The sequence below is a fragment of the Rhinatrema bivittatum genome, chromosome 6 (genome assembly GCF_901001135.1).
Source record: "Rhinatrema bivittatum chromosome 6, aRhiBiv1.1, whole genome shotgun sequence".
Taxonomy (NCBI): Eukaryota; Metazoa; Chordata; class Amphibia; order Gymnophiona; family Rhinatrematidae; genus Rhinatrema; species Rhinatrema bivittatum.
Window position 1 is genome coordinate 263,340,917 of NC_042620.1, and position 61,815 is coordinate 263,402,731.

At 44.9% G+C, this 61,815-nt stretch overlaps 1 protein-coding gene across 1 annotated transcript; it reads right to left on the reverse strand.

Annotated features, from left to right (window-relative positions):
* Positions 1 to 4,565: 4,565 nt before the first annotated feature.
* On the reverse strand, positions 4,566 to 44,809 carry LOC115094232 (trichohyalin-like). Its single transcript, XM_029607065.1, has 7 exons — positions 44,682 to 44,809; positions 29,674 to 29,909; positions 28,608 to 28,686; positions 28,228 to 28,408; positions 21,016 to 27,965; positions 20,089 to 20,447; positions 4,566 to 6,556 (listed from the first exon to the last, which is right to left on the reverse strand). The coding sequence occupies exons 1-7, from the start codon at positions 44,736 to 44,738 to the stop codon at positions 6,487 to 6,489; spliced, it is 7,932 nt and encodes a 2,643-aa protein (XP_029462925.1). The 5' UTR covers positions 44,739 to 44,809; the 3' UTR covers positions 4,566 to 6,486.
* Positions 44,810 to 61,815: the final 17,006 nt, after the last annotated feature.

Genomic DNA, 61,815 nt, shown 5'->3' on the forward strand with positions numbered 1-61,815 from the left:
GTTCTAGGGCCTGGTATAGTATTTGCATTTCTGCTTTTTCATATGGTTACTGTTATTTGAGTCCTGAGAGTGTTGGATTCATGGACCCTTGGGCCAGCTAGTGGCTCACCAGTGGGTGTTGAAGCCAGGAGGCAGCACAGACAGGAGACCCAAGGTCCCTCCAGGAGGTGCTCATGAGGACCTGAGCTGCTTGGGGAAGGGAGTCAGAAGCCAGGACGGGAGTCAGAAGCCAGGAATTAGCAACTCTTACCAGAGTGAACCTCAGAACATGGAACATTAGGAAACCACAAAGACTCAGGAAGCAAGACATGGCACTCCAACAAAGGCCCTAACAGCATGCTAGAAGAAGAGACTTCCAGGAGCAAGTAACTCCAAAGCAAGGCAGAAGTGTTGGAGAAGCCCTTTTATAGGGCTGAGACAGGAAACAGTCATCAGGTGGGGCCCAGGGCATATCCGGCGGTGGGCCCTTTAAATCTTGTGAAGAGACGCAGCCCGTGCGTTAGGAACAGGAAGTTGTGCAGGACCATGGCCAGTGGCCATGCTGCTGCTAACCCCCAAGGGCAGGGCGGGGCCAGGAACAGGCCCAGGAACAGGCCCAGCATTGTTGGCAGCTCTCAAGCCGCAGAGGGAAGACTGAGGAGCGGCTCCAGCCACAAGAAAGACCGGGGACTGCGGCCTCCAGGCCATGGGGCAGGCAGAGAGAAGGTAAGAGTCTCTGCCCAGAGGGCAGAATCACAACAGAGAGTTAGTGCTGTGAGTGTATGGTATGGGAAGGTTCTAGATGTCTCTTTTTTTTTTTTTGCAGGAGTTTGTGTTACTTCACAAAATGTTTAGCAATGGAGGGATATGTTTTGTTGAGGTGACACCAGAATTTGAATATTTTTTTTAATGTTGGTTATAATGTGAATTGTCCTAGCTCTGCTCTGCACCTGTTCTGATGATTAATGATATTTTATTGTAGTTTTATGATGATTTCTGGCTTTCTGCAAAGAGAATTCATGAAAGAATACATTGATTTTTGTTTTATTACATGATTGTTTGGATCTGTTTGTTTGTTTTCTTTGCTTTTTACATGATATACTTGTGCATTTATAAACTACAATAAGTATAAAATAAATTAATACAGATTAATAAGGAATTTTTAATGCTGGTAAGTGCTTGAAACAATTGAGGTAAAATGTTTTAAAGTTTCACACATGATGCATAATGGCTGTTGCAAACTACTTAGAAAGCCATTGCAGGCTGCAGTATATGGCATTATTTATCAATAAGAATACAACTAGTAGGTCTCAGACCTGCATGCCTACAGCCCAGCCATGTTAAACTTGTGCCCATCCAACAAAGTCAGTTCTGTCTACGACCCTTGCCTTGCTGGTTCTTGCCCGTGCCTTGCCTGTCGCCAGTTCCAGCCTTGTCTTGTTCCTGCTGTGCCTTTTTTCCCCAGGCTGGTTTTAAGGTTTAGTTTATTTATTCGGCACATGGTGTGATAAAGTCATAGACATTCCGAGGAGAGCGATTCTTTAAGGAACAATACAAGCGAATCTAATAAGGGGCAGTGGCTTTTTCTCTTCCTTCTCTGCTGCCCTGGCTAGGGCCGAGGCATTAAACTTTTAAGCTGCTGCTGTTCCCGCTGTCTTACACCCTCGGCTTTTTGCCTTAGGCACAGAGTCGGGGACTCCTTCCTTTCTCGTAAGAGCAGGCGTAGGTTTACTCAATCTGGGGAAACTTCTGTAAAGATGCAGGCAGGGGGTTTCAGGGGAGTCCCTGTAACGGGCGCATGAGTTCAACCCATGCTTTTGGAGATTAAAATCCCTCGCCCCCCAAGTGTCTTTATTTTTATGTTGGGTTTGCAACAAAAGAGCTTTGAGATGAGACAGGAGGACCTAAATATGTAAACCCTGGGTGAGAGAGGAGAGGAATCAAACCTTTTTTTTGATGGAAAGAAAGCTGCAGAGGGGGTTGAGTAAGGAGTAAAGTTAGGAGAGCGGTGGATCACGGCAGTGAGGACAAAGACGGTAAAGAAATTCAAAAGGGCACGGGAGATAAACACAGAGGATCCCAGTGGCTGAAGGATGAAGAGGAAGAACAAGGGGTATCCCACGATGAATGGGGAAACCCGTGCGGAGCAGCAGCTATCCTAGGAATTAAATCATTTGAAAAAGGCCTGCTGAGCAGACGGACCACTCGGGTCTTTTTCCACTGCCATCTGCCCTGTTACTGTATCTCCCTTCTCATCAGGTCTGCCCCCTTCCCTTCTAGTCTTCTTCCCTCACTCCGTACCCTTTCTATTTCTTCCGTCTCCTAGGTCTGTCTCTTTTTTTCCCCCCATCAACTCCCTCCCCTTTTTCTTTCTTCTCTGTCTCTCCCCCCCCCCCCCCCCTCCTTCTCCTTCCTCTTTATCCCAGAGCTAATTTTATGGCTCCCATAGGCAGAAGACTGGGGAGGGGGTGGGGGTTGATTTTCCCGCGGAAATCACAGAGCAACAGGGAGAGTCCCAGTGTTTGGGCTCCTTCCGAATTTGGGGTGCTAGGTATGCACCTGTGTTGCTTATACCTAACTCCAGCCCTGCCCTATCTCAGCAAAGCTCCTCTCTCTCTCTATCCCTCCGCTTTCTGTCTTTCCTCTTTTCTCCCCTTCCCTCTTTCTCTGTCTTTATCTTTCTATCCCTTTTTCATTGTCTTTCCTTCTCTCCCCCTCTTTTATTCTCCCATGTGTTCTGGGTTCTGGCCGCACACACACACACACACAGAATATACCGAGGGGCTTGCCTGTCCTCCCACAGGTCTTCCGAGGGACTGATTCTCAGGAAAGAGGGAGAGATACCTTGGGGCTTCTCGGCTACACCAACAAACATGCACACATAGACTGAGTCAGTGCACCAGGATCCAGGGATTAGATGGAAAGTTTGTTTCAGCACTTACTAAGCAAAGGGATAATAACACAAAAATCGCAAACAGCAAGAATAATAATGATTAGAAAGGTATTGAAAGATATATTTAAAGAGAGCAAATCTTACGTTCCTAATGACAGATGAAATTGTGCAGCTCCTGAAGTCTGAAATAAGTGACAGGCGACGCGAGCCATTCTCACATCCCAGCTTACTTTATCCTAACTTGCAAAAAGCAGGAACGGAGTCCCCCTCCCTCCCTCCCTCCTGTTTTTATCACCCTTCAGTACATCTGCTTGGTACTGTCTGGTGTTTACTGCCGTCGTCCCCCTGTTACTCCCAGGTTCCTGGTCTGACCTTGGCCTAACAGTTCTCATGGTTTCAGCACATAAGCATTTTTAGTGTCTGCACAGCCTTTGGGAAAAATAATAACTTTTAATTCCCTGAGACATCAGGAAATGACTCTCTAAAAATAACAGCATTTCTAGCAGGTGTCATAGTCATCTGCCTTCTCTGCGGCCTCTCTTTCACTTGAGTTCTTTCGCTAACTGAGGTTGGCTAATTGTGGCCAGCAGTTAGACAAACCCCCAACACTATGTCTCACTGATCTCTCTCTCTATATCTGTTTCTCCCTCTGTTTCTGTCTGTTCCTCTTTTTGCCTGTCTCTTCTCTATCTCTCTATGCTTTTTCTCTGTCTGCATCTTCCACTCCTCACTCCTCTCTGTCACTTTGTCTTTTAAAAAATTAACTTATGTTTTATATATATATATATATATATATATATATATATATATATATATATATATATGTATCTGGAAATATGTAACCCCCAGGTTGGTAGTCCCAGATCTAAGGTCCCAGCCAAAAGTGGCCCTGACATGGTTCTTACTTGCTGTTCTGTTGTGCTGCAGTGGTGAAGATGGTGATAAAACCTTTGCGATGCGACACCTGATGGTGCCTCTCATCCCAGATCAGTTTTTCTGGGCGTCGAAACGCACTTGCTTCTTCAGCGGTCCCGCAACAGGGATTGCAAAAAAAGTCTTAATCACTTCAGTGAGCCTGTAATAGGAATCGTGGTTGAATGGTCATGGTCCAGTTTTAAATCTAAAGTCATTTTCTCACTTGAACCACTCTCAATGCAGTTAAAGGCACTCAAATCTTCCTCCACTCTGACTACCCCTTTATCTTGGTGCTTTTCACACATTTAGCCAGTGACGTCATCAGCATGGCAAATGCAATGATGCTGCATTCCACGTTGTAGCTCGGGATTAGTCAATTATTGCAAACATGCTCTACAAATGTTAACACATTTGCAGTTCAATGGTTCTTTGCATGCTTTTGATAGCATCATGGCCCTATAGTGAGAATGGCAGCCATCTTGAATTAATATGGCAGTTCACTAAAACACAGTGGTTTTGACTCAAAGCACCGCAAAACAGTTCAGAAACAGTAAAAAATGAAATTTCTTCCCAAAAGTCACCTGGGTCAATGCACAACAGGGTCCTTAGTCGGGTGCCGGAAAATATTTAATCCCTAGGCTGGTGGTCCCAGATAGAAGGTCCCAGAGACCATATCTCACACACGGGTTTTACTCTACAGTCTCCCATAATGTTGTAAGATCTGAGTGGTCAGGATTCTCTGAGCAGGGCGGAAAAAAAGTATTCTAGGCCCTGCGCGTTGATTGCATGTATTTATTTCCCAGAATAAAATTCTTTATACAGCAGTGATAAACACTATTGTCACTGTACAACAAAAACACACCGGAAACTGAACTGGTGTCTAACAATACTTTTACTGAACTGATGTGCAATGATGAAATGATCTTTACAACTCTATCTTAAGATATAGATGTTACAGTCAGGTTTCTTAATAAATTTGTGACTTCAATAGATATTTCATTTATTAATAGTCATAAAAGCCAATTATCCAAATTCTTGAAATGTATCTTTTCTCTCCTTTCCCATGGTAAGGGGCAGTTGTAAGCTTCTCTCCCATGAAGTGGATAATTTAAGTGTGCAGTCAGCCCATAGGTATCTATCTCCTACCTCTCCGGTAGTTTTCTTTCACCTCTCTCTTTTATCTCATCATATCAAAATGATACTGGTTGTACGCCTCTTCTCCCAAGATCTTCAGCAGATGTAAGTGAGCCCTTTTAGGAGTTCACTCAACTCCTTTCTCCGCTGTCTCCTCTCCTGTGGATGGCTGTAAATCATCATCCCTCCTCTGGATCCAGACGATCCCAGGTTCCTTCTCAGCGAAGAGATCTCTCCCTTTTGTATGTAAAAACAAAAGGCTGAACCCCTAGTTCAAGGGAATCCAGAAAAAAACAACATAGAAGTTCTTTTACAGAAAAGAGGGGAAAAAATACACGAGTCCAGGAGGGTGGAAAAAAACTCCCAGCTTAGGGGAAAAAAAGCGTTATTAAAAATGGTTCTTCAAAATAAAGGATGGCTCTCTGACTCCAAGTCCATCCCAGGCTTCACTTTTGAAAACCCCAGAGGCCTTTCCCCTCAGCATAACCAAAACAAGGGACAGCTGGCAGTATGCTGCCCCTACTAGGGGAACTAAAACCTTCCAGGCAGTAAAATGGTGATCAGAGGGTTACATATCAGAGGAAGCCATCAATTGCTTTCTCCCACATGGGGGAGCTACCCCCACTATCACTATGCTTCCTCCTCAAACAAGATTGGTTTAATCCTAAACTGGGAGAAATGAAAGGGCTCTCTCTTTCTCTTTGTATATGTTATGTTTATATGCATATGTACATTTGCCTGCGTTTTGATGAAGATTTTCTCTTTAGTTGTCTGTGCTGTATTCCAGCTTGCCTGCATGGAATTCTGATGATTATCAGCACTGCAGCACCCCCCATTTTACTTACATCTGTAACCATGGAAGCAGCTAAGCAAGAAGAATTTTCAAAATACTTCACACACCCATATCTCCTCATGAATAACATACAATCTACAATAACTAAATTAAACCAGAATGAAATACAGATTAGACTGGCCCCTGAATGTTTCAGAGAGAAAATATTGCTAAATGTTTCTGCTTTCATTAAACATACCTAGTGCCGAACAGAATTGTATTTGATTTACTGTACATTACAAATCCATAAAAGCAATGACCCAATGGAAGGACTATAATAGAGATTTACTCCAGTCTCCATTTATTTAATTCTTTTCTATACCGGTATTAGTGGTTGCATCATACCGGTTTACATCCAAACTGAAGGTAGAAAGTACATCAAACAGGGAAAGGGGATGGGACTGAAGTCTCCATGTGTTGCTACATGATCAGCTAAGAGCATGCTAGTGCTGGGTCTCGCTTGTGTGTTTGCAAGCTAGAAAATCAGTGAGGCGTACTCTTCTGATTGGTTGCTGACTCGATCATTGCCTAGTAGAATTGTGAGCTTCTCATTGGTTAATGATTCATTATCCAGAGGCATCCTAGGCCTTTCCTCCATGGTTACTGGCTGGATTATAGTCATTCAGGAGTCTGACGTTTTAGTGGGCTGGCATCTTGCATGCTCTCCAGAACCCAGTCCTCACTGGAGAGCTTCCAGTAGTTTTTCAGGATCAGCCCAAGGAAAAAGGTGACGTCACTTAGGTTTCGGCCTATGCAGACGGGACTGAAGTTCCTGCATCATCTTAGGGTGAGCCATCCCAAACCTGAAAGATAGCAGTAAAATAATAGTGTTAAGGGATTTTCTGTCATCAGGGATATGAGGTAGTTCCTCCTGCTAAATGATCCCCATATCATGGTATCTGCTACCAGATAATATCGAGTCACTGATAAAATTCCAGGACTGACGCACTGGTTCAGGATGTAGCATTGTGTGCAGCAGTGCAAGGGACCTGGGTTCAGATTGCAACCCCTTACAGCCAGTTGGATCTTGGTTGCACTGTAGAAGTTGCGCTCACAAGTCTAAGCAGGGAGGGTAGAGGTTGCAGCTGCCAATGTCTAGCACTGAAGGTACAGCTTGGAGGAGGAACCCCTCCAATTCTTAGGCCAGCGAGGGTCTTGAACAGCAATCCCAGCTGATCCTTGGTCTTCTCTTTCCTCAAAGTCCAACACCCCCCCCCCCCAAACACACACACACACCACCACCATCCATAGCTTCCATACATGCCCACAAACACAGAGCCTCCTTCTCACACCACAGACAAACAACCCCATCTCCTGCTCACACACATATACATGCAGCCAGTTTCTCTCTTTCAGTCAGACCATCTCTTCTTTGTCTTCCCTGTCTTCTTTCTCCATCTCCCCTCCTCACATCATGACAGCCAGGGTCACATCAAGAGTGCACATTCTCACAGAGTCCCCTCTGCCTTGTGTGCGCCCTCTCTAAATAGGAATAATTGCTGATGAGAGGATGAGCACCCGCTGCTGCCTTTAATATGGATCAGCCCACTACTGCTGTCTCCTGGCTCTGACTGGCAGGGTCACAGACAGAAATTGTGGGGGTCCAGTAAATGTCAGTTTTCTGATTCCCATTCAATCCTGGGTCCTCCCCAGTCATCCTGTTCCCAACCCAAATCCCCTCTGCCCCCACCACCCCACACCATTCTGGATCCTCTCCCTCTTCCTACCTACACAACTCTCCCCTGATCTATTCCTGAGCCCCTGTCATCCACCCCCCACTCAGTTCCCTGACCAGTGCCCCCCCTACCAATCCTCCGTCCATCTTCCAGCCCCTTCCCTGATTGGCTCACCAGATAGCTGTACAGTGCTTCCTCTTCATGCTCTTTGCTCCCCAAACATTGACTTCCTTCAAGCTCCCACCTGCTTATTATCTGGCGTAAGTGATGTTAAACATGTTTATTTATTGTGTACTATCTTCTGGGTTGGAAGTCTTGGTGAACAGGGAAGCATTCAAGCTGAAGAACCAGGAGGATTTCGATGACCCAGAGAAGGACTGGGCAAACTAGTGGACTAATTGCTAAACTGGTTAATTTAATTTACGCACGCATGTTTTAAAGTTGGCCAACTTACTAACATGAGCCCCGATTTTTGCGTGTAAATCCCACTTTACTTTCAGGCATAAAATATACACCCGTATATTTTTAAAATAGGTGGGGAAAAGTACACAATGCATTGATATACATGGTTTTAATGCATTGCATGCATTTGCGCATAAACCTACATGCTCGTATATGTTGCGGGGTAGAGATACACGTTTTTAATAAAATGCATATATATCTTATGTGCAGGTTATAAAATACTTGAACATATTTGCTCGCAGCCATATACTTACGTATATGCCGCCGCACACATTTGTTTGAAAGTTATCCTCCCTGGTTCTAAGTCTTGCAGGGCAGAAAATATCTATTCAACCTGACTTGAGCGTGGGCTTGGCAAGGCAAGTAATCAGATCTAAAATCCAAAAGCAAGCCACAGGAGCCAATCGCAGATCTGGTGGTAGCAATAGTATGTTTCAAGTAAGCCCAGGGTTTAAGCCGGCACATGCTCACGGACCCTACTATGGCCCCATCTAAAGGGCAGTGGAATGGCTTGTTGATTTGGAGGGAACCAAGCCAACCAAGCTCTGCCGCCTCCCCACTCCCTCCCTTCTGTTCCCCGTCCCCCATCAGTCTCTCTCTTTTTCTTTCCCCCCACCCCCTTATTCTTCTCCTGTCCTCACTGTCTCTCCCCCTCCCCTCTCTCTTTCTTCCCCTGCTCCACTCCCCTTTTTCTCTCTTTCTTTCTCCCCCCTCCACTCACTCTTCCCCTCCCATGCTGATCAGTGGCGGGAGGAGGAAAGCACTGGTGCCTCAGGCCTCAGTTTTCTTCTCCTCTGCCGTCCAGCCTGACTGCTGCTTTGAACCACGCAGCTATACAGAGTCCCCTGCGGTTTAAAACAGCCATTGGGCCCACATCTGCAGAGGTTGAGAACATAGCCCAATGCATCACTGCTCTTATCCTCCTGCCACCGAATGGCTGCTGCCTGCCCAACCTTGCCCTGGATCTCTCAGAGAGATCAAGGGTCTGGCACTTGATATTAATTTATTCACTCCTTCACCAGCTGCTGATAGGTTCTTTCACTTTCAGCAGTCAGTGAAAGGACAAATCCCCTTTCATAAGATTGGCCTTTAAGAATTCTGAAAGGGGATTGGTCCTTTCACTAACATGTCACAGTGAAGGGACCAATCACCTGCTAGAAAGCGAGAGAACAGGCCATCTGGAGGAGTCTTCTCCAGCCAGGGTTCCCAGTGAAGTGAGGGAGTCTTCAGAGTTAGTTTTATTAAAGGAGGGAGGACCCCTGATCCCAGATTCTGCATCGAGAGGGAGAGGAAACCTGCTGGCTCGGACATGCTACTGGATCAGATCCAGATCCAGACCTTCAAGGTGCCCAGTGGGGGAGGGTTTCTGCTTTGGGAGGGAGGGAGAGGAAGCTTTCTGGCTTGGCCATGGTACCTGGGAGGCCGGGAACGTGTTTTTTGGGGTAGGGTGTGTGCATGGATTGGCATGCAAATTGGCCAGGCTCAAATAAAGACTTTTCTTCCATTTTAGCATGCTTTTTTTGTGCTTGGTCTATTTGCATATCATTACCTTCCTGAATCCTGCGGAGACCCAAGTATTTGATGCACGCGGTAAATAAAACCTGTGCTAAAATCTATCTCCAATTTTAGCACAGGTTTTATTACATCGGCCCCAGAGAATGTAAGGTGTACCACCTCACCCCAGGTCAACCAAACAGGATGATCTAATCCTAGTTTTGTCCATTGCATACATGGATTTGTAGTGGTAATTTTGTTAGGGAAATCAATAGCACAATCAGAACTGCAAATCCATGCATGCAATGGGGCAAAATTAGACCTCAACTGGACTAATTGGTTAATCTGGGGTGAGATAGCAACCCTACTGATTGCAAGAAATGAACCAGCATGGATACTTCAGCATATGCTAGTTCAGGACCTTTGCTCTCACTGGTTGTTGCCATCAGCTCTGTCAGGCTCAGCAGCTTCACTTTGCTTCGGGATCCATGACATCCACATGTGTTAGAGAGCGTGGCAAGGGACTCCAGACATTCCAACACATTTCTTTTTGTTAAAAAGTGGGTAGGCATAGCCGTCCACTTTTAAAAGGAGAAGGGGAGACATGGTCCCCATCCCCATCCTAGTTCCTATGCGTCTGCCTTAGCTCTTCTGTTATGTGAGCAGTTGCGGGGAAGCGGGCTTTCTCTCTACTCCCTCCTCTCCTCTTCCCCCCCCCCCAAGTTGTTTCTTCCATAGCGTCACCACTTTCCGCTGCTGCAAGCCCACCCGCAGGCATAGGAGCCAGATCTGCCTGTGGGTGCAGTGGGTGCAGTGGGTGCTTTGTCATGCCCAGTACCAAGCAACCTCTTTCACTGTGAACAGGGAAGAGTAATCTGAGTTGAGTTTAGCAACACCAATCATTTTTAAATGTTGTCTTCTATCCCCACAGGGTTCCAAGTTCACGGTCTCTTCCTCATTCCCTTTTCAGCTTCCATCTCTTTTCCCTTCATTACCATCTTTATGACGTCTTTCAGCTCTAAGAACATAAGAACATGCCATACTGGGTCAGACCAAGGGTCCATCAAGCCCAGCATCCTGTTTCCAACAGTGGCCAATCCAGGCCATATTAACCTGGCAAGTACCCAAAAACTAAGTCAACTTAATTAATAGCAGGTAATGGACTTCTCTTCCAAGAACTTATCCAATCCTTTTTTAAACACAGCTATACTCTGCACTAACCACATCCTCTGGCAACAAATTCCAGAGTTTAATTATGCGTTGAGTGAAAAAGAACTTTCTCTGATTAGTTTTAAATGTGCCACATGCTAACTTCATGGAGTGCCCCCTAGCCTTTCTATTATCTGAAAGAGTAAAAAACCAATTCACATCTACCCGTTCTAGACCACTCATGATTTTAAACACCTCTATCATATCCCTCCTCAGCTGTCCCTTCTCCAAGCTGAAAAGTCCTAACCTCTTTAGTCTTTCCTCATAGGGGAGCTGTTCCATTCCCCTTATCATTTTGGTAGCCCTTCTCTGTACCTTCTCCATCGCAATTATATCTTTTTTGAGATGCGGCGACCAGAATTGTACACAGTATTCAAGGTGCGGTCTCACCATGGAGCGATACAGAGGCATTATGACATTTTCCGTTTTATTCACCATTCCCTTTCTAATAATTCCCAACATTCTGTTTGCTTTTTTGACTGCTGCAGCACACTGAACCGAAGATTTCGATGTGTTATCCAATATGACGCCTAGATCTCTTTCTTGGGTAGTAGCACCTAATATGGAACCTAACATTGTGTAACTATAGCATGGGTTATTTTTCCCTATATGCATTCACCTTGCACTTGTCCACATTAAATTTCACCTGCCATTTTGATGCCCAATTTTCCAGCCTCACAAGGTCTTCCTGCAATTTATCACAATCTGCTTGTGATTTAACTACTCTGAACAATTTTGTATCATCTGCAAATTTGATTACCTCACTTGTTGTATTTCTTTCCAGATCATTTATAAATATATTGAAATACACTACATCGTTTTGCCTTCTTTCCACCTTTCTTAATGTGTGGAATACATCTGGATTGTGCTTCTCACCTATTCTACCCCTGCAATCTATTTTCCCTTGCAAGAGGCGTGGTCATTGTTAAAAAATACCATCCTAGTAGCACAGTCCAAATGTATTCCACACATTAAGAAAGGTGGAAAGAAGGCAAAACGATTACCGGCATGGTTAAAAGGGGAGGTGAAAGAAGCTGTTTTAGCCAAAAGATCTTCATTCAAAAATTGGAAGAAGGATCCAACAGAAGAAAATAGGATAATGTATAAGTGTTGGAAAGTTAAATGTAAGACATTGATAAGACAGGCTAAGAGAGAATTTGAAAAGAAGTTGGCCGTAGAGGCAAAAACTCACAGTAAAAACTTTTTAAAATATATCCAAAGCAGAAAGCCTGTGAGGGAGTCAGTCGGACCGTTAGATGATCAAGGGGTTAAAGGAGCACTTAGAAAAGATAAGGCCATCGCGGAAAGATTAAGGGGCAGATTTTAAGAGCCCTGCTCGTGTAAATCCGCCTGGATTTACGCGAGCAGGGCCTTGCGTGCCGGTGCGCCTATGTTCCATAGGCCTACCGGCGCGTGCAAAGCCCAGGGACTCGCGTAAGTCCCGGGGTTTTTCGAGGGGGGCGTGTCGGGGGCGTGTCAGGGGCGGAGCCGATCGTCGCGGCGTTTTCGGGGCGGGACGCGGCGTTTCGGGGGCGGGCCTGGGGGCGTGGTTTCGGCCCGGGGCGGTCCGGGGGCATGGCTGCGCCCTCCGGAACCACCCCCAGGTTGCGTCTCGGCACGCTAGCGGCCCGCTGGCGCGCGGAGATTTACTTCTCCCTCCGGGAGGCGTAAATCCCCCGACAAAGGTAGGGGGGGTCTAGATAGGGCTGGGGGGGTGGGTTAGATAGAGGAAGGGAGGGGAAGGTGAGGGGAGGGCGAAAGCAAGTTCCATCCGAGGCAGGCTGCGCGGCTTGGCGTGCGCCGGCTACACGAAATCGGCAGCCTTGCGCGCGCCGATCCAGGATTTTAGCGGATACGCGCAGCTACAGGAACATCGGTATAGAAAAATAAAAAATAAATAAATAAATAAAAGACAGGAAACAGAGAGTAGGATTTTTTTTTTTAATTTTTTATTTATCAACTTTTAAACCAAATATACAAACATAATATTTGTATCGGAAATACAGAGACAATATAAACGAAATATTGGGCTATTTATTTTTTATTTATTTTATTTAAAACTTTTCTATACCGTCGTTTAGTAGAGCACCATCACAACGGTTTACAGTTAGGCACAAATATGTGGTTTCTCAATTATCATAGGGTGCCATTATTATATGGTTACATAGTTCAATAATATACTCTAAATGGGGAATGGGTGTGGTTACCATTTACGATTAACTATCTTTCTAATTTAATACTTAATTGTGAGAAAATAATAAAAAAATAAGCAATTCTGCTTTTTCTTGGTGACTTCCTCCTTTGTGTATGTGTTGTTATTCTGCTACCTCACTGTGAAATGCTTTTTTGAAGAGCCATGTTTTTAAGCCTTTTTTGAAGAGTTTTAAGAATTTTCGTCATTAATTAGCTTATGAACTGTGCATAGTGTTTTAAAATGAACTCTCTGTTCTATTGGGAGCCAGTGTAAATCTGCAAGCTATCCTGCCCTTATCAAAAGAACAAAATCCAAATAATTCCTATTACAAGTACAGTTCTCTTATTACATAGGAAACTTGGGGAGAAAAGAAACTATACGAGGAGTAAATAATGGAAACAATTACAAATTTTTCAGCCCTGTCACCACCAATTTTTCATATAGACCTCTTTATACCTCTTCGGGAGGTCTCCTGCCAGATAAGAAATCCTTCAGTTGATCTGGTAAAAAGAAGACATACGTATTTCTGGCCAGTTGTACTATGCATTTACAGGGGTAGCGTAATTTAAAACTACCCCCTGCTGCTATGGTCTCAGATCTCATAAGTAGAAATTCTTTTCTACGCTGCTGCGTAGACTTAGCTAGATCGGGGTATACCCGAACAAGCCCACCACAGAAAGGACATTCATATTTTTAAAATAATTCTTCATAATTAAATAGACAGCTATTTCATCAAAGAAAGACACAAAGAGCACAGCACGATCAATAATTTCAACATTAGAATTTTCTAAGTAATCAGTCAGATTATGAAAATCTGAGACTTGAGAGGAAAATGCAATCAGTGTGCTACTTTTTTTAGGCAGGAAAAAAAGTTTTTTAATAGCTGGTATCTCATTCCGAGGAATCTTTAAAACCTCCAATGCAAATTTTTTAAAGGATAACAAGGGTATTACCCCAGATATTATAGGAAAATTCAAAGTCTTAGATTTAAGTGTCTCATATGATTTTCGATCGATTCTAATCTTCTTAATGATGAAATTCTTTCTAAGACCATTGTGGCATTAGTGCTTTGAAGATTTTTTATATCATCGTTAATTTTCTTTATAGAATTATCTTGCTCCAAAAACTTTTGATTCGTGTCCTGTTCGAGCACCCCAACCTTAGCTGCTATCTCGTCCAACTTCAGGGTTTGATTATCTAGTTTGGAAGACATTCTCACCATGAGTTCCCAGATATTATCCAGGGTTATAACCGCCGGTTTGGTCAATTGCTGGGAGAGAGTTCTTACCCCGAGTTCGACGAGTCCACTCGTCTCTCCCGTTGTTCTGGGACCATCCGCTGCCGACTCCACTCCTCTCCTCGGCTCCTCAGACCCTCGGGGTTCCAGGACATATCCTGCCTCTCCGATCGGCGTCTGGGCCACCCAGCGAAGTATGCCCGATGTCATCAGTATGCGACTCAGCTCCTCGATCGACAGAAGGGAGCAAAGCTCTGACCGGCGTCCTGAGGTCAGGAGGGCTCAGAGAAAGTTCCCCAGGTGAGTAAGGCTCTCCTCTCGCCTGCTCTCCAACGGGGACTGCCGCCCTCAGTTGCGGTGGTTGGAGGGAGTATTCGGATATTAAACACTGACTGGCAGCAATGTCTGGGTCGGGTGGAAAGACCCGGACTTTGCCTTTCCTCTTATGAGGCATTATAGTACAAAAATAGCGCTGTTTAGCTTAAAGATGAAGCGTAGGGCTGGAGCGATATGAAGTTGCTCCCTCTCAGGGTGCCATCTTGTTTTCTCCCCCCCGAACGGGTTTTATAAGCCTCCCATGGACGTGTAGATGATGTATATTTGGATTTTCAGAAGGCGTTTGACAAAGTTCCTCATGAGAGGCTTCTAGGAAAAGTAAAAAGTCATGGGATAGGTGGCGATATCCTTTCGTGGATTACAAACTGGCTAAAAGACAGGAAACAGAGAGTAGGATTAAATGGACAATTTTCTCAGTGGAAGGGAGTGGACAGTGGAGTGCCTCAGGGATCTGTATTGGGACCCTTACTTTTCAATATATGTATAAATGATCTGGAAAGAAATATGATGAGTGAGGTAATCAAATTTGCAGATGATACAAAATTGTTCAGAGTAGTTAAATCACGTTATCGCTGGGGTTAGTGGACCCTTGGGCTGGCCGTGTGGATGAAGAGTAGATGAGAAGAGAACTCCACAGAGATGAGATGGCCGGGAGGCGGCACGGAGCCGGGAGAGCAGACAGGCGCTTCGCCACTGGAAGCCTGCGATCCCCCCGGGAGGAGCCCGTGAGGATCCGGGCCGCTGGGACTTAGGAGCGGTCTCCCGGAACAGAAGCCCAGCAGAGGGGAGAACCGTCCAAGGATCAGGGCTGGTGGCAGGCAAGGAAAACAACAGACGTACCAGAATCAAAAACCTGGAGGTCAGTCCAAAGGTCAAGGTAAAGTTGAGACAGAAGCGGAGGTTGGAACAGGCGAGGAAGCTGGAGCAGGAGCGGAAGCTCATGATAGACAGCTCAGGCCCTCGAGGAGCGAGTACCTGGATACTGGATAGGCAGCTGGAAAGAAGTATAGGGCCCCCGAGGAGCGGGTACCCAAGTTAGTAGAACCCCGGAGGGTGTAGAGAGCTTCCAGCAGCAGCAAGAAGCGGCAGAGCAGCTTAGACCGGACGAATCCAATCCTTGCCAACTCAAAGTCAGTCAGCAAATGGGCAGCCTAAATACCCAGATGTTGTGATGTCACTCGAGGGGGATGCACCCGTGGTTGGCGCCAACGTTGGAATATAGACGTGGGTAGCATGCGCGTGCGCACCCTAGAAGGCCCTCAGGTGAATCATGGCGGAATGCCTTGCCATAGCCGTTCCAGGGACGCCGGGAGTGCAGCAAGCAGACGCGGCGGTCACCATTTTCCCAAGGCTGGTGGAGAAAGCGAGAATTGAGGTGAGGCATGTGGGACGAAGCCTTCTGAGTCCAACGGACGCAACAGACACTCTGGTGTTATCTTCCGTTTTGGGTCAAGGATTTTTGTTAAGCAGAAGAACAGGGAGGAAGATTTTGCTGCCCATCTTCCTGGCCTACAATGGAACATCAAGAGCTGTATAATCAGGGATCACACAGAGTGAGAGATGGAAAAAGAGAACTGGAAACATTAACTAACTGTGAGTAGGAACTACCCGAGATCACTGAGGACACCCAACTGCAGTCTTCAGTCCCTGGGGAGAGAGGGAAATTTGGACTCTCTGTGCAGAGACTGTTACCTGTTTTTTGCCGGTTTTGGAAGTGTTTTTCCTGCCCACATAAAATGATACCCTGTCCACCTGGGAACCTCATTTTATTCAATCCCTGGAGGGTGAGTGCTTCCCTGGTACTGAAAGACCCATGCACAGTTAGAGGAGAGACTGTAACAGGGAAAGAGATCATCTGTGGTGCTGAGGACTGTGTTAGTCGTGCCATTTCTTAATCTGATTACCCATCAATAAAGTATTTATTTCTGGACACTAAACCAAAAGCCTCCAGTGTTGCTGTTGGCTCCACAGTTCACACAATGGAACAAAGAAGTGTACCTCTCCCAGGGAAGGAAATCTAAAGGTGCCCCGTCACTCCAGCCCCTGAAAGAGAAATCTTTCCCCCCAGCAGCAAAGGACTCAGGCCCTGGGAAAAGAGGAAGCCTGGGTGATCCAGCCCCGAAGGAGCAGAAATTCTTTTATGGCCCCCATCGGTGCATAGCCTTCACCCAGAGATGGGGATACATTGGAAATTTTGGTTTCAAAAGCACTCGCAAAATCATCAGCAGTTAATTTACATAAAGAAGGATTCAAAGTAGAATACAGGCCCGAGATGCAAGCACCAAGTCTATAAAGTTGTAAGGGCCTCTTTTCTGCTTTTCTTAAAATACTGGTATAATGTTCCTCCTTTGCTCATCTGACGGCTGATAAATCTTTATATTAGTTTTGAGCTTGAGTTCACCCTCAGGTAACCTATGCTTAAGCCACTTCCTTTCTGAGTGTCAAAGATTTTCAAGCCAGAATGATACCACGTAATGGAGGCACCGGGTCTACGTGTGCAAAATGACCTGGTGCAGCTGTATCCAGTGCATCCCTAAGCCTACTGTTCTTCTAAAGCAAGGGCGGAAAAATTGGTTGGGAAAATAATAGCCTGATCTGATCCATCAAGATCAAGATTTTTAGTCTGTCGAACTGGAAACTTCCTTCTTTTTCTGTCCCCTTCTTCTGCTCTATTCTTTTTTCTCCTTTTCCTTGTCTCTTCCTCCTTTTCTTCCTCCTCCTTTATCTCCTGCACGCTCTCCTCCATTCCTGATTCCCTTCCTCTTATCTTATCACCTCGGATTAGATCCTCCTCCTTCCCAATTCAGGATTCTCTCCATCTCCTGCCATCTCTGCCCCTTTCTCATCTTTCTCTCCCTGCTCCTTGCTCTCTTCTTTCCTTTATTCAACCTTCTGTTCCTTGCTATCCCATTCTCCCTCCCCCCCTCTTGCGCTCTCCTTTTGCTCCCTCCTCTCAATCTTCCTTTCCCCCTCCATACTCTTGTCCTTCCCTCTTACTCTTGATTACCCCTGTTCTCCCCCCCCCACACACTCTGCCTCCTCTTCTCCCCCCCCCCCCAACTCTCCCCTTACTGTCCCTCTCGCTTCCCATCTTTACTCTTCCCTCTGGCTCCCCCCACATTCTTACTCTCCCCTTCCCTCTCTCACACTCATAAACTCTAGCTCTTTCCATTCACTGCTCACACATCCCCTCTGCTGTCTCCTTTCCCTGATCCCCCCTGGCCACACACACGCACACATACACACTCTTGCTCTCTCCTTCACTGCCCCAACCCAAATCATTCACACTCTTGCTCTCTTGTCTCATCTCCTTCTTTTTTCCTTTTTCTTTATTCGCATGACAGTGACAGAAGCAAAACTTAAGCCATGAAAATAATAACTGCATAGGAGAACACACAGCAATCCGTCTCCAAATAGTGTACAACTCTCCAAGCACAAGGTTCTTTAAGCTTACATTATCCCTGGTAAAGAAACAGCAGCTGTCACGCTAGCACATTTTATTTAGAATAAAATTCCCCACCCTTCCATTCTCCCTCAAGTCCATCCCAGCCACGCATTCCAGGATCCCCCACACCCCAATCATCCCCCCTCCCCCAGGAACAGATGTACCGTTTACCAATCATCTGTCTGACCCAGACTGAGTAAGGATTGCTTTTAAGTTTCTGGTAGGTATGAGAAAAAAAAAAAAGACCCCCCCCCCCCAGCCCATCTTATAACCTACAGGTACCATTCAAGCCTTTCTAATTGCAACAAATTCATCACCTTATACAACCAGAAAGTGAGCGATGGTGGGGTTTCCGCAATCCACTTCTGAAGGATACATGGCAGCGCAAGCAGGAGCGCCAAAACAACTTAAAACCCCTTGAGAGTGGGCCAGAAGGCATAAACTCTCCAAACCGCAGAGCCTGCCCACAAAACGGTGTCTGTACCCCTGTAAACTCGCTCAAGCACAGTAAGAGCCCCTTTCCCGAAAAAGAACACCCCCCTGGCACAAAAAATGTAGTGTACCATCCACCCTGGCGCTATTTTGCATCTGCGGCACAATTTTGTGATCAGCTAAACCCATTTTATATCTTTTCACTGTATCTACGGTATGTAGCAACGATGGATTCATCTGAACGGCATCTCTTTCAGTCCAGCTTCTACTGGAATACGGTCACCTTCTTCAAATCATTTCTTCATTCAACTGGTATTAATTACTATTCCTAACTCTGCCTGCCAGTACTGTACTATATCAAACAGAACTTATACCACATTAATACTGAATGTTTACCTCCCCTCGCCAATTCCATTTCATTCTCAAACTGTCTTTTCCTGCTTTAATAGCCCAGGCTCAATAGCCTGGGCTATTAAATAACTGTATATTCTGTAAATAGCCATAAAAATGTTTCTGAGGAATATGATACCCTCCGCTGAAGCTGACCAGAGCTCCTCAGATAACCTTCCTCCAGATTAAAAAGCGCTACGAGATCCCGCAAGCCTTGAGTTGCCCACACACAAAAGATACCTCTGTCTAACCCAGAAAGAAACTCTAGATTGCCCAAAGTAACGATTTAGCAGGATCCAACCTTCACCACTTTTAACTGTATTTATTCATTTAGATTTTTATTTACAGGCCAACACGGTTACCCGAAGGAAACCATGGTAATGAAGAGGAATTTTCATGTCAACAAGATGTACTAATCCTACCGGTGTCTTTGGAGACTTCATATTAACTAACAAATTCAGGACATAATATTTATACTCATCCGCAAAGTATTCCCACAGAAACCACAGCCGACAAGCAACACTGTATAACTGTTAAGTCCGGTGTATCAAGGCCTCCCAAGCCCTTACTCCACAACAATTTAAGAAAACCCTAACCTAGACTGTTTTCCCCACAAGAGAAAGCTAAGTAGTAGGGATGTTAGAAAAAACAGATCCCTCTGACGTATCCAATAATGGTAACATCCTCACCTCCTTCTTTACGCTGGTCCATGCAGGAGTAAGAAAAAGTTACTTCCCCACCTCTCTCTGCTAATTTGCTTTGACCGTCACACTGAGCCAATCAGGGGAGGAGAATTAGCTGAAGCAGCAAGCGGAGAGCCTTCTTCTAGGCCTCTGCCTTGCCCTCTGACCTAGTGCCGGCCAGATACTCAGCATTTATAGGAGGAAAGAAAAAGCTTGTCTGGGAAGGACAGGTGATTTTTAGCACCTGGAGATCCTGGGCACTCTCCTGGAAACCTGAAGAGTTCCCAGGTATGAGAAGCCTCTTCCTTCCTCCCCAGCCTCTGCTCAGCAGTTGCCCATGCCGTTGCTATTGGGTGCTTCTCCCCAGCTGTACTGGCATCATCAGCATGCTCAGAACACTCCGGGTGGCACTTCCTGATGCTGATGTCATTCATCATGAGATCAGCATCAGGAAGTGGCAGCCGGTGAGTTCTGTGCACACTCCCGGGGCTGACAGAGCTGAGAAGAAGGACTTAGAGGCAGCAGCACAGGCTCCCATGGGTGGTATGTAGAGCCATATCAGGAATGATGCATGGCTTTGCATGTGCACATATTAGAAGGAACAGTGATTATCATACCTTCTGTTCCTCCTCACTCACTCTGGGTTGAAGACACTAACAAGAAAACTCTGTGCCAGCTAACACATCAGGTCTCTGATTTAAATCCCAATTCTAAAAGACCTCCAGATCAAGATATTCTTTTCTATACAGTCAGGTTAGCATATGTGGTGTTTCTTACCCAATGTGCCCTGGAAGCTTCTTCTTGGGTGGTACGTCACTGGTGGTCTTGGTGGCAGATGCCTCACTGACTGAAGGTTCTAGATCCAGCTGTCCATGAGCAGAAATGGTGGGGTGTGGTAACACCATTGGTAGGGATTCCAGCTGCCTTGCCATAACTGATGGCAGCTTGGGCTTTGGAAAAACTCTTGGCAGAGATGGCTGAGGCTCCTCTTGTGATTGTGCCTGTGATGTGACCACAGCAGTTTCTAGGGTGGGCTGGGGGCCTGGGGCAGGAACTTGCTTCCGCCGAACTGACACTTTTCTGCGTAGCAAAATTCGACTCTTCTGGGCTGTGACATCAAGGGTTTGTAGGGTGTCCTGCAGGGGCAAAAATTCATGAGAGTTGAAAGTGGATTATGGAAATGTAGAAGGGGAAAGGTAGGGATTTATTTATTTTATTTATTTATAATTTTTATATACCGACCTTCTTGCATAAAATGCAAATCAGGCCGGTTTACAGTGAAAGCTGAACAAGCAGGAAATAAATAAGCAGGGATGTATGGAAATAGAGGAATGTGGGATTCTGGTCCCAGTAAGAGGGTCAGTTGAATACATTTAGTAAAGAAATTTCCCTCTTGAGGACTGTATAGACATCAGGCGAAGTATTATGATGGAAATGAGTGACAAAGCTCAGCAAATAGGGGACTGTCTCTGAATTTGTGACTGAAGCTCTTGGTTTAAAGCCTAAGCTTCTCATATGCAACTCCCAGGATCTACAATTGGGAAATTAAGAATGTAGTACTTGGTTAGCTTTCACTTTGGGGACAATGAATGTTAAAACCTCATGTGTGTCAGTGAGGGGATCCTGAACCCAGCCCTGGAGAGAAAGTAAACTGAATACATTTAAGGAAGCTGCATTTGCTTGTGGAATCTCCAAAATACTGACCTGTTCTGGAAAGCCAAGTGTCTCATTTTTATTCCCTTCCTCTTCTTCTGGCGAATGGGCTGCCTCCCTCAGTGCTGTCTCTTCCATCATTGGTGAACAGACTGGTACTGTAAGCATTGGATCTTTCTCTGTCTCCCCTGATGAACTGGCTACCATTCCTGGTACTGTCTCTTCTGTGTCTTTGGATGGATAGTATGGCTCCGTCAAGGCAGTCTCTTTGTTCTCTTGAGGTTGGACACTTAGCAACTTCCAAAGTGTCTCATTCTCCTGTTGGTCAGGTCGATGGGATTTCTCTGTCAATGTTGTCTCTTTTTGAGATGAAGTTGACTCCTTCACTGGGGTCTCCTCCTCCTTCTCTTCATATACATGTAATGTCTTCCTAAGTAGTGTTTCTTCCGTTGTTTCTTGTAATAGAGAGATTGGCTCCCTCAATGATGTCTCTTTCTCCCTTTCTTTGTATGGATAGAATGGTTCCTTCAGTATTGTGTCTTGCTCTTTGTCTTCAGTTGAATGGTATGGCTCAATTGGTATCTCTTCCTTCTTCTTTTCAAATGGATGGTTTGGCTCTTTTAGTGATATTTCTTTCTCTGTCAATTTTGATGGAAGGATTGCCTCACTCAGTAGAATCTCTTCCTCTTCAAACAAATGGGATGGCTCTCTGAGTATTGTCTCTTTCTCTGTCTCCTGTAATGGAAAGATTGGCTCCTTCATTTGTGTCTCTTCCTCCTTCTCTTCAGATGCATAGGATGGTTTAAATAGTTGTGTATCTTCTTTTCCTTCAGACAGATAGGATGAATATTGTACTGGTATCCCCTCTTCCTCCACTTCAGATGTTTGGGATAACTCTCTCAGAGGGGTTTCCTCTTCCTCTTCTTCCTTAGATGGATCAGATGGCTCCCTCAGTTGCATAATTTCTTCTGTATCCTGTAATAGAGAGGATGGCTCTTTTAGTAATTTCTCTTCCTCTTTCTCTTCTGATGGATAGGAGGTATCTTTCAATGATGATTCTTCTTTCACCTCTTCATATATGTTACATGATTCATTTAATGATGCCTCTGCCTCCTTTTCTTCAAAATGATAGTATGACTTACACACTGGCATCTCTTTCTCTGTTTCTTGTGATGGAGGGGTTTCTTCACTCGTTGGTGTGTCTTCCTCATCTTCAGATGAATAGGTTGACTTTCTCAGTGAAATATTTTCCTCCAACTCTTCAGATGGTATCTCTTTCTGATTTTCTTCAGATGGATGTGATAGCTCCTCCAGTGCTGTTCCTTCCTCCTTTTCTTCAGGTGGATGAGATGGCTTCCTTAAAGGTGTCTCTTCCTCTGTTTCCTGAATTGTCTCTTTTCCCTTCTCTTCAGATGGATAGAATTGCTCTTGTAATGATGTATCTTCTTCTAACCTTTCATATGAATAGTATTTTTTCATCAGTGATGTATCTTCCTCCCTCTCTTTAAGTGAATGATTTATCTCTGTTGTTGTCTTTGCTTCCTCCTCTTCAGTTGAGTGAGATGGCTCCCTCATTAGAATCATTTTCTCTTTCTCTTTTGATGGAGATATTGCTTCCCTCAATACTGTGTCATCCTTTTCCTCTTCAGATAGTGAACTATTGTCTTTGTTTTCAGATAAATGGGATGACTCTTGCATTGGTATCTCCTCTTTTTCCTCTTCAGATAGAGAGGATAGCTCTTTTGGAGGGATTTTCTCCTCCTCGTCTTCTTTAGATTGATTAGATAGCTCCCTCAAGGGCATTTCTTCCTCTATGTCCTGTAATAGAGAGAGTGGTTCTTTCAGAAATTTCTCTTTCTCGTCCTCTTCTGATAGATGGAAAGGCTCTTTCAATGATGTTTCTTCCCCCACTTCTTCATGTATGTAATAGGACTCCTTTAGTGATGTTTCTGCCTCCTCCTCTTGAAATTGGCAGTATGACTTACTCATTGGTGCTTCCTTCTCTGTCTCCTGTGATGGAAGGATTGTTTCATCCAATGATGTCTCTTTCTCTTCATCTTCAGATGAGCGGATTGATTTTCTCAGTAAAGTATTTTCCTCCAACTCTTCAAATTGATAGTATGGCATCCTCAGGGGTATCCCTTTCTGATTTTCTTCAGATGGAGAAGATGACTTCTCCAATGATGACCCTTCCTCCTTTTCTTCAGATGGAGGGTGCGGCTTCCTCACTGGAATCTCTTCCTCAGATTCCTGTAACAAAATGAGTGAGTCCCTCAGAGTTGTCTCTTCTTCCTTCTCTTCAGATGGATAGAATTGCTCCCGTAGTAATATACCTTCTTCCAACTCTTCATATGAATAGTACTTTTTCCTCAATGAGATATCTTCTTTCTCTTTAATTAGATGGTTTTCTTCTGTTGATGTCTTTGCTTCCTCCTCTTCGGATGGATAGGATGGCTCCCTGAGTGGAATCTTTTTCTCTTTTTCCTTTGATGGAGTTATTGGTTCCATCAGTACTGTCTCGTCCTTCTTCTCTTCAGATGCATAGAATGACGTGCATAGTGGTGTATCTTCTTTCTTTTCAGATAGATGAGATGTCTTTTGCAATAGTATCTCCTCTTTCTCCTCTTCAGATGGATGGGATATCTCTCTCAGAGGGGTTTCCTCCTCCTCTTCTTCTTTAGATAGATCAGATGTCTCCCTCAGGTGCATTTCTTTCTCTATGTCCTGTAATAGAGAGAGTGATTCTTTCAGTAATTTATCTTTCTCTTCCTCTTCTGATGAATGGGAAGGCTCTTTCAACGATATTTCTTCCTTCACTTCTTCATATGTGTTGCATGGTTCATTTAGTGATGTCTCTGTCTCTTTCTCTTCAAACTGATAGTATGACTTACACATTGGCATCTCTTTCTCTGTCTCTTGTGCAGGAGGAATTTCTTCATTCAGTGGTATCACTTCCTTATCTTCAGATGAATATGTTGAATTTTTAAGTGACATGCCTTCTTCTAACTCTTCAGAGGGATAGTACAGCATTCTCAGTGGTATCCCTTTCTGATTTTCTTCAGAAGAAGGAGATGGCTCCTCCAGTGATGTTCTTTCCTCCTTTTCTTCAGATGGATGGGATGGCTTCCTCATTGGACTCCCTCCCTCTGTCTCCTGAAATAGGAATGATGTCCTCAGACTTATCTCTTCATCCTTCTCTACAGATAGACAGAATTGGTTCTGTGGTGTTGTTTCTTCTTTCAACTCTTCCCATGAATAGCATGTATTCCTCAGTGATGTTTCTTCCTCTGTCTTTTTAAATAGATGGTCTTCCTCTATTGATGTATTTTCCTCTTCTTCAGATGGGTGGAATAGTTCCCTAAGTGGCATCTTTTTTTCTGTCTCCATTGATGAAGAGATTATCTCACTCAATGGTGTCTCTTTCTTCTCTTCTTCAAATGGACAGAAAGGCACATCTTGTAGTATTTCATCCTTCTCTTCAGATGGATGAGATAACTCTCTCAATACCTTCTCCTTTTCTTTCTCTTCCTCTTCAGATGGACTGGATGACTCCCTCAGTTGCATCTCTTTATCTTTAATCTGTGATAGAGGGATTGGCTCCTTTTGTGCTGTCTCTTCCTCGTCCTCTTCAGATGGATGAGAGGGTTTTCTTACCAGTATTTCTTCCTTCACCTCTTCAAATGTATAGCATGGGTCACATAATGGTGTCTCTACCTTTTTCTCTTCAAATTGATGGTATGATGCACTCAGTGGCATTGATTTCTCTGCCTCAAGTGATGGAGGAATTGGTTTGCTCATTGGTATCTCTATCTCATCATCTTCAGTCAAATGATCTGGCTCTCTCATTGCAGTCTTTTCCTTTTCCTTTTCAAGTGGATAGGATGGCTCCTTCAATGTCATCTCTTTCTTTGTTTCTTTGGATGGACTGACTTGTTTATTTAGTGGTATCTCTTCCTCATTGTCTTCAGATGATTGATATGGCTCCCTCATTGGAGCCTCTTCCTCTTTAAGTAAATGGGATAGCTCCCTTGGTGCCATTTCTTTTTCTGTTTCCAGTAATAGAGGGAGTGCCTCCCTCAGTGTTGTGTCTTCTTCTTTACCCACAGATGGATGGAATTGCAGCTGTAATGTCTCTTCCTCTAACTCATCATGTGAATGGTATTTCTTACACAGTGGTGTCACTTCTTCTTTAAGTTGATAGTCTTTTTCATTTGGTGGTGTCTTTTCTTCCTCCTCTAGATGGGATGCTTTCTCTTTCGTATCCTCTTCAGATAGGTAGACTGACACATTCAATGGATTCTCTTCCTCTGTCTTTTGTGATGGAATTATTAGTTCCCTTAGTAATGTCTCTTCCTTCTCCATTTTAGATACATCTGATGTTTCCTTCAGAAATTTGACTGTGTTTTCCTTTGGTGGGTAACATGGCTCCTTTAAAGTTTCTTCTTCCTCCTCCTCCTCCTCTTTTTGCTGGAATGGTTGCTGAAGGTCATTGTGAAGGGTCTCTTCCTTGGTTAGATAACCTTCTTCACGCTGAGAAGTCTCTTTTTCTTTCACCTGTGGCAGTTGATCTTCTCCCCTCAATGGTGTACTCAGAAAGTTTTCCTTGTTCTCTTGTGCTGGAAGATCTACTGTATACAGGGATCTTATTTCTTGTGTTAAATGAGCTATTAGACTTGAATATTTCTCTTCTTCTTCTTCTTCTTTTGTATTATCTATTGCACTGGTAAAGCTATCTTCTTTTTGTGATGAATGATCTATTGCCCTCACTGATTTCTTCTCTTCCTCTTGTGTTGGATAATTTGTTGATCTCTGAAATCTCTCTTTCTCTTGTGTCAGATGATCTGATTCATGTCTTGATCTTTTCTCCATTTTCTCCTCATCATCTTCCACCATGATCTCATCCTCCACATCTTCTTTTGCCTTCTCATTCCTCTGTTTTTGTTCTTTTGGTATGTGAGCAGTGACATCCAGAGATTTAGTTCCATCTTCTTGTGGTAGAAGCATTGCTTCATTTATAGATCTTCCCTTATCAGCTTCATCTTCTTGAAGGTGGTGAACCTGCTCTCTTAGAGATGTTTCTAAGTTCTCAGGCTGTTGTATATTATGTAGTATCTTGAGAAAATTATATTTATCTTCCTTTGTGTCCTTCTCTGACAGATATGCTGGTTCAATTAGAGATCTGAGGTGATCGGCTTTCCTCTGAGATATTTCATCTTGTGGATTATCTAGCTCTCTCAAAGATTTTTCTTCCTCTCCTCTGGATATTTGAATTAGTTCCATCATGGATCTCTCCTTGCCTTTCTCCTCTTCAGTTGATAGATGGGCAGGTTCCACTATACATATACTTTCATTGTCTTCTAATGTTATTGGATGAACAGGTTCCATCAGAGGGCTAACTACCTTCTCCTCTTGTAAATTCTCTAGTTCTTTCTGAAAGATGATCCCTTCCTCCTTATCTGGGAAATGATCTGCTTCTTTCATTAACATCTTCTCTTTCTCATCCTCTAGTGGGTGCACTTGTTCCCTGAAAAATTGTTCTACTTTCTTCTGCTGTAAGCAATCACTTTCCTTCAGATGTGTTTCATATTCATTCTCTTCTCTCTGTAGAGCATGGGTTATCACACTTGGAGATTTTTCTTGCTTGGAGGGATAAGCTGGTCCTGCTGGAAACATGCTCTCTTCCTCCTCTGAAAGTTCATTTTTTTGCCAAAGGTCTCTTTTCTCTTGCTTCTCCTCTGGTAGCTGATCTGATGTTTTGAGATATTGCCTCCTTTCCTTCTCATCCTGGAAAACTGGAAACCTTTTTTCTCTATCTTCTTCTTCTTCTTTTTCCTCTGTTGAATGATTGGTAGATCTCTCCCTTCCCTCCTCTTGACTCAGGTATATATCCTTTTTGGCCTGCTGTGAGTCATCTGATTGTCTCAAGGACAGGTCTTCTTTATCCTTCATCATTTCTTCCTCTCTTGGTGGATACCCTATTTCCTGTGAAGGTCTCCTTTCCTCTTCATCCTCTGAAGCTGAATAAATTGGTTCCCTTTGGGGTCTTTCTTCATTCTTCTGCTGCAGTAAATTAGGTACCTGAGATATCTTCTTTTCTTTGTTGCTGAGTACTAAGATGTTGGCTTCTTTGTGAGATATCTCCTTTTCCTGCAATGTCATATTTTGTACCTTTACAGCAGTCTCTTCTTGCGGTGATGTATAAAACGCATTGAAACATTTCTCTTCTTCCACCTCTGGAATATGCTCATAAGATCCCATCGCAGGCATCTCTTCTTCATCTTGTTCCTGCAGTGGGGCAGAAGTTGCCCTCAGAGATTCCTCTTTCTCTTCCTGCATTTGGACACTTTGTCCTTTTCTGTGTATTTCTTCTTTCTTTTCTGTCAGTATTGGATAATCAAAGGGCCTCAGCTGTTCTGCTCTCTCATCAGGAACCTTGGCTGATACCTGTAAAGCGCTCTCTTCACCTTGACCCTTTATTTCCTCCATTTGGGTAGCTGTCCCCTTATCCCACTGAGGTGCTTCCTCCGGAGGCTTCTGTTCCTCTGTTTCGCTTAGGATCCTTTCTTCTTCCTTCTTTTCTTCTGCTCTCAGGATGATCTCTGTTTCCTCCTCCTCTTGCTTTGCACCTCTCAAGGTCTCTTCACCTTCACTTTTTCCCCTCTCTTCCTCTGTTTTCTGACTTGTGCAAACTGACTCTTGATGACTCATTTTTGGAACTTCATCTTTGCTCTGTGAGGAAAATGTTTTCCTTTCTGGACATAGATTCCCTTGCTCCTCCTGAGGTACAACAAGTGCTTTAGAAACAATATGTTCCTGCGAGAATAACACTGTCTCCTCTGGCTTCTCTTTCCCATTCTCCTCTTGGTGGGTGAAAGGTTTCCTCACAAGTCCTTCCCTATCCTTTGCTTCCTCTTCTTCTCTCTTTTCATTATAAGACCGTAGAACAGATTCATGCTGTGTCATCTCAAGAGATCCATACTCTGCTTGCAAGGTTTCTGTTGCTAAAAGCCAATAAAAGTGATGGAATTAGATACAGGCGTACTGCATGGGATAAAATGCAGATTGAATAAAATATTGTGCACTGGAATGGGGTAAGAGGGATCAGTTAAGACAGGAGACACTAGGGTAGGACTTGGGAAAATAAGGTAGTGTGAAGGAGGAATGGTAAGATGTAGCAGAAATGGGCAAAGATACAAGTAACTGCTTTCCATCCTCCGTATTTCTGTCCCTCTCAGAGCTCTTGTTCTCTTTTATTTTCCTTACCGGAGCTGCAAACAATGGGTATTTCTGAGTCCCCTGTGACTCTGGTGGGGAATGTCTCCTCATTGGCATCCTGGAGTTCCCACAGTCTGGTTCTAGAGTCATTGTGCCACTGAATGGATGATGGATGCTGTAAAATTATGCACCCCTTTTGAGTGCTGGGGTCCAGAATTTGCTGGGAGTTCTGAAGTCATAAAGAACATAAGTATGTACTCATTATAATGCCAGAACTACACACACATTTAACCCTGAGCCTTACACACTGAACTCTGAATCAGCATCTTTGATCTTTAATTGCTGAACCTTAAATTTTGACCCCTGTTAGAATGTCGAGGCCTGAACCTCGAACACTGATTCCTGAAGCCTACACCGAGATCTCATACCTGTACACAGGAGGAATCACCGACTTCTGGGGGCACCTCCTCCTTCCTCCCTCTGTCCACACCACATTCCTCACTGCTTCTGTGGGAATCAGAAACTGTTAATTATTTAACACAGCAGAAAAGCTTAATGCAGCTGCTGTCTTTTACAACAGCAAGTGTATCTGTACCTGTGGCTGCCTCAAGATGTCTGTCTGTGTGGGTCTGACTGCATGTACCTGTCTGGGTGTAGCAGAGAAGGTCTGCACGTGTTTGGGTCAGAGAAAACCTGTTTGAGTCTGTTCCTTGGGGAGATTTTGGGTAGGGGACTATGAAAACACTGGGAAGACTTAGAAAGTTTAATGATGATTAGGGAACTTCGTTTTCAGTTTTTATTTTATTTTGCCTGGAAATTTCAATACTAGAATACAAAAATAGCAGTGGAAAAATATCTTTATGCATGCGTAACTTTTCCACTGATTTTTTTTCCTGCGTGTTATAACAGTCATTTTTCCACTGATTTTTTTTTTTATTCTAACAATGAAATCCCCAGGAAAAATTAAAATAAAAACTAAAAATGAAGCCCCTTATGATATTATAAAAAGGTCCACAATTGACTGAGGGTGAATATCACTGCCTCCAGGGTCAAGTTTAGTATGAATATCTCCCTGTGCAAGCAATAGGAGCAGCGCCTTCTGTGGCCGGAGGGCGGGGGCAGGGAGGGGTTCTTCCCTGAGCACTGTGCTCGCTGGTGCCCCTTTAAAGTCGCTGGGGCATCCCTGAAACACCAGTGCCCCGCTTTTTATTGCTGGGAGGAACATTCCCCTGAAGCACTGGGGTAGCACCCCTTTAAAACCGTTGCAGAGCCCCTGAAGCTGCGGTACCGCTAAAGTCGGCCCTGCCTGGCACAGCACACATGGGAAGGAGTATGCATGGGTAAGCCTGTGCACACTTTTCCTTTCCTAAGGGAAGTCTGTAGGCAGCTTTCGTAATAGAAATGGTGCGGTCACTGCTTGCATTTCTGCCTGCAGTGCGACTTTCCTCCACACGATGCTGGCACCTGGCTGGGCTCACTGAACAGCTGCCTTACCTAGGGTGGCCTTCTGCTGGTCCCACGCCACGCTTAGCCTCATCCCATAGTGTCCCCTGATAGTTTGGCTCCGGGTCTGTAGGCTGTGTGCTGGTCCATTCTGGAGCCAAAGAGTCCGTGCCGTACAGTTCTAGGTCTGAAGGCTCGGCGCCGTGCTCCAGTTCTGGGCCTGGAGGCTCGGTGTTGTTTGCTTCTGACGGCCCAAATATCAGGTTTCCAAAAGTGTTTAGGTAGTCCTGTGATAAAAAAAAAAAAAAGAAAGGCAGGGAGAAAAGAGGGAGTATGTCAGATGGAAGAGGAAAGAAAAGAGAATAACAGAAAGTGAAAGAGAGAAAAGAAAACAGATTATAGGTAGCAGAGGAGAGATGAAGAGAGGAAAGGAAAGATACTAGAAGGAACAGGAAGGATATAAGGACAGAGGAAAGGAGGGAGAGAGGAACAGAAAGGAAGGGAAAAAAGAGACAAGACTCTGCACAGCAATTGCTAATGCTACGGTTTACCAGTAGGTTAAAGTAACCTACAATATTACAACATCAGACCTAATACCCCTCTCACAGGGAGTCCCACAAGGCTCATCCCTATCCCCCTCCCTCTTCAATGTTTATATGCTGCCATTATGCAACTATTTGGACAAAGCAGGCCTTTCCTATTTCCTATACGCCGATGATGTACAGATTCTGCTTCCCATCAGAGATAGCATCAATAACACACTAAGCCGATGGGAAACATACCTTACTGATATAAAACGTATCCTCACCCAAATAGCACTCACGCTCAACCAGAACAAAACGGAAATTCTTCACCTTTCGAGCAAAACTTCAACTCCCCCCACGGACCCCACAACACCGCTCAAATACAAACTGCTCACAACAGTTAGAGATCTCGGAGTCACCTTGGACAAGGAATTAAATTTTAAATATCATATCAACACTCTGATAAAAGAAGGTTTCTACAAATTACAAATCCTTAAAAAAAACTCCAACCCTTGCTACATCCTCCAGATTACCGGACAGTAGAGATGTGAATCGGAACCGGTTCCGGTTCCGATTCACATTGTGGGTTTTTTTTCGTGTGGCCCGATCGCGGTTTTGTTTATTGGCTGCGCCCGAGCCGATAAACAAAAAACCCACCCCGACCCTTTAAAACTAATCCCTTAGCTTCCCCCACCCTCCCGACCCCCCCAAAAACGTTTTACAGGTACCTGGTGGTCCAGTGGAGGTCCCGGGAGTGATCTCCCGCTCTCGGGCCGTCGGCTGCCAAAGGGAAACCCTGGGAGCAGTTTCCCTTTGATAATGTATGGAAGACCATACAGGCTTGGCAAAATGAAAGCCCCATGCAGACCTTCCCTCTTGTTGCCCCCCTCCACCCCTTTCTGTATATGGATAAAAGAACTTTTACCCACAATGGGGGGGGGGGGGGAATTTTGGCAGGGCTTTTCCCTTGGGTAAACAGCTTTGAAAATTGCTCTGTATAGGCATAGCGTGGATGTCTTGCCTCACCTATATGCTGCCTGCAGTCTGTTCCTGTGATCACTTATGGCTCCACCTTCCCAGTTCCTCTGAAAATTTTGGCCATAGTGGGGGCAGGAGGATTACTTTGTACCAGCATGCTTTGTACCTGCTTTGAGCAGAGGAGCAGATGCAAAGGACATGTGTTAAAGAACACAGGGAGATTTCAAAATGAAGTCCCTGGGCATACTTTCCCTCCCCCCTAGCCCCAGCGCTTTTTTCCCCATGGGCAGGGCTGGTGCAACTGGGTGTGTATAGCATGCATTTGCACGGGGCGGCACACCCGGGGGGCGGCGGCAGCACAGACAGATTCATGGCAGCCTCATCCTCATCCTCCTGAGACCTGCTTGGCCGATGTACTGAACAGCGGAGCTCAATTCAGTTAGTAGAAGCACAGAGTCACAGTGGAAAAATGCCTTGGAGAGCATGCCCCTCCCCCTCCTCCGGTCTGCCATTGAAGCCCGCATTTTCTTTTAAGAACTTAAGAAATTGCCAAGCTGGGTCAGACAACGGTCCATCAAGCCCAGCATCTCCTTTCCAACAGAGGCCAAAACTAGGCCACAAGAACCTGACAAGTACCCAAACACCAAGAAGATCCCATGCTACTGGTGCCAGTAATAGCAGAGGCCATTCCTTAAGTCAATTTTATTAATAGCAGTTTATGGACTTCTCCAAGAACTTATCCAAACCTTTTTTGAACCCAGCTACACTAACTGCACTAACCACATCCTCTGGCAACAAATTCCAGAGCTTTATTGTGCGTTGAGAGAAAAAGAATTTTCTCCGATTAGTCTTAAATGTGCTACTTGCTAACTTCATGGAGTGCCCCTTAGTCCTTCCATTATACGAAAGTATAAATAACATCTACTCTTACAAGACCTCTCTTGATTTTAAAGACCTCTATCATATCCCCCCTCAGCCATCTCTTCTCCAAGCTGAACAGCCCTAACCTCTTCAGCCTTTCCTCATAGGGGAGTTGTTCCATCCCCTTTATCATTTTGGTTGCCCTTCTCCGTACATTCTCCATCACAACTATATCTTTTTTGAGATGTGGCGACCAGAATTGTACACAGTATTCAAGGTGCAGTCTCACCATGGAACGATACAGAGGCATTATGACATTTTCTGTTTTATTAACCATTCCCTTCCTAATAATTCCTAACATTCTGTCGGCTCAGTGCGCTGCAGCAGTCAAAAAAGCAGACAATTGTGTGTTGAGTAAAAAACAATTTTCTCCGATTAGTCTTAAATGTGCTACTTGCTAACTTCATGGAGTGCCCCCTAGTCCTTCTATTATCCAAAAGTGTAAATAACCGATTCACATCTACTCGTTCAAGACCTCTCATGATCTTAAAGACCTCTAACACATCCCCCCTCAGCCGTCTCTTCTCCAAGCTGAACAGCCCTAACCTCTTCAGCCTTTCCTCATAGGGGAGCTGTTCCATCCCCTTTATCATTTTGGTTGCCCTTCTCTGTACCTTCTCCATCGCAACTATATCTTTTTTGAGATGCAGCAACCAGAACCATACACAGTACTCAAGGTGTGGTCTCAACATGGAGAGATACAGAGGCATTATGACATTTTCCGTTTTATTCACCATTCCCTTCCTAATAATTCCTAACATTCTGTTTGCTTTTTTGACTGCTGCAGCACACTGAGCCAACGATTTCAAAGTATTATCCACTATGATGCCTAGATCTTTTTTCTGGATGGTAGCTCCTAATATGGAACCTAACATTGTGTAACTACAGCAAAGGTTATTTTTCCCTATATGCAACACCTTGCAATTGTCCACATTAAATTTCATCTGCCATTTGGATGGCCAATCTTCCAGTCTTGCAAGGTCCTCCTGTAATATATCACAATCCGCTTGTGATTTAACTACTCTGAATAATTTTGTATCATCTGCAAATTTGATAACCTCACTCGTTGTATTCCTTTCTAGATCATTTATATATATATTGAAAAGCACCGGACCCAGTACAGATCCTTGAGGCATTCCACTGTTTACCCTTTTCCACTGAGAAAATTGACCATTTAATCCTACTCTGTTTCCTGTCTTTTAATCAGTTTGTAATCCTTTAATCAGTTTGTAATCCACAAAAGGCCATCGCCTCCTATCCCATGACTTTTTAGTTTTCTTAGAAGCCTCTCATGAGGGACTTTGTCAAATGCCTTCTGAAAATCCAAATACACTACATCCACCGGTTCCCCTTTATCCACATGTTTATTAACCCCTTCATAAAAATGAAGCAGATTTGTTAGGCAAGACTTCCCTTGAGTCAATCCCTGTTGACTGTGTACCAGTAAATCATGTCTTTCTATATGCTCTACGATTTTGATCTTTAGAATAGTTTCCACTATTTTTCCCGGCACTGAAGTCAGGCTCATTGGTCTATAGTTTCCAGGATCGCCCCTGGAGCCCTTTTTAAATATTGGGGTTACATTGCCCACCCTCCAGTCTTCAGGCACAATGGATAATTTTAATGATAGGTTGCAAATTTTAACTAATAGATCAGAAATTTCATTTTTTAGTTCCTTCAGTACTCTAGGATGCATACCATCTGGTCCAGGTGATTTGCTACTCTTTAGTTTGTCAATCCGGCCTACTTCATCTTTGTCAATCTGGCCTACTTCATCTTCCAGGTTCACAGAGAGAGAAAGAAGCTGGAGAAGGGGGGCAGAGAGAGAGAAGCTGCCTGAGGAGGGAGGGAGAGAGAGGCATGCACACACAAGCTGCTGCATGGAGGAAAGAGGGAGAGAGAGAGGAAGATGCTAGAGGAGGGGGGAAGTGTGAGAGAGAGAGAAGCTAGAGGAGCTGCATAAGGAGGGGACACAGAGAAGTTGCCTGCGGATGGGGACAGAGGGAGAGAGGTAAAGTCTGTTTCAGTCCATTCCAGCTTTTAGACACCCATTGCAAATACTGACAGCAAAAATGTTGGCATCTGTGAATGGAAGTATGATGAGTAAAAAACGTAAAGTTGATGTCGGAAATCGCGTATTCAAAAGTTCATGGACGGATGACTTTTTCGTGGTGGAACATGTAGGTAAAGTTTTGTGCTTGATTTGCCAAAAAACAATTGCTGTTCAAAAGGAGTAGAACATATAGCAACATTACACTACAAAGCATGCAAGTAAATTTGATTGCCTCGTTGGTCAATCACGAACTGATCGCATCAACTTATTGAAACAAAGCATCGTCAGCCAACAGTCTTTGTTTAAAGTAGCCAATCAGAGTTCTGAAGCAGCAACAAAGGTCAGCTTTTTAATAGCAGAAATCCTAGCCAAGAGAGAAAAACTGTTTGCAGACGGGAATTTGGTTAAGGAATACTTGGAACTGTTTATGGATGTAGTTTGCCCAGATAAGAAGTCTGTGGTGCAAAATGTCAGACTTTCTCATCAGACAAACATTCAAGAGACTTGATGCTTGCAAGTTTTACAGCTTAGCAGTTGATGAGAGCACAGACATAAGTGACACAGCTCAACTGGCAATATTTGTAAGAGGAGTTACAGAAACATTTTCAGTCATTGAGGAGCTGCTTGATATCTGTCCAATGAAGGGCACGACAACAGGAAAGGAGATCTTTGATAAAGACAAGCAGGTAATGGAGAAGTTCAATTTGTGTGAGAACAAGCTAATTGGCATACAACAGATGGAGCACCAGCCATGGCAGGGAAGTGGAACGAATTTGTGACCTTGTTGGAGAAATCAGTGCCACAGGAAGTTGTCATACACCACTGCATCATTCCCCAGAAAACTTGTGCGCCAACAAACTGGAAATGAAGAATGTGATGAAAAAGTATCAAGTGTCAACTTCATACGATCCAGAGGTCTGAATCACAGGGAACTTAAATATTTTCTGGAGGAAGTGGGCTCAGATCATGGTGATGTGATTTACTTCAGCCAAGTTCTATGGCTCAGCAGGTCAGGCAAGCTATCCAGATTCTGGAGTTTACGTGATGAAATAAAGACATTCATGGCCAACAAAGGGAAGGATATAAACTTCTTAGATGATAATTTGTGGGTGAGTGACTTGGCATTTCTGGTCGATATGACCAAATATATGGCAGATTTGAACGCGAAACGTCAAGGAAAGAATCAGCTGGCGCACAAATTGTACGAACATGTCGTTACATTCATTGAGAAATTGGAGCTTATTCATTGACAGTTGATTCTGAAGAAAGTTGTACACGTGACAATCCTTTCCATGAGGCCTACTGACACAGTGCAACGTGAGAAGTACTCAGAATTAGTTGTCATACTGATTGATGACTTCAAACAAAAGTTCGAGGATTTCAGAAAACATACTGACGTCATGAAGCTACTGCGTAATCCGTTTCAAACTGATCCGAAAGACTGTGCTGATAAATATCAGATGGAACTCATTGACATTAAGAATGACAGTGACTTGAAGAGAGCTTTTACTGAACATGATCTTCTGAGATTCGACAGTTCTTATGTTTCACCGCACAGGTTCCCCAATCTGCCACGAGATGCCAAGAAGTTCATTACTTTGGTAGCACCTAGTGCTGTGAACAGTTGTTTTCAAGAATGAAAAATGCAAAAACAAACTCACGGCCTCTGCTTACAGATGAACATTTAACAGATTCATTGCGCACTGCAAACTCTGCAGTTGGAGCTGACACAGACTACTTGTGTAAAGAAAAGCAGTGTCAGATTTCCCACTGAACGTTGTTAGTTTATGACATCGCGTCCTTATGACATGAGAGACTTTGGTTAACTTTTTAGAATCTAGATTTTCGACTGTTGGACCACACTGGTCTAAAAACTTTCTCAAGTTGTAATGTGGTGCTTTTAATAATAGCGATAATGTTAATCCGGCCCGCGAGCTGTTCAACAATTGTTCCTATGCCCCCCCCCCCCCCGAACCAAACGGTTGGACAACACTGACATAGGGGTCTCTTTTCACTGAGGAGGGGTGGGAACCCTTCCAGCGCATCACCACAGGGGGCTGCTGCACAGGGCCAGTGCTGGCGTGTCTGTCACCCTGTGTGAACAATTACTATGCTGGCCCCTCCTTAGTCTGTTGTTTTTAACGTTTAATTTATATTCTTTTTCTAATCAAGGCTAGTGCAAGCATATTAGGCATCCTAAGTGAATCTTACAGCTTTTTGCCCGGCCCTCTCCACACAAAATTTAAAATGATACATTTATAAGATTTTACATGAAAAAGGATACTCAAAATACAGTCTTATGAAAGAAAAATATCACAACAGCATGTTTATTACACTTACGTGCACTGCTGTGGTGTCAAACAGGAAACCCTGCGTAAAAGCTAAAAAGACACTTAGAACACATATGGTATTAGGACTATTGTATGCATGTTGGGGGTGGCTTGGTCCTCAGAAAGCTATGAGCAAACTAAATTACAATTACGATATAATAAACCTCCCATTCCAGAACAGCACTAACTGCCAGCTCTCAGTTAAAACCCTATCTATGGAAAGGCAGCATTTCAAATATTACACCAGGCTGTAAAGCACCAATAAACCTCCCATTAGGAAAACAGAACAAGCTAAGCTGCTTGAAATTCCTACATAGAAATGACATGTTAGCAGAATACTTAACCTCACTCACACATGCAGAACACAGACAGACGCTCACCAAGTACAGAATAAAGTGACCATAAAGTATAAATGGAAAAGTGCAGAAAAAAAATGAACTAGGAACTGCAACAAGTCTAACTCTGTATGTAGTGCACCAATGGAAAGACAGAAACATCACCATTCCTCAGAAAACATCAAGCAATAAAATCAAGAAATATAAAGCATCAATCATAATAGTAAAGCCATACTCATAAAAATAATTAATATTTTAAAACAGCTGATGAACAGAGTAACATCCAATAATTAAAAACTCATATAAGATATATTTTTAAATTTCACAAACATCAATCAGATCATATAACACCCGAGTAATTAAAATCAATAAGAATTTTAAAAAATCACACACACTCCATACCTGGGAACTTTTGACTTCTGGTCACCCTGAGATTATCATGAATTAGTGGGAAGGGAAGTGAGGTGCACAAACTTTCTCCTCTCTCATATGCAAGGGTGTTAGGCACCCTAGGCGAACCTTCTGCCTTGCGCCCGTCCCCTCTCTCTCCACCCCTCCCGATCCCGGCCCCGACCTCATTCACTGAGACGCTGCTTGTGGCCTGCCAAGTGTCTGCTTTTCTTGGCTGTGAGCAGGGTGGGTACTGCTTGCAGCCAGCCGATTCTGTGCTTCTCTGGGAAGTGAGATGCTCAGACTTTCTCCTCTCTCATATGCAAGGGTGTTAGGCACCCTAGGCGAACCTTCTGCCTTGCGCCCATCCCCTCTCTCTCCCCCCCTCCCGATCCTGGCCCTGACCTCATTCACTGAGACACTGCTCATGGCCCACCAAGTCTCTACTCCTCTTGGCTGCGAGTGGGATAGGCAACGCTCGCGGCCCCACATGGCTGCTATTCACTGTCTCCTAATGGTTGGCGCCTTAGGTAACCGCCTAGTTCGCCTATAAGGATGCACCAGCCCTGCATATACACACACGCACATTCATCCTCATGCTCACATACACACACACACACACACACACACACAAATGCTCTTTCAAACTTCACACACACTCACAGACACACTGGCTACCTCCCTCTCAGGGGTGGCTCAAGGCAATCTGCTGCCTGAGGAAAGGGAGGAAATGGCATCCCCTCCCCCATGGTGCGGCGCAGGTGAAATCACCGAGGGCCAGGGCAAGGGAGGGGGGAGGCAATGGAGGATGAAGTCACTTGCCCAAGGAGTGGCAAAAGGATTTGAACCCTTGAATACAGCCCACTGCTCTAACCACTAGGCTACTCCTCTTTTCCCTATTGCCTTCCTCCCACCCTTCTCCAAGCGAAGTGAGAGGTTGGCGAATGGTTGGGAGTCTGTGTGTGTGATACATTCTTTTAGGGCCAATGCAAGGATATTAGATGTCCTAGACAAACCTTACAGCCTTTCGCCCCCCCCCCCCCTTTCCCTCCCCTCTCCACACAATTCAAATTATGTATTATTTTCCATTTAAAAATGTATTAACCACTTACCCAACCTAAAAAGGCAGATTGTATGTAGAAAATAGGCATTCAAAGTGCAACCTTCTAAAGTAAAAATATCACTTACAACAACATATATATTATATAGGCATACACCGCAAAAAAAGACATTTTCAATAATAATAATGGTTTAGTAGACTTAATAAACTACCTTTCTCATAGTAATCAAGGCGGTTCACTGGATCCCATATGGTATTAGGCCTATGGTAAAGTGCACTGGGTGTGGACTTGGCCCACAGAAAGCCAGGAATAAATTGAACTACAATTCCAATATAGTAAGCCTGCTAAATCATAATTGCCAGCACTCAACCTATGAAAAAGCCATACTGCAAATATTACATCAGGCCCTAAACACCAATACACCTCCTATTAGGAAAACAGATTAAAGCCAGGTTGTTGTAAATCCCTACACAGAAACTCCATGCTAGCAGAATACCTAAAGCCTCAGTCACACAAGCAGAATACAGATAGACTCTCATCAAATACAGAATAAAGAGTTCATAAAATATAAATAGAATAAAGAATAGGTCATTTTCTATTACTATTCCAAAATTATGGAATGATCTTTCTTTATCAATCAGGGAAGAGTCTAATCTAATGTGATGTTGATGTAAGCTGAAGACCTGGCTGATGACTTCTGAATTATAGACCATAAAGGTTTGTTGGGCTCAGTAGCATAATATTATATATTTAATTTAATTTTAATTTTATTTCAGCAGGAAGTTATTATGTTGAATTGAATTGTATAATTTACTTTTTTGTATAGTTTGTGTGTTTTATTTTGCTTCATTTTATTATTTATTGTTTTGTATATTGCTGTACATCACTACTGTTGCACTTGGCAGCTCGCGGCCTCCTTCCACGAGCTGCCGCACTCACCTTCTGCCCAGACCAGGTCCTGATGCCTCAAGATGCTGGGGAAAAACCCCCGAGGCAAGATGCAGCTGACTGCCGCATTCTGCCTGTCACTTCCACCTCTGTAAATGCCAGTGTGACCCCCTCTGCTGCTGGCATGGCAGGCCGCCGTGTCCATTCAGCCTCCCTCGCCGTGAAAAGCCCAGGTCCTCTCTAGGCGTGCGCGTGCCCATTCTTCCCTCTTAGAAAGGACCAGTGGCAGAACAGGAGAGTGGTGCCCACAGATGAAATCATCCATCCAGCATATATAAGGCTGCTGCAGACCCCGGACCAGTGCCTTAGCGATAGGTAGATTTTCCTGGAAGTGTGCATTGCCTCAGCGTTCCTGTGTTCCTGCGTTCCTGATGTGCCTTGTTCCTGGTTCGTGTTCCGGAGTTCCTGAGTTAGCAGTCTGGTTGTCTCCTGTGTTCGTGTCTTCGTGGTCAGTCTTCCCTTCGTCTATCTTCAGCGTCTCATCTTGCCTCGGTGGTCCCTTGTTCTCCTTCCTCCTCTTTGTTCCTCGTCTCTTTGGATAGGACTTCTGGCTTGACCCCAGACTGGACCTCGACACTGCTTGACCTCCGCCTGCCCCTGACCACTGCCTGTTTCCACTTCTGAACGAACGTTGCCTGCCCAGAGGACTGCCTGAATCATGACCCTTAACAGACTACTTCATCCTAGGCCTAGACAAAGGCCAGTCCTATCTTTTGATTCTCTTGGACCTCTCAGCCGCCTTTGATACTGTTAACCACTCCATGCTCCTAAACCAACTATTGAATATCGGCATAACAGGCTCTGCACTGTCCTGGTTCCACTCATTCTTAAAAAATAGAGGCTTCAAGGTAAAAATACACAGCAAAGAATCTAAACACTACCCTTCATCTCAAGGAGTTCCCCAAGATTCATCCCTCTCACCTAGCCTCTTTAACATCTACCTCCTCCCTCTCTGCCAGCTTTTAACCAACTTGAACCTTAAACACTACCTGTATGCCGACGATATCCAAATTGTAATACCAATCAAAGAATCCATTAAAAAAACCCTCGAGCTTTGGGATTATTGTCTACAAGAAATCAACTCCCTCCTTTCCAGTATGAATTTAATCCTAAATTCCTCAAAAACGGAACTCCTTCTCATATCCTCTGAGATCTGCCACACACCCACAATTCCTCAAACTAATTTACAAACAACAAAAGTAAGAGATTTGGGCGCAATCATCGATAATAGGCTTAATTTAAAAGCTTTCATAAACCAAACTACTACAGACTGCTTTCATAAACTGCATGTTCTAAAAAGAATAAGACCACTGTTCCACAACCATGACTACAGGACTATCCTACAAGCAATAATCTTCTCCAAGTTAGACTATTGCAATTCTTTATTATTAGGTACCCCATCAGCACATACCAAACCGCTACAAATGGTTCAAAATACTGCAGCCAGAATCCTAACTAATACAAAGAGAAGAGAGCACATTTCCCCAATCCTTAAAGAATTACACTGGCTGCCAATTCATTTCAGAATTCTTTATAAGTCAATCACCATAATCTACAAATCCATCCAACAAATCGCTCCTCTCAACCTACAAATCCCTTTCATAAAGCATACTTCCTCCAGACCCATAAGAGAGTACTACAAAGAGTCTCTGCAAGTACCGCCTTCCAAAACTTCCCTCCACATAACTTACAGAGATAGGGCTTTCTCCACAGCAGGACCCACGCTTTGGAACTCCATACCAACGGAACTTAGACAGGAACCCTGCTTTCTGACATTCAGAAAAAGACTTAAAACATGGCTTTTCAAACAAGCCTTCCCAGACGCAGATTAAAAACAATTCTATCCGATATTCAACCTCCAATCAACATCTTTTATTATTATAACCATCCTGGTATCCTACCCCTAAGCATTATAATCATCCAGAATCTTCATTACTTATGATTTCTTCTTTATTGTTAAACTACATACTTGTACTGAACAATTCATTGTAAATCTCAAACATCCATTTTTGGAAATTCCTGCATTCTACAGGTTTATATACTATGTTAAAGTTTCTATCTTGTCTTCTTCTTGCTCCTAGTTGTACGACTCCTTGTTTATTGTAACTGCATCTATATTATGTATAGTTCATATTATTTCGTTCTCTGTTCCGGTTATCACCCATTGTTTATTGTAAACCGGCTTGATGTGATATTATCACGAATGCCGGTATAGAAAAAATTAAAATAAATAAATAAATAAATGACCCCAGCCTGAACCTGATCTTCCTGTCTGCTGCCTGCTGCTTGTCCTGATGTCACTACCTGCTGCGTTCTGGCCTGCTGTAACTTTACCCTGATGGATCTTCACTTTCACAGAGGCCTGCACTTAAGTCCAGCCGGCCCCGACACCCGAGGGCTCAACCTAAGGGGAACGTGGACTGGTATTGGTGAAGCTCCAATTGGGCCTCTGCTTCTGTCAATTCCGCCTGCCGACAGTGGGGACCTGCAAGCTTCCTCCCTGCAGGTAGCACCAACTCCCCCTTGGCCTAAGGGTCCATATCTGCAACAGCTTTGAAAGATTTTAATGTAAAACCTGGAAAGTGATTCATAAATTGTATAAATAAAAAATAAATAGACATGTGCAGACAAAAACTGAATGGGAAACCACAAACTCTGTATGCAAGGTAAACACAATCAAGAAATATAAAACATTAAACATACCAATAAAAAGAATGTCAAATCAGCTGATAAACAGCACAGCAGCCAATTAAAAACACACATAAAAATGTTTAAAATATTACCAAACACTAATAAAATATTTCAAAATAGCAGACACATCACTTCCAATAACTAAAACAAACAAGGATATAAAAAATCTCCCACTCTCCATACCTGAGAACTTTAGATTTCCACTCCTCCTGAGATTGTTGTGGATTTGAGGAGGGTGCACAAGCTTTAACTTCTCTCAGACATATACAGGAATTCTCTCACTCACACACACACATGGGCACTCTCTCTCATAGATACATACATGCAGAGGTACACATACACACACACACACAGACTCTCATATACACACCCTCTCATACACACACACACACACACACACAGACTCTCATATATACACACACACAACACATAGTCTCATATACACACCCTCTCATTCACATACACACACACATATATCTCATATACACACCCTCTCATACACACACACAAACCCACACCCTCCCTCTCATACACACATACACCCACTCACTCATACATATACACACACACACACACACACACACCCTCTCATACACCCTCATACACGCACACACCCTCACCCATCCACCCACCCATATATACATCCACCCACCCACTCATACATACACATATCTACCACTCATTCATAAACGCACACATCCTCACCTACACACACACACACCATCTCATACACACACACTCACACACACCTTCTTATACACCCGCCCACCCTCTTACACATGCACACACACGCACACACTCATACAGGCACCCCACACATACCTACCCTCCTTCTCATATACACACCCACTCTCTCATAATATACACACATGGTCTCACACACACACACCTACCCACCCTCTCATATATACACACACACCCCCACCTACCCTCTCAAACACATCCACAAAGTCTCTCTCACACACAGGCACTCACTCTCTCAAGGCCAGTCTCATTCACTCACACATATTGGACCTTTTCTCTGGCTGCACAGCAGGGCCTCTTCTGCCACCGGCTGTGGGAGAAACACTGGTGGCACTGCAGGCCCTTTTCTGCTTCGGGGGAAGTGCTGGTGGCACCACAGACTCTTTTCTGCTGCTGGCTGCAGGGGAAACACCAATAGCACCACAGGGACTCTTCTTCTGGACCATCCTTTTGCTGGTGGGATGTGGGAACCCTGCCAGCATATCACAGTTCCCCATCACCAGGACCTTTCTTTTGCTTGGGGGGGGGGGGGAGTGGGAACCTCACCAGCATCTTACTGCTCCATGCCGCTAGCATCACAGGTTTTCCCGCTGGCACAGTTGTTGATCTGAATGAAGGTGAGGCGGCCATGACAGGAAGGTTTCAGGGGGCAATTTTACCGCCTGAAAATCTTGCCACCTGAGGCGGCTGCCTCACTCTGCCTTATTATGGAACCACCCCTGCTCCCTCCCTCTCAGGCACACACACACACTTGCTCCCTCTCTTTCAAATAGACACACACTGGCTCGCTCTCTCTCAGGCACACACAGACACACACTGGCTCCCTCTTTCTCTGGAACATGCAAGACACACACTTGCTCCCTTTCTCTTTCTCTGGCACACGCACAAACACATGCTAGCTCCCTCTCTCTCAGGCATACACATTCACACACAAACTGGTTTCCCTCTGTCTCAGAGAGACACATACACACGCTGGCTCAAGCACACACACACACACTGCCTCCCTCTCTCTCATGCACACACATGCTGCTCCCTCTCAGACAGACACATACAAAGGCTCCCTCTCTTCCAGTGGGGATGAGATCCCCCCCGAGCCTTCTCCACTTAGGCCACCGAAACTGACCCAATCCTCCAGCAACCGCGGGTCCTCCTTCACTTGAACCTCCAGGCAGGATGGGATCCCCGGCAGCCGCGCAAGCCTCCTTCACTTGGGCCGCTGTCCCAGATGCTAACCTCCGACCTTTGCATGGTCTCCTTCACTTGGGCCGCTGTCCCAGACGCTAACCTCCGACCGTTGCATGGTCTCCTTCACTTGAGCTGCCGGGCAGGATGGGTTCCCCTGGCAGCTGCAGGTTATCAATTGGTCTGCAAATAGACTCCCCGGCACCCCCGTTGGTATGAAACTGGGTGATGGCACCTAAATTGGTGGGGCATGGCACACCCCTTTCTAAAGTTGGTCATGCCTGTGCACTATGGATACTGTGTCCCTGCTTACCTCTGTGCTCTGTATCAATCTTAAGCATATTTAGAGTATACCAGAGTTTGGATTGCCACTCCTTGCACTGGTAGGCTATTCCAAGCATCTACCACCCTCTCAGTAAAGACGCATTTTCTCATCTTTCCTCTGATTCTCATTGCAGTTTCATACCATGATCTTGTGTAACAGTGAGTTAAGAGTTCATATTTCCTCTGAATCTTCCTCCCTCCAACTTCATATCGTAAATTTCCTTTTCTTTGGAAAACACCTTCCCATGCATTATTGAAGCCTGTCAAAAAATGTGGATGTTTCTTTCATGGGCATCCTTGCCGCCAGCAAGAGCATTTTGAGTGTTGTAAGTGTCTCGTTGTAGAAAGTCGTGACTAGGATTGACGTTTCACCTCCCCTATGGTTTCCCTAGTAGTCCCAGGCAGCGATCCATGCACTACGCAAGGTTTGCACGCTACCTCTGGGATTCACCACACATTTCTGTACCGAGCTAGTTTCCCCCATCAATGACAGCCAAGCCCTGTGTGAGATGGAGACTTAGGGCCTATCTCGTGCTCCCAGGGAGTCCTCTCGGTAGCAGAGACAAGGGTTAACTCACCAAAGCATTCTGCACGGTCACAAAAATGCGCGGAAAGTGTATCTGCAGGAAATCCATTCTTCTTCCTGAGGGCCAGTCTCCTGAGTTATTACCGTCTATCTCTCTGTCCGGTGCAGCCTCTTCTCTCCCCTGTGTCCTGCCAGGGCTTCTGCTTTCTACTGCTCTGTATAGGAAGTGATGCCTCTTTGTCATCGGTAACCACAGAGAAAGAGGAGGCAGATACAGAGAGACAGAACTACAGACACACAGACAGAGGGAGGAAGACAGAGTGCTAAAGAGACATCTACCGTAGGTAAATAATATGGAGAGATACTGCAGATAAAGATGCATACAAGAGAGATTATGTAGATACTTGTATACAGCAAAGATATAGACAATATAGGTTGGAACTATATAAATAGGTAGATACCAACAGAATACAGATACTAGATAGAGGGATAAAGCAGGAGTTTTCAATGAGGGCCCCAAACAGGTCTGATTTTCACGATAAGCACAATGAATATTTGCATATGCATGATTTAGAGAAAGGTACTGTAGTAATAGAGGGAGTGGCTTAGTGGTTCAAGCAACAGCCTAAGAACCAGGGAAGCGAGGGGGTCAAAGCCCGCATCTCCCACTGATGCTGTTTTTGGATTTAGACAAGTCACTTCACTCTCTGTTGCCTCAGAAACTAACTTAGGGCCCTATTTACCAAGCATTTCACCCATATATGAGAAATCCTTTAGTAAATAACTCCCTTCAGGGGCAGGGAAAGGCTACCATACAGCTTGGGTTTGGCAAGGCGGGTATTTAAAGTTAAATGGATACTATAAATACTGTACAGCATTGTTTGGTTTTTTTTTACGTGTTTATACTAATACACAACCCCCAGCATGACTCAGGTGGTGTCCTAATAGGAAGTGGCATCCTGCTGTTTTGAGGAAACTGTGGTTTCTGTGTTCCACCCACATGGATAACAACAAGATCTCCGGAAAATCGGATTGGTCTTGGTAACTAACTGTGAAAGAAACTTCTCCAGAGTCCTGATGCCTCGCCAAATCCTAAGCAAGGATTTTAATATCATAGTTGAGCAGGGTCTGGCGGACCTGTGCTTGGCTAATGTGTAACAAGAACAGAAGCCTGTAACATTTTGGAAGGTCGTTTTCAGTACCCACAGAAGGGAAATCCCACGGCAGCCAGTGCCGTAGGGATAGTTTTACCCCCATACACTTTGCAGTCCTGCCTCAATTAAGGTCGCCAACTGTCCAGATTTATTTTTACGGACTGTACAAATTTGTGGAAAAACAGAGGGAGGGCTAGAATGTTCTGAAAAGTCCTGCTATTTGACACTTGAGCTGCAGCTTAGCATCCAGTCCTCCCCTGCGATTTACAATACAGTCTGTGCTTTGGTGACCTCTCTACGTTCTATATGTGTTGAATGTATTTGTTTTATGTCACGTACATGGACATACTTGGGAACTCTCTGGATTTGGCCCAGAGACTCCGGAATTCTAAAGAAATTGCCAGGTCTTCGGGCCCAACATCTGAAAACTCCGGGGGCTGCTGCAAATGCAGGCCCCAGAAGAAAAATGTATCTGGGCCGTGCCCTGAAAAGCAGAGGAAAGAAGGAGGAGGAGCATCAGAGCATTGGATACAGCACCCATCCCAGCAAAAGAAGAAACAGGGGCTGCAGAGGCCCCCACAGAGAAAAGGAAAGTGGAGGAGAATCAGTCAGCCTCACGGAGCAGCAGGAGGAGGAGATCCCTGGCCCAGAGCAGAAGAAGGAGATCCAGCTGGCTTTCAGGAGGAAGTTGGCATGGCTGGTGAGTTGGGCTAAAGAAAGATTGAGTGAGCATGTGTGTGTACATGAGAGAGTATGTGTCTGTGTGTGTGAGTGAGCATGGGAGTGGTAAAGGAGAAAAGCATGTGTGGGCATGTATGTGTTAGTATATAGGTGGACATTAGAGATGTGCATTAGTTTATCACAAATTAGGCAATTTTGCCTAATTCGTCGTGATTCGGGGGGCTCGAACCCCAACACGGATTTTCCCCGAACTTCGGGGAAAATTTGTTTTTTGGGTTAGTACAGGGGAGAGGGGCACATTTATTTAAAAAAAAAAAACCAAAACAAAACACCCCAACCCTTCAATTTTACTTTGTTACAAACCCCCCCCCCCCCATCCTGATCCCTCCCCAAGACTTACTAAAATCCCTGGTGGTCCAGCGGGGTCCCGCAAGCGATCTCTCCCTCCGGGCTGTCGGGCCTGCTACGAATCAAAATGGCGCCGATGGCCCTTTGCCCTTATGATGTCACAGGGGCTACCGGTGCCATTGGTCGGCCCCTGTCACATGGTAGGAGCAATGGATGGCCGGCACCATCTTGTGCTCCTACCATGTGACAGGGGCCGACCAATGGCACCGGTAGCCCCTGTGACATAGTAAGGGCAAAGGCTATCGGCGCCAGTTTGAATACTGGCAGCCGACGGCCTGAGTGCAGGAGATCGCTCCAGGACCCGCGCTGGACCACCAGGGACTTTTGGCAAGTCTTGGGGGACCAGGTGACAGGGGCCGACCGATGGCACCGGTAGCCCGGTTTTGTGGAGCGCGCCCTCAGGCCCTGTTAAGAGCTCAGAGGCACAGTCCCATCTAAAGTAGGATGTGAGCCCTTGGGTCACGGCGTGGCTCAGGGAGGAGCCCCAAGACACACCGCGAGAGGTTAGCTGGTACAAGCACGGGTGGAGCAGGAGCAAGGCTGGAGAGAAGACAAGGCGAGGATTATCCGGAACAGGAAAAGGCAGGCTCAGCCCTCCACTGGCCTGTGGTTCTAAACGTAGCACAGAACCCAGGGGACCTGTGGCTCTAAAGCAAAGTACAAAGCGCAGGGGTGCACAGAGCACCGTAAATTGTGAAAGGTTGTGGTTCAGAGGCTGCACTGAAGGAAAAAAACCCAGCGTTTAAAAGTTTCGGGTAGAGAGGACACTGTGAGTGGGCCTGGTTGCAGGAAACGGGAGGTTTGTACTGGCTAACGGGAGAAACCTGTCATTACTATGTATGTTACTATGTATACCAGAGGCTAGTGCAAAACAAGCCAGGAAGAAGAGGGAAAAGGGAGAAGGAGAAGGTCAAGGTACCCAAGCAAATAAGGACCATAGGAGTAGGAGTGCCCAAGTTGCTTGAGGAGGTGGGGAAGGGAACTGGTGAGATGGCCTTGGGAGGATCAGGGCGCATTGCAGGGAGAGGTGGGTGGAGTGGGATGGACACGAGACAGGGTGAAGAAAGGAGATAGAAGAATTAGCGATCAAACTCCTGGTCTACATGGAAAGGATAGATATGCTGGGGTTCTGGAGATGGAAAGACTATCAAAAGTAAAATTTAACATCCAAAGTTAGAAGCATGATATGAACAAGGCCATAATCCATATTAAGGACTGATCTACTGATATTTATTTATTTATCTATTTATTTATTTAAGTTCTTTTAATATACCGATGCTCAAGACCAAGTCTTATCGTACCGGTTTACAATGGAACAGGGGGAAGCCATTTAACAACTGTATAGATGATAAAGTTACATTAAACAGAGAACAAAAAACATGGGCTTTGGAAGACAGGAAAGATATCAAAATATAATAACTGGAGAGTACTGAAAGTAGTCATCAACAAAAACAATTAAGTAGCGAGATAAATAAAGGTTAACAAAAGGTTAAAGAATTTGGCTGTGATTTATCATAGGCAATTATTAGGAGTAAATTTCCTGTGAAAGGGAGGAACAGGTGAGGTAAGCAAGGGGGGGGGGCAGGGCAGGGAACGGGTCGGGGGAGGAGAAAGGGAATGGGTAGGAAGGTGAAAGAGACAATATTGGTTGATAGAGGCTCTATCAACCGTAAGCTTGGACGAACAGCCAGGTTTTCAGTTTCTTTCTGAAAGATAGATGGCATTGTTCCTGACGTATATCTGGGGGGAGAGAATTCCAATGGAGCGGACCCGCTGTCGAAAGTGCTCGTTTATGCATGGAGTTGTGGACCAAGAGTTTATGTTATGGATGGAGTTTATGTTTATGTTATGGATGTTTATGTTTATGTTATATTTATGGATGTTTATGTTATATTTATGTTTATGTTTATGTTATGTTTATGTATGTTTATGTTTATATTATGGATGGAGTTTATGTTTATGTTTATGACCAAGAGTTTATGTTTATGGATGGAGTTGTGGACCAAGAGTTTATTATGGATATAAAATCCGACACAATATTGCACAGCAAAACTTTCTGAGAGAATTTTGCCAATAAGGAGACAAAGCCAGAAGAACAGGAGAAAGATGGCAACTCCTTGGAAAAAATGTATAGAAGAGAAAATCAAATCACTGCATGCAGAGATGGTGCTGGTAGATGCATTCCTCAAAGGATTGAGGGCAATGAAAATATAGGGGAAAATCCAAAACATTAAGCTAAGATATGCTACATTAATAGAAGATCTTAAATTCATATCATTCAGTAAATTGAAAATAGCAGTGAAGTGCAAAAGCTGCAAAAATATGAAGAAAACAGAAAGGAAAGAGATCAAAATAAAACATTTAGAGAGAACCCAACGTGGTTCTATAGGGAATTGGGAAAGAGCACTAGTGCAGTTAAAATATCACCAAAAAAAGAAGAAACAGAACAGTTTTGGAAAATGTATATGAAGATCTAGTAGAGCATCAGAAAAACAGAATGGCTGTCCAATGTGCAAGGCAGTATAAAACAGGTAAACATCAAAACTATAGAATGGCCTGAAGGTACAAAGATTGAGCTGAAAGCCAGGTAAGCTGATCACTGCAATCGATGCAGATAGAACATACAATCACATCGATTCTAATAAAATCTTGGCAACAAAAGAGGAGCAGATGGAAGCAAAGACCATCTGATGCTGAATAAAGCCTTGATATACATAGCTGAAACCTCAGTACAGCATGGCTCGACTATAAGAAATAGCATCCCACTCTCTTGGATAATAAATTGCCTTGAAATATACAGAGTGAAATTTATACTGATAGAGAGCATCAAGTTCACCTTGAAAATGTGGCAGACTACACTTCATCTGAATTTTGAGGTTGGACAATATGGCATCTCCAATATTAAGGTCCAGCAAGGAATATTTTGGGGAGATTCCCTGTCACCGCTTTTGTTTTGTATGGCATTAAGCCTGCTGCTTACTCTCTCTTTGGGTTATGGAATTAGCCTTAATCCTAGAGCGACCAATCCCCTACCTATAGAATCTCACTTACCTTTTGTTGATGATTTGAAACTCTATAGTTCTTGTGATGCTCATATAGGGGTAGATTTTCAAAGGGTTACGCACGTAACTTACACGCTTAACCTCGAAAACCTGCCCCTGTGCGCGCCAAGCCTATTTTGCATAGGCTCGGCGGCACGCGCAAGCCCCAGGACACGCATATGTCCCGGGGCTTTGAAAAAGGGGCTGAAGGGGGCGGGGTCATGGGCGTGGCACCAATCCGGGGGCGGTCTGGGGGTGGGACCGAGGCCTCCGGCACAGCAGCTGTGCCGGGGGCCCAGCAGCCAGCCGGTGCGCACAAGATATGCCTGACAGAGGCAGACGTAAAAAGTTAAACAAGGTGGGGGGGATTTAGGTAGGGCTGGGGGTGGGTTAGATAGGGGAAGAGAGGGGAAGGTGGGGGGAGCGGAAGAAAAGTTCCCTCCGAGGCCAGTCCTATTTTGGAGCGGCCTTGGAGGGAACGGGGAAAGCCATCGGGCCTCCCCTAGGGCTCGGCATGCGCAAGGTGCACAAGTGTGCACCCCCTTGTGTGCGCCGACCCCGGATTTTATAGCATGCGCACGGCAGCGCGCGCATGCTATAAAATCCGGTATCGGCGCGCGCATGTTATAAAATCGGGTGTACATTTGCGCGCGCCGGGTAGCTCGCACAAATGTACCCCGCGCGCGCTTCTCTTAAAATCTACCCCTTAATATAACAACTTTGTGTAGTGAAGAGTTTCTCAGATAACATTAGAATGACTTTGGGCTTGGACAAATGTGCTAAGGAAACTTTCCTTAAAAGAAAATTCAGTAAAACTGAAAACATCTCCCTGATTAAAGAGTGCAATGTAAAGGAAGTGGAGCAGGAAAATGTATATAAATATCTAGGAATAGAGAAAGGTGGGAAAATTCAGTATAAAGTCCTGAGAGAAAAAAATATTATAGGAGAATGAAGTGGATATTGAAGAGTGCTTTAACAGTATGAAACGAGACATAAGCTATTAACCAGTTTTCAATTCCTGCAATATCGCAGAGTTTTGGAATAGTAGACTAGCTCCATAAATATCTAGAAGAATTGGATGTAAAAACAAGAAAGCATCCTCCAGGCCCATCAGGTAATTTTTAAGAACTAATGTATGCCAAGATTGTACAGCCCTAGAGCTGAGCATGTTATTAAAATTGATTACATACAAACATAGAAATGACAGCAGAAAAGACAAAATGTTCCATCCAGTCTGTCCAGCAAGCTTCCCATGGTAGTATCTGCTGTGCAGTGCAGGTTACCCCCATGCTTATCAGTTTCCCAAACTGTAAAAGTCAGGGTCCTCATTGGTTACTGTCTAAATCCATCTCTCTGTAACTCCTTGCCACTGAAGCAGAGAGTGATGATGGAGTTGCATTAACAGCATGTAGGCTTATTGGTTAAGGGTAGTAACCACCAAAACAGCAAGTTACCCCCACGTTTATTTGTTTCCCCAGACCATAAAAGTCTAGGCCCTAAAGAGCTATCATAATAGGCCTTCAGGCGTACTTAACGACATCAACGGACCCAAATGCTCAACGGTGCCGAAGTACGAAAGTGAGCAAGCATCATCAGTCTCACTCCTTACACTAGGACAATTTTTCCAGCAAACAGAGGGAATGACTGAAAATCCACCAGTGCATGAAGGTCAAAAAGCTATAGAATAAGTAAAAGAAGAGGAAAAAAAACTCTTTAAAGAATCAGATCAGTAAATAAAAAAGGATAATTGGCAGAAGCATAAGTACTGTAGGAAGCTACTTCAGCACCTCAAGTGGATGAAACAATGATTCGGGAGAGGTGAATTCAAACCTATAGATGACAGACTAATAATTGCAGCCCAGGATAGTAGACTACAGTCAAGAGTTTCTCAACCAACATAGAAAGGATTGTTAAAATGGATAAATGCAGATTCTGGAAACAGTTGCACGTTTCATTGCTGAATATGATGCGCTGATGTCAGAAGGCCTGTATACAGATAGGTACAATAGGTAGCATGGTTTATTCATTGCAAATTGTGTAAACATTGTAATATCAGCGTACCCAATAAACCCTGGGAAGACAGCCCTAATAGAATAGAAGTTGTGATCACCTGGGACATTTCTATTCCCACCAACAGGAAGCTCGATGCATGAAAAACAGATATTGTGGGGAAGAAGAATACAAGAACAGCACTGCTGATAGAGGTGTCAGTGCCCAGTGATTATTCTGTGTATCATAAGGAGAAAAGCAAAGATTCTTAAGAATCAAGAGATGCAATCAGAGACCAAGAAAATGTGGCAGAAAGATACAGAAACAGCCCCGGTTATATCGAGTGCTACTGGCCTGATTAAGAATTTCCAAGCGCACCTTTACACGTTGCCTGTAAAGATTACACCCTTTGACTCCAGAAGGATGCTATCTTTGGCAAATAAACTGGAGAAATTGAGATCCTAATACCCCTTGGCTTAAGAATGAGGTTCATTCCTGTCCAGGTATGCGCAAAATACACTCATTTGGAGAAACTGCCCCCCCTCCCCCGTGTTAAATCATATTTGCCCTGAGCACATTATAATTAACAAATGGCCAGTAAAATCATTGTCTGCACAGCCTTTTTTTTTCTCCTCAGGCAGTATGTACATCAATAGCTCACATATTGAAACTACAACATTCAAATTTAGGATAAACACCTCTGTGGCTGTATTCCAGTCCCTCTGTTGATCACCTGGGGCTCTCTGTGCTTGGGAATACTGATCATTTCTCCTAGGTAAATCACAAAACTGTGAAAAACCTCCAAAATTCAGTGAATGCAGATTCAGGTACAACTAGAGTTGGATTCTCCTATTATTTCTCCTGTAAAGGAATATTAAAGTTAGGTGCCAAGCACCATTCATTATGTGCACAAACAGTAATCTGTAACTGAAAATATAAGAAACAATAAAATATGGAGAAAAATAAATGCTAGATGTGTTAGAACAATTGTTTTTATATTTTGCAATAGTTTTTATAGCTTGGGTATTTTTTTCTCAATTAATCAAAACTTTTTTCTCTTTTATCAAACTTAAAGCCACTTAGGGCCAGATTTTCAAAGGATTTACGCGCGTAACTGCTCCTGCGCGCGCCAAGCCTATTTTGCATAGGCCCGGTGATGCGCGCAAGCCCCGGGACTCGCGTATGTCCCGGTGCTTTGTGAAAGGGTTGGGGAGGGACCGAGGCCTCCGGCACAGCAGCCATGCCGGGAGATCGCGTGCCGGCACTTGGCGGTGCATGCAACCTACGCCTGCCCAGAGGCAGGCGCAACTTATTAAACAAAGGTTGGGGGGGGGGGTTTAGATAGGGCTCGGGGGGGCGGGTTAGGTAGGGGAAGGGAGGGGAAGGTGGGGGGAGCGGAGGGAACGGGGAAAGCCATCGGGGCTCCCCTAGGGCTCGGCGCGCACAAGGTGCAGAAGTGTGCATCCCCCTGGGCGCCGACCCAGGATTTTATAACATGCCCGCGGCTGCGCGTGCATGTTATAAAATCGGGCGTACCTCTTAAAATCTGGCCCTTAGTGTAATAGTCCTCAATCAAAATTCTCCTAATTTAGCAGCATTCAGTCTATTTTCTTGTTTGTCCATTCTCCCCTCTGGAAACTTCTGTACACAAGCAGTTATTACTTTGGATTCCCTCGATGATCGCTCGAACCTGAAAAACAAAAGATACACATAACAGAGAAAGTAAAACAAAGCAGTCACTTTGTCCACTTTTCCTCACTTAAACATGGGATGATGCAACTTGGATCACAACACAAGCGTTTAAGCATTCCAGTCCTACAGAATTGCAGGCTGAATAATTTCTTTGTTTGCTGTAGTGAGCTAAGTTTGGTTTAGAGAAGCTAATGCCATCAGGCAGGATCCTTGTAACTAAGCAGAACTGCTGATGTCCACTTGGATCAACATATTGGGCATAGTTCTTCCAAATGGACCTTCCTACCTGCCACACCTAGCAGTGTTTATCCAAGATCATCTGGAAAAGAGAATCCTCAGCCTTCAGAGCACTACAAGCCCATACGGTAAAATCCGTGGGAGAGCTGGCACTCCAAGGCCAGCGCCCGCTCTCCCGACGGGCACCCAGGCACCTCTCCTGGGCGCGCAATTCAGTATTTAAATTAGGGCTCGCGCTAATAAGGAGGCGCTAAGGATGCGCTAGTGTCCCTAGCGCCTTCTTATTGGCGGAAGCGGCAGCTGTCAGCGGGTCTGACAACGGACACTTAATTTTACCGGCGTCTGTTGTCAAACCCGCTGATAGCCACGGGTTCGGAAAATTGAGCGTCCATTTTCCAACCCATGGGCAGATTTTTTTTTTAAGAAGATTTCTTTTATTTTTGGGACCTTCGACTTAATATTGGTATGATATTAAGTCAGAGGGTGTATAGATAAGCAGTTTTTTCTGCTTTTCTGTACACTTGCCCTGTGCTGTCTGAAATTAACTCCTGCCTCTCTCGATGAGAGAGGAGACGATCCGCGCTGTGCGCTGCCAAATGTACATTGTACCGTTGATGAACGGAATCGATAGCAATTTAAGCACGTCTGACGCTTATTGAGCCCCTGAGGCAGCCCAGCCACTTTATGTGGCGAAACTCGGCCAGAGTCGGGCAGTTTTTTACGTCTCCTCCAATAAAGAATTGAAAAAGGCTTCTTTGTGGCATCCCTTTTGTTGTCTTCCTATAATGCAGGTCAAGCACTGCCTCCACCTCCAACCCCCACTTCATTGTTTGACCAGCCCTTGGCTGACTTCTTCCATGAAAATATTCATTGTGAGTTCTCCACCAGACTGCCTCCTCCGCTCCATCTCATTCACTTCCCCTTCTTTCGATGCCTGCCACACTTTCTTCCTTTTCTGAAATAACGGAGGAAGAAATGCCCATCTTCTCTCCTCCAAGGCTGTTACCTCTTCCTCTGATCCCATGCCTGTCCGGTTCCTCCGTTCTGTTTCCCTTACAATCATGCCCACCCATCTGCCACACCCTCAATTGACCACTTGCCGCTGTGTTTGTTCCCTCGTCTTTCAAACCTGCTTGGGATAGCATGGGGGCGGGGGGGGGGGGGGCGCGGCCAGGGGACATAAAAATCACCTGGATTCTGGCTTCCGACAGAAACACATGCAGCCCACTATGTTGGTGTCAGGCCGAATTGGTACAGGGGACACCCTCAGTCCTGGGGGCTAAGTCCTGCTTCTCTTGCATCAGTCCTTTCAAACCCCAGGGCGTGGATTGTCTCGATGGGGGAGGGGGGCAGGAGGGGCTTAACCTTTTGGGCCTAAGGTGTGCGGGGGGAGGGGGGTGTCAGGGAGCCCGCTTTCGGTCTCTCACCCGTCTCACGGTACTCATGGAAGTTACTCTTAGACGAAGGCTGGATTTCACGTCGGAAAAACAGACGGAGGCTTGGAGCGGTGCTCAAAACAAGTTTACTGTAACTTAATATAAGGGCCAATCCAAAAATAGCAAAAAGCATCAAAACACAAAGGATGATGAAAACTCCAAGTGATGTAAGTTCTCTCTCTTTTCTCAACCTCTGAGCCGGTGTCCAGAGACCTTTCCCAATGAAGGGAAAGGAAAATAAAATTCTCAATGGACAGGGAGGTGGTGGTGGTAAAAATCTCCCTCCCTCTCAACAGGCAGACAAACCCCCCCCCCCCCCCCCTTCTCTCCCATATTTCCGGTTCTGGCTCTGGGGACATCTCTGACCCCACCTTCACAGGGCTCAGGGATAAGCAGTACCCAGGCAGCTGTAACTCGGCTTTAGCTGGGCTCCTCCCCCCTACGACGGGGGAAGGAGCCCCACCAGTGGGTCAAACAGAACCCACTCTTTCAAGACACTAAAATCCAATCTTCAAGCTCTTCTGGCACAAGTCACGCAGGAGGGCACTGGTAGGACCAAAAACTTCACAGAAACCCCTTCTTGGGTTCTTCAGCAGCTCCTCTCCTTCCTTTCTCAAAAGAAGACTGCTCATGCTCAATAGCCTGAGCCGGACCAATCTCAGCAGCACCTATGACTGGGGAAAACCCTTAGGGATGGTCTCCAAAAGATGACAGCAGCCAGTTAGTGTAAAACCAAAGTGGCCATCAAAAACAATCTTATTCTCATTGTAAGCTGCCGCAATCTGAAGAGTGTGCGGCTAAGAAATGATTTTAAATAAATACAAACAGAAAAGCAGCCAAAGCTTGCTTTAGGCTCAGTAGTGCTACAGAAAAAGTAAGATATTAAATCATACAGGATTCCTGGCCTAGCTCCTGGAGCTTTGGCCTCCCTTCTGAAGGCTGGGCTTTTGTTCATATGCCCTGGGAAAAACTCTGTGACCTGAATTCTCCTTCTGGGTATTTAAGGTGGACCGGGCTAGAAAGCTGGTCCCAGTCCTTTAAAGTGCACTGAAGTGAACAACTCTATACACCCATTCAAACATTTCTCAAAAAACCTTCACTGGACTACACCTGCTTTGCTAAGTATTGTCCATCTCCCTTTTGCATCCAAACCACTCAAACGTGCCATTCACCACCTCCACTGTCTTGACCTTCTTTCATCTTAAGCCATTCTATATTTGCTCCAGTCTGTTTTTCGCTCTCTGCATACCACAAAAGCTGCCAAAGTCACGAGTGATCTCTTCAAGGCCAAGGCTCTTTACTCTGTCCTCTTCCTTACTGACTTATCCTTTGCTTTTGAAACCATTGATCACCGTCTACTCCTTGAGGCACTTTACTCATTTGGATTTTGGGACTCTGCTGTGTCTTGGTTTTCTTCTTACCTCTCCCCCTGTACTAACTGTATCCTCAGGTCGTTCCTCCTCCACTGCTATTCTATCAGTCAGTGTGCTCCAGGCTCTGTCCTGGGCCCCTTCTTCTCTTTTCTTTCTATACTTCTTCTCTTGGTGCTCTCATCTCCTCTCCTCCAATAGCTTTCAGTACCACTTTGATGCTGATAACTCACAGATCCACCTCACTATACCTACCTGATATTTCACCAGATCTCAGCCTGCTTGTCTGACATCACCACCCGGATGTCCCGCCGTCACCTTAAACTTAACATGGCCAGGATATAATTTCATGTCTTTCCATTCAAACCTACTTCTCCTCGTCCCTCTTTTTCTGTTTCTGTGTATATCATTCTCATCCTCCAGGTTCCCTCAGCTCATAACCTTGAAGTCATCTTTTATGCCTCTCTCTCCTTTACACATGCCCAAAACACTGCTAAATCGTGCACTATCTTCTCCATAACAGCGATTCTCAACCGGTGTGTCGTGCCACACCAGTTTATCACCAAGCACCAGCAGGTGTGTCGCAACTCCCGGTGTCCCACCACCCCAGTTGGGTTTCATTTGTCCCTTTGTCTAGCCCCCATGGGCCAATGGGAAGCCTCCTTTCTTCATGTCCCCACTGCATTATGGGAAACCTCCTCCATTCTTCTTGCCCCCGTGCAGGCCAATCGGAAGCCCCCTCCCTTCTACCTGCCAGTGGGAGTAGGAAGAAGGGAGGAAGCCTCTGATTGGTTGGTGAGGCAGGAAGAAGGGGCATCACACAGCCCGAGGGTGTGGTGGTTTGAGGAGGTTGGCAGTTTCGAAGCCCGACCTCCGACAGGCCACCAAGGGAGCTCATCCCCATAGCAGTGAAGAAGCCCAATTGCGACGAAGCAAGACTGTCATGGGAGCTCATCCCCTTGGCGGTGAAGAAGCCCGACCCTGACAAAGCAAGGCCGCCACGGGAGCTCATCTACATGGCGGTGAAAAGGAAATCCGACCCTGTCGAAGCAAGGCTGCCATGGGAGCTCCTCCCCATAGCAGTGAAAAAGAAGGCCAGCAGGAGTAAAGCCGCGGTGGAACTGGAGCCCATCCCTGTAGTGAAGGAAGAAGAGGTTTGGCGGTGAGGCCCAGTGCATGCATGTGAGAATGGGAGCCTGAGTATGGGTGTGAATGGGAACCTGGGTGTGGATGTGAATGGGAGCCTGGGTGTGGATGTGAATGGGAGCCTGGGTGTGGGTGTGAATGGGTGCCTGGGTGTGGGTGTGAATGGGTGCCTGGGTGAGAGCCTGGGTGTGAATGGGAGCCTGGGTAAGAGCTTGGGTGTGTGGGTGTGAATGGGTGCCTGGGTGAGAGCTTGGGTGTGTGGGTGTGAATGGGAGCCTGGGTGAGAGCTTGGGTGTGTGGGTGTGAATGGGAGCCTGGGAGAGAGCTTTGGTATGTGGGTGTGAATGGTAGCTTGGGTGAGAGCTTGGGGGTATGATTGAGAGAGAGACTGGTCATGGGGTGTGTGTGTGTGTGTCTGTGTCTGTCTGTCTGGTTGTGGGCCCTAAGGAAGAGAACTGTGAGGACAGAGCTTCAGCAGCCCTTGCTGCTTCTAGTGAGTGCTATTGGCCTGGAAAGTAAAGGAGTAGGAGAGCTGCTGGAGAGGGTAAGTAAAGGAGGCTTTTAAAGTTTATTTTTCTTGATTGACTGCCATTTTAATTATTGGGTATTACGTGATGTCTGCTTTTTTGAAATATTTTATTGATATTTGGACAATTTTTTTATAATTTTTATGAGTTTTTAATTGTTGGTTATTATTCTGTTCAGCAGCAATTTTGTACCATTTATTAGTATAGCTTTACGATTATTTCTGTGTGGGGCTCTATAGCAGCTTGGCTTATTCTGTTTTCCCAATAGGAAATGTATTAGTGTTTAGGGCCTGGTTTAATAGTTGTATTTCTTAGATTCGGTTGTTACTGTTTGAGTGTGTTCCATAATACAGGTGTAACTTTGTGCGGGTTAGTCTGTGTGCATTATTGCAAATCCTGAGAGTCTGTTAGGTGCTATATTTCTCTTTCCATTCTCCAGGTTCGCACTGTATGCAGAGTGGCTTTTTTGGGTTTCTATTCCAGTTTCTGTCTCCATATTTATAATTTGAGGTATATTAGACATTTGTATCAATCTTATTTGTTGTGTTTTCTCAATAGGATCTGCATTAGTGGTAAATTACTGTCTTTTCATAAGGAAAGCTTCTGTGCCTGGTAGTAAAGGGAGTTTGTTTTGCTTTTGCTGAGATGTCAGCAGAAGCAGAATATCTTTTTTGCATGGCGAGTTGTACAGGGTAATGCCTTAGTTCTGCTCTGCACAATTTGCTGGGGGTCGAGGGGTTCCTGTGGATGCAGAGTGCATGTTTACATTTAGCCCCGTGTGACGATTACATGTTCAGTGTGTCACGCATGTAAGAACCATCTGACAGGTGTGTCCCGGCCGAAAAAAGGTTGAGAACCACTGCTCTATAACACTGCTAAAATCTCTCCCTGCCTTCCAGAGCATGCAACCAAAATGGTCATCCACTCTCTCACCTCTGACTTGGACTACTGTAACTTGTCTTTTGCAGGTCTCCCACTGAACCATCTTTCTCCACTGCAATCTATTCAGAATTCAGTGGCACATCTCTCTTCAGAGACCCTGTAACCATGTAACCCCTCTTGTCATTATATTGGCTCAGCATCAGCTTCTACGTACAGTTCAAGCTCCTCTTACTTGTCTATAAATGCATACATTCTGCAGACCCTCATTTCCTATCTTCTTTCTCCTTGCACCCTTCCTCGTGAACTCTGTTCATTCGTAGGGTGGCCAACTTGAAGAACCCCCAAAAAATAAGTACCCCTAAAGGAGGCCGTTCACCTCCAAAGGGGAGGATACAAATTTGCATTGAATTTGTATATATAATTAGCAGAAATAATGTGAATATGCAAATATCTGTACCTAGATGCGACATTACAATACAATTCACACTACTGTAGAAGACTGACCAAGTAATGCAGTTTATAGCATATTTAGGATTTGGGTACAATAATTCCCTTTCCCACAGAGCTTACAGTTTACTTGCCTCATCTCTTTGCTCCCTACCCCTGCAACCTTCTTAATATTTATGGAGATATCCTGCTTCTTTCCTTTCTTTCTACTCCATTTCTCTCCCTGTCTCATCCCCCTCTCTCTAACTCTCACCCTCCTCTGCCCTGCATCAGGTCTTTCAACCTCTCCCCATGTCCGGCAGGAGATTCCTGATCCCCCCTCCCTTTGGTCAGCATCAGGTCCCACTCTCCCACCAGCCTCGCCCCTCCTCTCCATCTCCCTGCCCAGGAGCAGTTCCCCTCACTCCAATCCTTCTCCCTTGCCTCTTCCCCTAGCTAGCACCAGGTTTCTCTCTGACACATATATACACACATTCTCCCTCTGGCATGTGGGCATGCTCACTCCAACACACGCATACAGTCTTCTGCCGCTGTGCTAGTGCTCATGTAGTTAATCAGCAAATGCTTCCACCAGTGGCGTAGCGAGGGGTGGGCGGCCGCCCCAGGCGCCAGGTCTAAGGGGGCACCAAAAAGCTATTTAAATAAAAAAAAGAAATTAGTATTTTAAGCCCAGATGTAAGTGTTATTGAATACTGGCAGATCGTCTTTTTTTTTTGTTTGTTTTGTTATGAGAGATTTATAGTAATGGTCAGGGGCGGATTGACCTATCGGGGGATCGGGCATCCCCCGGTGGGCCGGTCTACCTGGTCACGTGGTCTCGACCGCGTGGCTCTTCTTCAGCCCAGCCTCAACGCCTTCGCCAAGCCGGCAGGGGCCGAAGAAATACAAATCGAGGCCGGCGGGGGCCGAAGAAAAGATGATCAGCCAGGTGAGCCAGTGGCGTGCGGGCCGAAGAAATGAAGATGGGAACCTCCCAGCCAGCCCCGGCCGCTGGAGAAATTAAAATCGAGGCCGGCGGCGGCCGAAGAAAAGAAGATGGGCGCCTCCCAGCTAGCCTCAAGCGGGGGCTGGCTGGGAGGCGCCCATTTTCTTTTCTTCGGCCTCCGCCGGCTTTGATTTTAATTTCTTCGGCCTCCGCCGGAGACAGCCAGCCCCCGAAGGCCAGCGGGGGCCGAATAAATTAAAATCGAGGCTGGTGGAGGCCGAAGCAAAGAAGATGGGCGCCTCCCAGCCAGCCTCAAGCGGGGGCCGACTGGGAGGCGCCCATCTTCTTTTCTTCGGCCCCCGCCGGAGACCAAGAGGGCCGAAGACATTAAAATCGAGGCCGGCGGGGGCCGAAGAAGTGAACACCGGTCTGCTAACCGCCGCCGGAGACCAGCTGTTCAACCTTGGATCGGAAGGGTGCTTCTGTGTGTATGTGAGAAAGGAGCGGTGTGTGTGTATGAGAAAGGAATGGTGCTTCTGTATGTGTATATACGGTATGTATGTGAGAGAGGAATCTGCCAGTTTAAAAAAAAAAATTTGTGCTGGTAGTGCAACTTTTGAAAAGTTGGATGAAAGATTAAATTACTGAATGTTAAGCATCCCTCTTCTAGAAAATAAAATTTAGCAAAGTGGGTAGAGACAAATACTAAAGCAAAAAAAATTAAACTATTTAAAATGTTCATCTCAGCAAAATCACAAATTTAAGATACTGATGCCAGGTTTTGTTTTTTTTTTAGTATAATTTAAGCATGAAGACTAGAATAGTTCCAATCTGAAATGGTTTTGCTATTTTTTTTAAGCCTTTAGAAAATGTATATTTTTAAATGACTAAGACTGGAATCTTGATGGAGGGAGGGGGCGCCGAAGAAGTCTCTTGCCCCGGGCACCAAATTGTCTAGCTACGCCACTGGCTTCTAGGGGTGTGCATTCGTTTTGAACTTAAATGGAAAACGCAACTTTTTTTTTTTTTTAACTTAAAAAAATGATGAGGCGTAAACGATCGGATTTCCAACTTATTCAACATAGCTATGTTGAATACGTTGGAAATCGTGATTGTTGATCTAAATAAAAATTTAAACCCCTCACCCTCCTTAATCCCCCCCCCAAGACTTACCAAAACTCCCCAAGCTGGCCAAAAGTTCCGTGAGGGTCCGCGTCACTCCGACGTCACGCCGACGTCCAGGAGGCCCCC

What these genes read in the sequence shown, in the direction of transcription:
- LOC115094232 (XM_029607065.1), bottom strand. Translation starts at nt 44,738, where the DNA reads ATGGATTTCCTGCAGATACACTTTCCGCGCATTTTTGTGACCGTGCAG. An exon ending in TGACCGTGCAGAATGCTTTG is followed by an intron (nt 29,910 to 44,681) that starts GTGAGTTAACCC and finishes TTTTTATCACAG; the next exon opens with GACTACCTAAACACTTTTGG. An exon ending in AAGCTTCCAGGGCACATTGG is followed by an intron (nt 6,557 to 20,088) that starts GTAAGAAACACC and finishes GCTATCTTTCAG; the next exon opens with GTTTGGGATGGCTCACCCTA.